Source organism: Pinus tabuliformis, chromosome X (genome assembly GCF_031772625.1).
Source record: "Pinus tabuliformis cultivar Carrire ecotype Pingquan chromosome X, CPIR1, whole genome shotgun sequence".
NCBI lineage: Eukaryota > Viridiplantae > Streptophyta > Pinopsida > Pinales > Pinaceae > Pinus > Pinus tabuliformis.
The window spans coordinates 843,047,852-843,119,940 of record NC_142308.1 but is presented as its reverse complement, the minus strand read 5'-3'; the positions used below and the strand labels follow the sequence as shown (position 1 = coordinate 843,119,940).

Here is a 72,089-nt window from a genome sequence, read left to right as displayed (position 1 = left end):
ATTTACAAAGGTACATGATCCAATTTACAAAGAGACATGTCTCTTAGGTATATTAAGTATAAGATTCACTTGAAATTTTTCATTTTACACAATTCGCTTATCATCTCATATCTTCTTGTACTTATTGTTTAGGTTCTATCTACAATTACTTTCAGTGATGATCTAAAGTGAATGCTACTGAATTTTTAATGTGATTCTTATTTGAATCTAAAGTAAAGTTGTTATTGGGCTAATAAGATATTGAAGGAATTATTGTAAGCATAGAAAATACCTTAAAATTTAATACATTTCCTTCCTTGCAAAGTCAAATTTAGTAGATTACCTTCTGTGAGTTTATAGAATGGTCCCTGCACAACTCAATTCATTTCATTGCATCATAGCAACGTAAGAAAGACACATTGCATGCTGCACAAATAGTGATGTCACCTCTTAAGTTTTTACAAACCCCTGGTTGATAAATTAAAGTTGATAGCCTTGGGAGTTGCAACATTGTTGTTGCAATACTAGGGCTCATTAATTTTTGGCACTGTTGCTAAGGAGTTGTTAAAGTATGCATTGTTTTCTTCCCTAGTTGATTCATTTCTTTTACTTTTTGAAAGAACATTTTTTTTTTTGCAATAGACATATTTCATTTCAAAAACAAAAGATTGCATTGCATTAGCATTCTAATTCAAAAAATTATAAAAACAAAAAATTACTTCTCCAACACCAAAACCCCCCCAATTTGATCACGTGGTGCAGTAAGAACCACATCACCATCCACTTTTGCAAGTATAAGAATAGGTGGTGGCAAAAAAGGTAGAAAAAAAGGATGGAGATGATGAGGAAGATCCTCTTGGATTTCCCATTCAAGATACTAATATTGTTAAAATTGGAAACTAGGGCCAAACTCCACCTGGGTCATCTTATTTATGATAGCTGATATTTTTCTTGGATTCCTCTCTCTGAGAGATGTATGATTGATCTAAAGATCATCCGATTATGACATGTACAAATGAAGTTATGAATTTATTTGATTATGATCAAATTTTCAAGATCGGTCAACAAACTTATGTAGGCTCAGAAGCCCAACAACCATGTCTATTCATCCTGAACATTGCATATAAATAGAAGGTGACTTAACCTCATTTGGACACACTCATCTTCACACTTTTCTCTCTCTCTCCTCATTGATTGGGTACGAATTTTGGGGCCTCTCTCTCTCCTCATTGATTGGGTATGAATTTCAGGGCCTCTCTCTCTCCACATGTTCGAAATTTCAGGAGAGCAAAATTTCAGGAGGTTGAAATTTCAGGAGGCCAAAATTTCGGGAGACTGAATTTCTGGATAGTTTGACCAAGCGTGGACTAGTATGAGTTGACCGCCTTTGACTGCGTTTTTGTGAGGTCTATCTCTGTTTGGGCAGGCCACATTTCTAAGCACAAAAATCGAGGCTAAACATTGACTGTTGACCAGCGTTAACTGTAGCTAGGGATGACCTCCGGTGGGCTATTTAACCAAACTTTGACTAGGCTGAATTTGACTATTTTGAGGGTTGTTTTATCTTGCTGTTTGGAGGCCGAAGTTGACTGAAGTTGACCAATTTGCTGAGGGTGAAATCTGCCTTGTTGACCAACATTGACTTTTCTGGTTAGGGCTCTTTTGCTATTGTTATAAATAATCAGATTTGTAAATTGTACTATCTCTCTTTGCCGAACTATTGAAGACTAAGAGAATATTTGATCAAGGGTTTCCCCACATTGGGGTTTGTCCCTAGCTGGTGCCATATCTTGTGTCCTCTTGTCTTGGCTTGTCTTCTACTATTTATGTTTATGTTCTATCTGCATTTTATTATCATGTTGATGTGATTGCTAATGTGAATATTGATACTGGGCTAATAAATAAATTGAAGTAAAATTGCTCTAAAAGCATAGAACATACCATTTTTGCCTAAAATTAACAATTGTCAATGTTCATATGAAGAACATCCCTCCATCGTTTCTTCCCAGCTTCCTGTTGGAAATAATACTGAGAGGGGGGGTGAATCAGTATTATCAAGTACTTTTAACAAATCTTCTTCTAATTATGCTTTAAATTATTTTGCATATCAGTACCATAAAATAATGAGCATGAACAAGAAAAGCAGATAGTCACACCAAAGAACACCAGATATAAGGTGGAAACCCAATGTGGGTAAAAACCACCTGCTGCAATATGTCTCTATCTTCTTTCAAATTAGAAACTCTTTTTACAATGGTTTTGTACTGGTGCAGTCCTTTACCAGTACGCAGGCTGCAACCTGCAGAGAGCTACAACTCTCTCTTGTTTTCCAGTCTCTCCTGGAAGGGAGCTACAACCCCCTACTTCTTTTCTTACAAGGACCAATTTTCATAAATTTCAAACTGGATCCATAAACATCAAATGATCATCAAGTATAATAAAATCACCTAGTCAACTGTAGTAACCAGATCAACAATAATAGAACCAAACCCAGAACACCTTATCAACAGAAAAATACAGCCAAACAAAATGTCTTAAGACAGATACGAAGTTTTTCTTTCTCTAGTCTGCGTGCGTACGCACTTCACCTTCTGCTCCCTTGCGTATACCCGCAGAGACCCTTCTGCCGCACTGCGTGTCCACGCACTGTTTCTTCAACCGCACTGCGTACTGTTACTGCAGGTACGCACCCAGAGACACTATCACGCCGCGTACTGTTACTGCAGGTATGCACCCAGAGACACTATCGCGCCGCGTACTTTTACTTTGCGTACGCACCTGAACCTTCTTTTGCTCTGCGTACCTACGCAGTTCTCCTGTTTCTGCTCTGCGTACCCACGCAGATCTCCTGTTTCTGCTCTGCGTACCCACGCACCTGTACCGTAAAAACACCTGCGTACTTCTGATTAGGGCCGAATCGGCAGTCTACTAGTGTGGCACAGTTAGTCAGATGTTCAGATCTGATCATGCGCTCGAGAGATCACCCTTCACAGATTCGCTTTCAACTTCTCTTACATATAGATCAAGCTTTTAAGACCATAACCCAATATTTCAGATCTTAAGATATTCAATTGCAAAAGATACTTAGCCAAGTGATCTCCTTTGCTTTATATAGGCAAGCTCCTCCTAAAATCATGGATCAATACCATGAGCCAAAACCATAATAACACAAATACCGTCGGCTAAATACCAAGGGTTAAACATAAGAAACCCCTCGTGTGCTTTTCCCTGCCTTGAAGTGAGTGCACTGGGGGTACGCACCTCCTGAACGGCTGACCTGCGAGTCTGGCCACGGACCCTTCACGGTGTACCTGCGGGTACGCATCTCCTGAACTGTTTTCCTGCGTACTTCTTAATTTTCAACAAATTGAGAGCCTTGCCACGGGTGTTGCCATCAAGTACAACATCTGTAACATATAGCCATACCATAAACATTAATGCCAACAATCTTCCCCTTTGGATTTGATGGCAACCTCAAAAACTTCAGCGTCATTCTCCCCCTTTGACATCAAGGGCAAAGGGTTATGCTCCCCCTAAGAACATGCTCCCCCTAAGAACATGAACCAGATCTGCAACGAAGAACCATAATCCACCATGAAAGAGATAGAGACATATTGCAGCTACTTCCATGATCTCCTTCTGTACATCCTCCATAATGCCAACAATGCATTATATGCTCCCCCTGAACCTGTGCCATCAATCTTCAACCAATCAGCCACCCAGTACAACCATCAACCAGAAGAGTTTCAACAATAAGATGATGCATCAATAAGCCCTAGCTTTTGCCTGAGGTATTCAAAAGTGTCCCTGGGCAATGGTTTGGTGAGTATATCAGCAACTTGTTCCTTAGAAGGAACATACTCCAACTTGACCTTCTGTTCAAGCACTTGTTCCCGAAGAAAATGATACTTGATTGGTATGTGCTTGGTTTTTGAATGCATGACATGATTCTTTGAGATGCTGATTGCACTTGTGTTATCACATAAGATGGGGATAGGTGGTGTACAAGTGATTTGAAAATCCTGCAAAGTCTGCATCATCCAAAGGAGTTGAGTGCAACAAGATGCAGCAGCAACATATTCTGCTTCAGCTGTAGACAAGGCAATCGAACTCTGTTTCTTGCTGAACCAAGATACCAATCTGGGACCCATAAAGAACACACCACCACTTGTGCTTTTCCTGTCATCCACGCTTCTAGCCCAATCTGCATCTGTATAAGCATGAAGTGTGAGATCTGTATCTCTGGGATACCATAAGCCATAATTTTGAGTCCCTTGAAGATATTTGAAAATTCTCTTCACTGCCTGAAGATGAGTCTCCTTCGGATTTGCCTGAAATCTTCCAACTATTCCAACTGCATGCATGATGTCCGGTCGGGTACCTGTTAAATAAAGTAAACTTCCAATCATAGATCTGTAGGTTGGTTGATGTACTGCTGCAGATTCATCATTTGCACTGAGGCTACATCCTGTGACCATGGGTGTACATACTGGTTTTGCATCTTCCATGCCATATTTCTGCAAAATCTGTTTGAGATACTTGGTTTGAGATAAAAAGATTCCTCCTTCTTTTTGTTGGATTTGCAAACCAAGGAAATATGTCAGTTCTCCCAGCAAGGACATTTCAAATTCTTTCTGCATGACCAAGGCAAAGCTTTGACTCATAGCTTCTTCATTGCTGCCAAAAATAATGTCATCTACATACACAACAAGTATTAGCAATTTGTCATTTTCAATTTTTATATAAATATTGCTATCTGCTGATCCTTTTGAAAAACCTTGTTGATGAAGATATTTGTTCAAACGATAGTACCAAGCCCTTAGAGCTTGTTTGAGACCATAGAGAGCCTTTTTCAATCTGCATACAAGATTTGGATCATTTCCAAGAATGAACCCATCTAGCTGCTCAATGTATACTTCTTCTTCCAAGTCTCCATTCAGAAAGGCTGATTTCACGTATATTTGAAATACTTTGAAGTTTTGAAAACTTGAGAGAGCAAGGAACATTCAGATGGCCTCAAGTCTTGCAACAGGAGAAAAGGTTTCTTCAAAGTCTATTCATTCTTGCTGCACATACCCTTTACAAACAAGTCTGGCCTTGTTTCTAATTACTTCTCCATTTTCATTCAATTTATTTTTGAAGACCCATTTTGTTCTGATAACATTCTTATCCTTTGGTCTAGGAATCAGCTCCCAAGTGTTGTTCTTTTCGATCTGCTCAAGTTCTTCATCCATTGCTTTCACCCAACATTCATCTTTGCATGCCTCTTTCACATTTTGTGGTTCAGTAGAGGAGAGTAATGCCAAATAGCTTGAAGCTTCTGCAACTGTTCTTCTTGTTTGTACACCTGCTTCTTTCTGCCCCATAATCTGAGATTCTTGATGATTTTTCTGAACATATCTGGATGGAGTCTTTTCTTCTATTCTTGTCTGCTCCTCTGATTCTTCTTGAGGTTCTTCTTGAGGTTCTTCTTCTTCATCATTCTGTCGTTGAGGGTAGCCTTCATCTTCTTCGATGTCTTCATGATGTACTTGCCTAGGAATGTATCCCTTCTCATCAACCACTACATCAATGCTGTCAACAATTCTGCCAAGTCTTTTATTGTAGCATTTGTATGCTTTTCTATGTGGAGAGTAACCAAGCAGAATGCCTTCATCTGCTCTAGGTTCAAGTTTGCCAAGCTGTTCATTAGTATTCTTGATATAGCATTTGCTCCCAAAGATTTTGAAGTGCTTTACCGAAGGAGTCTTACCACTCCAGAGCTCATGAGGAGTTTGAGTGCTGTTCACCCGAACATTTGTCTTGTTGAGAATAACAACCGCAGCATGTGCAGCTTCACCCTAGAAAGTTGCGGGAGTTCCTGACTCATCAAGCATAGCATGAGCCATTTGTTGGACTGTTCTGTTCATTCTTTCCACAACTCCATTTTGCTGAGGAGTTCTGGCTGTAGAGAATTCTCTTCTTATCCCATGTTCTTCACAGAAATCGAAAAATTCATTTGAGGTAAACTCCCCACCTCTGTCGGATCTGAGGCACTTAATTTTGTGACCTGATTCATTTTCAACCAAGGCTTTGAAAGATTTGAATTTTTCAAATGCTTCATCTTTGTGCTTCATAAGTCCTAACCAGACAAACCTGGAGAAATCGTCAATGAATAATATCAAGTATTCTTCTCCTCGAGGTGTTCTTTTCCTGAATGGACCGCATGTATCTGTATGTACTAGCTCAAGAGGCATGCTAGCTGATCCTTCCTTCTCTGGAAAGTTAGTTCTGGTTTTTTTTCCAAACTGACATGATTTGCATATGGTGTTGTCAGGAATTTTGATATCTGGAAGATCGCGAACTGCTTGATATTTGCATGCTTTCCTTATTTGTGAAAAGCTTAGATGCCCCAATCTCCGATGCCATAACCAGTGCTCATCATCCTTGCTCAGATAGCATTGTTGTTGTCCTTCTTCAAATATGTACATATTATTTGGAGTTCTTTTACCTTTGATCACTGTCTTACCTGTATCAAGATCACGAACAAGACATCCATTTGATCTGAATATCACCTCGGTTCTTTGATCACACATCTGGCTGACACTTAGAAGATTATGCTTCAATCCATCTACATACAAAACATTTCCAGCCTTGACCTTTTCTTTTAACTGAGCAATGCCTTTTCCTTTTATAGTTGCAGGAGTATCATTTCCAAAAGAAACTTTCTTTCCCTTTTCTAGAGCAGAATATGACTCCAGTTTTTCTTTATCACCTGTCATATGCTTTGAACATCCACTGTCAATGTACCATAGATTTTCCTGTCCCTCTGCATAAAATGCTATCCCACATCTTTCTGTTTGTGGTTCCTTTATTCTCCATGTTTTGGTGCTTGAGGCTTGTTCCTTTTTCTGCTGAAACCTGCTCCTGCATTCAGAATCTTCATGACCAAAGTTATTGCAAATAGAACATTCAACTTCATTTTCAAGAACCGAAAAGTTGTTATAGGTCCTTTTTGTAATCCCGGTCATACTTCTTTGTTTTTGAGCTTCTCTCGTCATGATCGTTTTATATGCAACACATTGAGCTGCTTTGTGGCCAAAGTTATGGCAAGAAAATCATTGTCCATTGAAGAAATTTCTGCGGTTATCAAATCTACCAGCCAAATGATTGGAATTTCTATTGTCATCCATTCTTGAACCAAATTGAGAAGATTTTACTTGTGGCTGGTTGTAGCTTTTGTTCACCCTTAAGACGGATTGCCCCTGATAGTCTCTGTTTGCAATTCATCCCTGCTTTACCTGATGGTCTTCATTGTGCTTTTGCTCATTTCTTCTTGCTGCATCAAGATAACTTTTTGAGGTGGATGCTTGAGAAGTTTCTCTATTATAGCCCAGACCTGTCTTGTTTAGTGGAGACCGCTGCACATTGATAATCTCATCCAAAGTTTCAGATCCTTTGACAAACTTAAGATTAATAACTTTTGTTTTCTCAATCTCTTTTCTAAGACCAACAATTTCACCTTCTAATTTTTCAAGATGTTTTTCCTTTTCATCAATTTGAAATTGTAGAGTATCAATGATCATATTCTTTTCTTCTATACATCTCTTGAGTCTAGTAATTTCTTCATAAAGGTTATCCACATCTATAGCATCCATATAATCATCATCTTCAAATGCCATTAACAATTTATATTCATTACCTCATTCATCTTCATCACTGTTTGATAGACCATCACTATCTTCATGAGTGTAGTAGCTTTTCTTATTTGCACTCTGTTTCTTGTTCCATCTAGCAGGTTCCTTTCCTTTATCCTTATAAGGACATTTTGCCGCATAATGACCTACTCTTCCACAAGCAAAGCATTTAAAAGGTAACTTACCTCTGAACCTTCCAGAACCCCTTTGAAGATTTCTGACAAAATTTGATTCTTCTTCTTCTTCTTCTGGGACGTGACTTGCTTCATAATAATCTCCTTTGCCTGAAGCCTTGAAAGCAGCTTCTCTTCTGTCTGAAGGACCTCCCTTTCTCATTTCATAAGCAGTTAGAATTCCGTGAAGCTGAGACATAGTAAGAACTCGTAGGTTTTCCTTTTCTTCTATTGCAGATACTTTAGATTCAAACTTGGGGGACAATGATCTTAGAACTTTTTCAACCACAATAGCCTCTTTTATTTCTTCACCCAAATTTTTCATACAATTAACAATCTCATCTACCCGAAGAAAATAGTTAGCCACACTTTCATCATTATACATGCTGAGATTCTCATACTAAATCATGAGGGTTTGAAGTTTAGCACGCTTTACCTGTTCATCTCCTTCGTAGCTCAAGACAATCTTGTCCCATATTTCTTTTGCGGATTTATATTGCATAACCTTTACGAATTCTGTTTGAGATAAGCATCCCAGCAAAGTATTGACTGCTTTAGCATTTGTTTCATATTTCTTCTTTTCGGCCGCATCTGTAGGAGTAGCTGAAGGAAAAGCGTAGCCTGTATTTATGATATCCCAAACTTCTGTACCAAGAGATTGAAGATAGGCAGTAACTCTTACCTTCCAATAATTGAAGTTTGTCCCATCAAAAATTGGTGGCTTGATTGATGCTTTCCTCTCGTAGTTGCTCATGATGAACGATCTTCCTTCAAGCGATCAAGCTTCTCCGAAGAACCTGCTCTGATACCAATTGTTGGAAATAATACTGAGAGGGGGGGTGAATCAGTATTATCAAGTACTTTTAACAAATCTTCTTCTAATTATGCTTTAAATTATTTTGCATATCAGTACCATAAAATAATGAGCATGAACAAGAAAAGCAGATAGTCACACCAAAGAACACCAGATATAAGGTGGAAACCCAATGTGGGTAAAAACCACCTGCTGCAATATGTCTCTATCTTCTTTCAAATTAGAAACTCTTTTTACAATGGTTTTGTACTGGTGCAGTCCTTTACCAGTACGCAGGCTGCAACCTGTAGAGAGCTACAACTCTCTCTTGTTTTCCAGTCTCTCCTGGAAGGGAGCTACAACCCCCTACTTCTTTTCTTACAAGGACCACTTTTCATAAATTTCAAACTGGATCCATAAACATCAAATGATCATCAAGTATAATAAAATCACCCAGTCAACTGTAGTAACCGGATCAACAATAATAGAACCAAACCCAGAACACCTTATCAACAGAAAAATACAGCCAAACAAAATGTCTTAAGACAGATACGCAGTTTTTATTTCTCTGGTCTGCGTGCGTACGCACTTCACCTTCTGCTCCCTTGCGTATACCCGCAGAGACCCTTCTGCCGCACTACGTGTCCACGCATTGTTTCTTCAACCGCACTGCATACTGTTACTGCAGGTACGCACCCAGAGACACTATCGCACCGCGTACTGTCACTGCAGGTACGCACCCAAAGACACTATCACGCCGCGTACTTTTACTGTGCGTACGCACCTGAACCTTCTTCTGCTCTGCGTACCTACGCAGCTCTCCTGTTTCTGCTCTGCGTACCCACGCAGATCTCCTGTTTCTGCTCTGCGTACCCACGCAGATCTCCTGTTTCTGCTCTGCGTACCCACGCACCTGTACCGTAAAAACACCTGCGTACTTCTGATTAGGGCCGAATTGGCAGTCTACCAGTGTGGCACAGTTAGTCAGATGCTCAGATCTGATCATGCGCTCGAGAGATCACCCTTCACAGATTCGCTTTCAACTTCTCTTACATATAGATCAAGCTTTTAAGACCATAACCCAATATTTCAGATCTTAAGATATTCAATTGCAAAAGATACTTAGCCAAGTGATCTCCTTTGCTTTATATAGGCAAGCTCCTCCTAAAATCATGGATCAATACCACGAGCCAAAACCATAATAACACAAATACCATCGGCTAAATACCAAGGGTTAAACATAAGAAACCCCTCGTGTGATTTTCTCTGCCTTGAAGTGAGTGCACTGGGGGTACGCACCTCCTAAACGGTTGACCTGCGAGTCTGGCCACGGACCCTTCACGGTGTACCTGCGGGTACGCATCTTTTGAACTGTTTTCCTGCGTACTTCTTAATTTTCAACAAATTGAGAGCCTTGCCACGGGTGTTGCCATCAAGTACAACATCTGTAACATATAGCCATACCAGAAACATTAATGCCAACACTTCCATGGTATGAAGTTAGAAGATCCAAAAACCTTTCTCTTTGAATTGAAATACTTAGTAGATCTAATGGTTACTTATTAACACTCAAATATTGAGATTGTTTCCGGCAATATTGAAGGATAGAGCTCTTAAATGGTTCATGAGTTTAGGGATTAATTCAACAAGATCATGGAATGATATGCGAAGGATATATCTAGAAAAATATAAATATCAAGATCTTAAAGAGGAAATATTTAGAATGTCTCAAAAATAAAATGAGATCCTTGAGGATCTAATAGAGAGATTCATGTATAACGTTAAGAGGACAAAATTACATCATTTAGGATTTGACACACTAAAAACCCTATTACTTAGAACAATTAGGGATGAGTGGATTGATCTCCTTAATCTAATTAGTAGAGGTGATGTATTCAAATTATCATTTGAAGAAATTTTTGAAATATGCAAGTGCATATCAAGAGGAAGGGAACGAATAAATAAATTAGCACTAAGATTGGTAAGTGAAGTTGAACTTGGTAGTTTGCTAGATAACTTTAAAACTAGAATTCTTAGCATTTTAAGTGAACAAGTAGATATGTCAAGAGTAAAAAATGAGCAAAAAGAGGATGCTAAAATTTGTTTACCTATGCAAAATCACATGCTACTAAATACTACCCATCATTACTAGAGTTGAAGGAAGTTTACTAGGAGGACATGGAGAAAATCAAACACCAAAGCAACTCCGTCATGTAGCTCCAAGAAGGCCATGGAAGCCTATTCAACCCGGTATGGTGCAAGATCCTAATTCAAAATTTCAAGGTTACACAGAAGAATCTCAAAGTAATTGGGAAACACCCTTTCCTTGGAAACCTTGGCCATCTCATTCCTAAAACTAATCTTGGAAACAAGGTTGGCAAGGACCTTATAGAAGAAATCCACAATATCCATAATATTTTCCTCAATATCCACCATACCCAACTCCATGTTATCCATACCATCCACCTCCACCACAACCACAGCCTCAACCACATCCATCTCAAAGATCCATTCCCACTCAACTACTTGTACAACCATTTCCGAACCCAAACAATAAAGTAGCTCAACCCACTTACAATGTTTAGGTACAACACTTCCAAACAACTCCTCTTGGTCTAAATGGCATTCATCTTAGACCAGGAGGAGTATTGCAAAAAATAGATTCTCTTGATGTCATTGAAGGACAACATCTAGGAAAAGAAGATTCAAATGAGGAGACCAAAGAATCATGGACTGCATTTGATGGAGAGCAGACATTATAATCAAAGGTTGAGAAAGTTCCATTATGCTTACCATTAGATCCTCTATGTGTTCAAGAGAATAATCAACAAAAAGAAGAAGATTTGAATGTCATGGTAGAAGAGGACACAAAAGTGATCCAAATGAGAAAGTGAACCAAGGGCATCACAAATATATTGAAATTTGGTTCCAGACAATCATTAAGTTGCAACAACACACTATTCTTCAACAATTATTGATCTCATATCATTCAAAATAGCTGGTCTCTCTCATGTTAGTATATCTCAAAACACATATTTCAAACTTGAATATGAGTGTATTTGTCTTTGTGGTACGTACATGGCTCCATTGGAAGTATTCCTATGCTTAAAAAAGAGAGAAAAAAATAAAGATATCGGGTGAAAACCTCCTTTGAGGTGTCTGAGATCAGCTCACTAGTTGAAAACCTCTGTGAGGTGATTAGTGAGTTGAAAAAAAGGGATCTTGGGTGAAAGCCTCTTTAGAGGCACCTAGGCAAACCTTCTGGTTGAAAACCTCACTGAGGCAGGCAGTAGGCTTAAAGAAAAATGATTTTTTTTTTTTTGTCCCAATTACATCTAATTGTTTGCATGCAAGTACTCCCCCTCCTACCTAAGGAAAAGAAATAGGTCATCACCACAAAAAAAAAAAGAGTAGCGAGGCATGTAGGAAGTAAAAAACAGTCAACCTTGAGCTTTCACCTCCTTTGTCGAGATGCTCCAACAACCTCAAGGCCATGTCAATCCATCACACTCATCCATTTCCAACCTTCACCCATCATTCCCAAGCCTTTCCATTCATTTTTATTTCTATCCTATAACTGCTACAGGAAAGTTATGTGATGCTACAAGATATTATAGAATTGAAAAAAACACTAGGAAAAAATTATCTTAACCATATCTCGAAAACCATGCATCCATTGGCCAAGCTATTTTATGGGGAGATGCATAAGGATGATGGTAACATTCTCAAAACGTTTCAAAAATTTCTAATGTATATTTTTCAAGTAATTTACCATCATCACCTAGACCACCTCTTGGCATGCATACTAACAACTTACAGGTGTTGTTACAGGATATAGACAAGCTGCTACAGGATCCTACAGGTTGATACAAGAAGCTGACATAGTGCTACAGGAAAGTCAATTTCACCCAATACAACCATCAAAGCCTTGAGACACAAGGAAATATTTAGAGGAAATGTAAGTAGAAATTCCTCCTCTCCAACATTTGGCATAAGTATTCCAAGAACATCTTATTCATCAAGAAAAACACTCTAGAAATTTATAGTGTGAATTCCAGTAAGAAAAACAGTTGGATTAGATGAACATGGTGTGTTGAATAGGGTAGGGGGGCATGTTGTATGTTTTCTTTCCTCAACTTTGAAACAAGACTGTCAAAAATTTCTTCTGCTACAATAGCCTCCACTGCACAAGAAATCTACACGATTTGTAGATCACTGCTACAAGAGATTTACAGGGTGCTACAGGAGAATCATAGTGTGCTACAAGAAAGTTCTAGGGAGCTATAAGAATCCCGATTTTGAGCATTATTTCCATCCAAATGTTAGGAATTGAAGGGAAACATCAATGAAGGACTTGACCACTTTTTGATGAGAGGACTTGAAAAACTCTTTCAAATTTTTAGAAGCATATAATGTATTTGTATCTATTGTAATTTTGGGAAGGAAGAAAAGTAAAGTATGGGTATTTTTGAGATGGGCATGATAAGAGGATGGAATGAAATTGCATTGAGCTACATTATGAGTCTTTCCCTCTCCTAAGCATCATAAAAATACTGTCCATTTTATTCATGCCTCAATAACCCCGATTGCATAGAAATTGCTAGAACCCTGTAGTAGAAAAGAGAAGCTCATTGTTCCACTTTGATAAAATTTTATTGAAGCCATGGGAGGAGGATTTAGAAAAATAAAAAGCTACTATTTAAGGGGGAGGAATCAAAGGGAAATTAAAAAAAAATACAGGCTAATCCAAAAGCAAAGGAAATAATTGAAGAGCATGTAGGCTTCCATCTAACAGGGGAAGCTACATCCACATTAGTATGGCATGTTAGAAAATTTATTAGAGGCATACATGAAGAACAATAGAGCAAGGAAGTTGAGTAGGTTTCTCAAAAGATGAGCAACAATTTTAGTAGGGGGGTGTTAGGGCCTAAATCTACCTTAGGTTGAGAAAGGTAGGATCCAGGGCCAACATCAAACCACGCTTAACCTAGTAGCTAGCCCTACTAGGTCGGGAGAGGGCTCTCTCCTAGTCAATCTCAGCAAAATATGATCACTAAAGGCTTGAGATGGCTGATATAACTACTGATCTTAGGCTATGTATGTGTGCAAAGAGTTTGATTGAATAAAATGATGTTTTTGTTGGCTCTGATGGAAAGGTAGCGTTTGGGTGTGGGGAATGAGGCTCAATCTTGCAGAGATCTCAATGGGGCAAGGTAGGCAACTGATTTGGCACTTAAAATCAAATGAGATGGAGAGATTAGACAGGTGAGGAGTTGAAGAGGGCAAGAAAAGCCATGGATCCTCTTCAAACAACTGAAAACATCAAAAACTAAAGCAAACCCTAGGTAGAGCACTACAATTTCAATGGATTCTACCTTCACTCTTGTTTGATTTAGTTAAGAAGAAACAAGATAGATAATGACATACATAACACATAAGTAAATTCACAATTACAGAAGAAAGCACTGTACCAAAAAAAAATTCCACATGAATCCCAAAGAGTGTGGCAAACCCTGGTCTCAATTCCTTAGCCAAAATGCTAATATGAGTGTACAATGAAGCTCCTTGCTTTCTCAAAAGTCCAACCATGCTAATGACTGAAAAAAAACATAATATAGACAAACCATAGCTCATCTCAACCTCTAGGGGTCGAGCTCACTAGTTTAGGAGCTGTTCGAACTAATTCTAAACTGAGAACTAGAAATTAGGCAATGAAAAAACATGTCTCTAGAAACAATGGAACTGATTCATTTAGTTTCAAACAACTTTTTCATAGATGAATCTATCTCCATAAGTGAAAATTTGACATATTTACATCATGATCCATCCATGTACATTAAATTGCATCACAAAGTTGACACTAAGAAGGTGAAAAAGTCAAACTGGCAAAAGCTAGGCGAAAAACAGAGCATTCATGGTCAAACTGGGCCAAATTTCCTCTATGCGCCACGCCAAATTCTCTATGCGTAGTGCCTATTTGAAGCCACTTTTGGAGGTCTTCCCGGTGTCCAAATTCACTCCAAATTCACTCCAAGTGTGCTTGTTGGAAAGGTCTACCTGTCTACTTTCCAACTCAAGTAGAATTTTTCAATTTTTCCTCCATTTGCCCCTCCAAAATTCAGTTCCAACACTGCTTCCTGTGTGTCAAAATAGGGGCAGTAAGGTCATTTTTTGAGTGTTTTTGACCTTTTTGAGGGCTCAAAACTTGTCCAAATTTCTTGGCCATTGGTAGGCAAGCATATTTTTTCATGCCAAATCAAAAAATTCTGAGTTTTTTTCATTTGGAGGCTACTATCAAAAGCGAGTGCCAGGTGGCGCGGCGCATAGAGCATAAATTCTTGTTTTTTGAGCAAAAAATTCCAAAAATGCAAAAATTACCCCAAAATTTTTGGAATTTGGGCTGAGTCTTCTCCATCAAGTGTTTTGATGGGCCAAGCAAGCCTAAGCCAATATCTAAAGTCTATCGTGCTCCTTTCGCCTCCTCGATGCCCTCTTCAACTGTGCTTTTAAGCTCCTGATTCTTGCTTTGCACATCTTGTTTCTCGCCAAGTAATGATGGGCCATGTGCTTCAACATAGTTTTCGTGTTGTTGGTCTTCTCTAGCATCCTTTCCCAAGAGCAATTTTGTCCTCTCAAGCCAAGATTCCCGGTCATGTTCAATCTCTTGCTCATACCCATGATCACTATGTCTTTCCATTATTTTTCCTTTGGTTTTGAAAAATGTGGTTGTATATGGATGGTTTTGTGGATAACAGTGTGAAAATATGGTGGAGGAATGAAATGGGTGGAGTGTATGGAAGAGAGTGTAAAAATGTATGTGTGAACAAAGTTTAGGGATGGGAGTTAGAGTTTTAGGGATGTGAGTAGGGTTTAGGGATATGGATAGGGTTTGGGGATAGGGGTGAATGAATTTAGGGATATGGGGGATAGTGAAATGGGTTAAAGAAACTAGAAAAGAAGTGAGGGAATAAAAGGTGAGGGAGTGATGGCAACAAAAACAAATTTACAAACCCTAAGCAATCATGTTTTGAACAAAAATTGCAAGGAGGTAGGGTTTTGAAATTTTTTCACTAAATCATCATAAACATCTTAAGACACACTTTCATTGGCATTTGGAGAGTTGTTGACTTACTTTGGACCAGAGGAAACCAAGAAAATTGAGAATATGGATGAATTTGTGGTGAAAATGGCTTGCAGCTCTATGTGCCGCGCCACAAACCCAATGCGCCACGCCCCAAACCCAATGCGTCGCGCCACCAAACCCAATGCATAACGCTTTTTGCAGGAGACTTTTGGAGGCCTTCTGGTGTCCAAATTGGGCGCGGGATAGCTCGTTGGAAATTTTATTGACTCTAATTTCCAACCCAACTGGAATTTTTCAATTTGGATTTCATTTTCATTGTCAAAAGTCAAATCTCCCCACACTGGTCAAAATGTGCAAAATGAGACTGCCTAAAGGCAGAGTGCTGTTGCAGTCAACTTTTGAAGGTCTTCCTCAACTCCAAATTGAGCTCATGATAGCTCATTGGAAATAGATTTGTGTCTAGTTATCATTTGACTCATCAAGCAATTCATTTGGCCAACCAAGCTAGGAGAAATCTTGATTTTCCCAAGGTCACTTCAGAGGCGCATCAATTCTCCTGAGGCAACTGTATTTTTGGCATTTCTCTAAAACCATGAAACCTGTGTAAAAATTGAAGGAGGTTTTTCTTCCTTGTCCTATTATGGACAAAAAAATCTCTCAGTTTTCCCCAATTCATATTTTCTTGCTCAGAAACATCATTGGAGTAAAACCTATCCTGATGTGTGGAACCGGGGATTTGTCGAAATGAAGTGAAATGAAGGGGATAAAGGGCTTCTAAATTCTTGAGAAAATTTTGGGAAGTAGGGAGGGATGTTAGGAAGTAGGGGAAAGTATAATTTCAAATATTGAGTGAGGGGAAGGGGTCCAAAAGGGCAAAACACAGGCCTAGTCTAGAAAATTGTCAAGTTGTAGCAAGAAACTAGGGTTTGTGCAAAAATGAGGAATTTGGGGGATATCAGTGATGGGAAGTGTTTAATAAGGTACATTAAGGATAGGGGAAGGTGTATGAACATCCGGATACAAGTTTTTCTAATTATTTGACCATCCAAGAGAAATTACCTTCAAAACCCTAGGAGAGGGAAATGAACCTTACCTAGGCACAACTGAAGCATGAACAAGGTGTAAAATGACCCATTGGAACTTGACATGATGATGAAAACCCTCTGAATGATGGTACACTCAACTGAATGGTGACATGGATCGACATTTGGACAACTTTGAAAGGAGTAAAAGCAAACCCTAGACCCAATACCTAGTGACCAAATTTTGCTTGAAGACTCACTGAAATGACAAAATTTGACCTTAACACCTTAAAATCACTTTGTAAGAGCATGATTGATCACTGGAGGAAGGCTGCAAAGACTGACACTAACAGGGGGTATGATGGGCCTCTAAATTAGATACAAATTAAGGCCTATCTAACCTTTATTAAGAACATATAGTCTAATTCAGTCTCTCCTTATGCACTTAATAATGTTTTATTTTAGCTTTGATATGTTCATGTCAGGCAAAAAGGGTAACTACATGGATAAATTTTTTATTGCATTAGTCAGATCATGAATATATACATGAGTGGAGAGACTCTTGGGATTCCAATTCCAAGGTCTCTTGGTTTTCTCTAATGGATAACCGGAACTATTTACAATAATCCAAATCCTTTCGGATTAGGTGTTAACATTCCCTCCCTTAATTTGAATGGACGTTGGCAAGTCCAAGCATCATTATGAATCTTTCAAAAAATTCCCTTCCAAGTGCTTTGGTAAAGATGTCTGCAATATGCTCATTCATGGAACATTGTCGTAGGTGGATTGTCTTGGTTTCAACATGATGTCAAATTAGATGATATTTTGTACTAATGTGATTGGTTTGATCATGGAACTTTGGGTTCTTGGACAACTTTATTGCAAACGTATTGTCAATCAAAAGAAGAGTTTAACGCACTTGTTTCTCTTTCAAATCTTCCAGAATTTTCTTGAGCCACAAAATTTCCTTTATTGCTTCAACTACTGCCACATATTCTGCCTCAATTGTGGAAATTGCTGGAACTCATTGTTTGTGTGACCTCTAGGAGACAACTCCTGATCCAAGACTCATAACATAACCTGAAGTAGATACCCTAGTTTCTTTATCTCCATCGAAATTTGAACCAGAGTATCAAATCAAGCTGAATTCGCCCACCTGTGTATACTTGAGTCCAAAGTATTGAGTCCCCTTCAAGTAATTTAGAACTCTTTTTACACCAGACCAATGACCCTCACAAGGCTTTTGCATAAACTTGGAGAGGATTCCAAAAAAAAATGAAATGCCTAGTCTGGTAGGAGTCTGGTAGTTGATACTTCCTATGACCTGTCTATACTTTGTTGCATCCTCAAATTCTTTTCCTTCAATGGATGTGAGCTTTAAGTTCTATTCCATTGGAGTAGTTAAAGGATTGCATTGAACCATGCCAAACCTATTCAATAGATCTCCAATGTACTTCTTCTAAGAGAGGAATATAAATTTTGGATGTTGAGTTACTTCATTACCAAGATACTAGTGAACATAGCTCAAATATGTCATTTCAAAACCTTTTCTCAGTTCTTTCTTTATGGATGCAATGTAGTTATCATCGTTTCCTATCATCAAAAGATCATTTACATACACCATAAGATATACAACCGTTTTTCCAAATTTCTTGACAAACAAAGTTGCATCATCAAGATCAAAATGTTTGAAATTGAGTTTAAGAGGATGTTCAATTAACTTCTCATACTTGTTTCACGGTGCTTTCTTGAGGCCATACAAAGATTTTACAAGCTTGCATACTTTGTGTTCTTGACCCTTCATAAACAATCCTTCTAGTTGGGACATAAAACATTCTCTTTCAGATCTCCATTCAAGAAAGCAATTTTTACATCCATTTGATGAACTTTCCAACCATTCTAAGTTGCCAAGGCAAAGAGTGTCCAGATGGTAGCCCATTTTTCTGTGGGAGAAAAAGTGTCCTCATGATGAACCCCTTCCTTCTATGAAAAACCTTTTTCCACAAACCTAGATTTATGCTTTTCAAGTGAGCCATCTGCTTTATACTCGTTCTTGAAGACCCACTTGCAGCCAATTGGTTTGGTTCCTAATGGAGGATCAACCAGCTTCCAGGTGCCTTCTTTATCAAAGAATCATATTCTTTCTACATGACTTCTTTCCATCCATCATGAGAAGCAACTTCTTTGAAGGAAGTTGGTTCAAAATTTGTACACAAATTCAATTCAAAATCATAAGAAACATCCATATCAACAGGTGAATCAAGATCGTCTAGATCGCCTCCGGTTTGTCTGGTTGAGCTTCTTGTTCCTGTCTTTCCAACCTCATAAGGACAAAACCTTTCAAGTGTCTTTGCCAGCCATTTTAGAGGATCTTTCTGAGATGGCCCGGGCTTCTCAGTTGAATGAGATGCAGCTAAATCAAGATTTAGTCTACCAATTTTTTCAATCATATCACTCAAAGTGTCATCAATGGCTGAATCTTGATGCGAGGGAGAGAGTTCTTCTGCAGAAGATTCCACATATTGATCCATTATAGGGATCCCCCTTCAAGACATGGAATCTCACTATCAAACTCTCGAAAAGACTTTGCACGTCCGAATCTATCCAAGTGATCAGGTTGCCGCTCAACAACATTGTCAGTGTTTTGTTATTCATGATTTATATCAAATATTTTCGAACAAAATCACATTTAGATCATAAAGTCGATTAGTTTTGAACCACTTACTATGGTTCATCACCAGGACATAAATGGATAGCTAAAACATAGAACTAATAAATAGTAGAGATGTAATGGATTAATCCATCACAAAAGTTGGGGGTCGTAAACACTTTATCTACTTGTGCTTTGCGGGTTTCTGACGAAAATCACTTAGAGGATGAGAAAAATCATCTCCTTAATGTTTTTGAATTGAATGGCTATAGTAGATTGGTAGGTATCAAAGCTTTTCAAAAATAAAACAAAGGTCTGAAGGTTAAGAAAGAACCTAGAGAATTTGCTTCCAATGTTCTGCTTCCCTTTATTCAAGGAACTACATACATAATTGCTTGGGATCTTAGGAAACACAATGTTTATTCCACCTTCAAACCCTTGAACACAATTCAAAGCTCCCTAAGATCAGTCAAAGACCCGGTGAATCCAAAAGACATGAAAGGTGTGTATTTGATCCCATGTTCTTGTGGGACTCCCTACATTGGGGAAATTGGTCGTTCCATCAATCAAAGGATTCAGGAACATGTGGATGACATAAAGCACTGTAGGACTCACTCCTTAGCTATGGCTGAGCACACAGGGAAGACTAAGCACCACATTAGTATTGAGGATTCCCAGGTTATTGCTAAGATTAATCACTTCCATCGCTGTAAGTTTAGGGAGGCCATTGAGATTGAGAAAAGGTCTAAGACGCTAAATAGGGACGATGGTTGGAAGGTTAGTCATTGTTGGATCCCCTCTCTTTATTCCTATTTTTTAATTAATTAATTTTTTGAAATAATAACAAAATTTATTTTAATAACAACAAAATTGAAATTATTTTATTCACCTATACATTAAATAAATAAATCTCCCTCTTTTATATTTTTATTTTTTCTCGACTTCTTTATTTGAGTTAATATTTCTATTAAATTTTCTAAGTCTTATACTTTTATTTTTATATTTTCTTTCATTATTCCTTGACTTTTTAGTTAATTTTCTTCCCTTCCGTTTTTTTGTAAATTTATTTAGAAATAATAGTAATAATAATAAAACTAATAATATATATTTTCTAATTTTTATTTTGATTCTTTAGTATTATTTCCTATTTTTAAGGCGTTTTCATTAATTTTATTTTCTAATTTTGACTTTATTATATTTTTTCTAATGTTCATAATAAATTAAAAAAATTGATTGTTGGGACTAATCCGTTGCATTTCTACTATTTATTAGTTCTATGTTTCAGCTATCCATATATGTCCTGATGATGAACCACAATAGGTGGTTCGAAATGCGCCATCTTTATAATCTAAATGTGATTTTGTTCGAAAATATTTGATATAACATTGTCAGTCTTGGAAGATTCAAGAAATACCACATCTCTAGATATTATAATCTTCTTAATAACTTCATCATAAAGACAATATGCTTTGGATTTATTTGAGTACTCCAAGAAGATACATTTGTAACTCCTTGCATCGAGCTTTTTTTTCTATTCCTTAGGTATCAAGACATAACAGGTGGAACCAAAAACCCAAAGATGCCTCATCGAAGGAATGTGTCCATACCACATTTCATAGGCAGTCTTGTTTTTGATATCATGAGATGGACACCTATTCTTTATATACATAGCACACAGAACTGCATCATCCCAAAATGTTAGCTTAACATTCTGGAAAAACTTCATCAAACGTACCATATTTAAGATTGTCCTGTTCATTCTTTCAACTACTCCGTTCTGTTGGGGATTATAAGGCACAGTGGTTTGATGTCTTATCCCATGTTGGGAAATATAGTTTTCAAATTCACTCGATGTATATTATTTCTAGTTGGATTGAAGCTTAAAAACACCCAACTTAATAAAAAAAATTACTACATAGTATTTTCACTTAATTAACTTAGGCATTTGGATGCTTAGATCAATTGACTAACTCAATATTCTGCAAATCTGGTTCCCTAGACCATTAGTTTGAATTTTACCCTTATGCAAGATGGGTTACTAAGTATATATAAGCTTAGAAAGGTCCTCTACACTCATCTACAACCTTCCACCATATTTCCCCACCATCAGATCACTTCTAGAGTCCTTAGAATGTTTTTGGATGCAATCCCATAGAAATCTTGTAGCATCTTGTAGCACTTCACATAATTGATCAAAACTTTGTTAGGTCCCTATAATACTAGTGATTACCCCATTACTATTGTAGTTGTATCCCTTATTAATATTGTTGTGTCCCTATTTTCCCCCATATTGTTATTAATGTGCCCCATAGAATCCCTCTGTTGTTATTTTTGTGGCTTTATATTATTATTGTTAGGTTGGTTGGGTTATATTGTGACTCCTTAGGCTCCTATATATAGAAAGGAGGTTTTGTCATTTGAATCATCAAAGAATCATTCATTTATGTAATGTAAAGGAGGTTGCCCCCTTAAAGAGGCTGAATTCTAAAGCGTTGATCTATCTTTTCTAACTTTTTGTGAGCTGGTTTCATAACATTTGGTATCAGAGCTTTGGATTCTAGGGTTTCGTTGCTCCAAATAGGTCATCATGGAATTTTTGCTATAACTTTGTTTCTGTGATGTTTCAAAAGTAAAAAAAAAATCCATTTGAGACGAAATCACATTGAACCTCGAGTCCGAATTTCAGAGCTTTTCGCACTATATTTGCGGAGATATGATCTGAGGAAGTTGGTCTTTTTTGCAAATTCCTAAATTACATTCCAAACAAGTGACCTGGGGAAAATCGTCATAACTTTCTTTCTGAGCATCAGATTTAAATTTCGTAAGAAGGTACAGAAAGATGATGGACTGTAGTTTCTTTTTTATATTTTCCAGAGCCAAAGGTCGAAACAGGGACACGTGGCACATCATACAATTTCGCTCTACTGAACTAGTCTATAATCAGGTCACTGTGGGAGATTTGGCATAACTATTTCTTGGAGAATCCAATTTGGATGAGACTGGTGGCATTGGAAAGAGGACACAAAGGGCTACTACATATCACAATTTCAGAACTGGATGATCCGAAATTATAGAGATACATCAGAGGCAATATCAAGCTCCTACAAAGTGAAAAAATGTGTGTAGATTTTTTTAAATTTTTGCTTAAGCTTGGTTTGAAAAATTATTTTGAAGGAATTAAAAGGGCATAGTAGAGCACTATTATTAGTAATTGATGCCCTGAGGAAATAAAATGCAAACACCCAATAAGCAACCTGAAAGCTCTAGCATGACCCATGAAGAAGATGAAGAAATGCTACATGATATATCAAAATTACAAGACCAAGTGCAACAAATATCACTCTCACAAAAGCTAATAGAAGCGAAGATAAATGGCGTGGAATCTAAGATAAAGGGCATGGAAGCTAAGATGGATGATTTGAAGATAGATTTGAAGACAAATTTGACGATAGGCATGGCAGATTTGAAGACAAATTTGACAATTTTCCTACAAGAAATACTTACTAATGGTGAAAGGGTAGTAAAGGAAACTCATGATGCAAACAAAAGAAATGTTAATCATGATTTCATAGACTCTAATGTTGAATCGAAGACCCACCATATTCCAAAAATCGATATGAGGAAGTTTGATGGCAAGGATCCCACAACATGGATATTACAGATGGAGCAATTTTTCGATCTCAATAATGTGCAAAACACTCAAAAGGTACGTATTGCAACTTTATATTTGGAACCAAATCAGTTTGTATGGTATCAATGGCTTTGCTCTCGTAAACAAATTATCACTTGGGAAATTTTTACGGAATAATTGACAACACATTATGAGGATACAAAAAGCAACAGTTTTCTTAGCCAATTGATAAGTCTCAAACAAAAGGGTTCAATAATGGACCACATTGAGGAGTTCCAAAAATTGAATATAAGGGTAAAAAAATATTCCAGAGGAGCATAGGATTGATGTGTTCATAGGGACTTTAAAGGATAATATCCAACATGATGTTCGCCTTTGGGAACCTGATTCATTAGAGAAGGCATTCAGGTTAGCAAGAAAAATGGAAAGCAAAATTATGGCAACCAGGAAGCATACCACTCACAACTATACAGATGGAAGTGTTGTTGCCCCTAGTCTTCCACAACCTATAAGGTTGACACCACAACAATTGGAAGAAAAAAGAGCAAAATGGCTTTGTTACAGTTGTGATAGCAAATACACTAAAGGTCATAAGTGTGTTGAGAAGAAATTATTCTACATAGATTATGAAGAGGAAGAAGAAAAGGAGCAAGAAAGGTCAAAAGAAGAGGATATACTCCAGGAAAAAAGCTTAGATATAGAAGAAATGAATCCTACCATATCTCGTAATGCATTGGCTGGAATTACCACTCTTCAAACCATCAAGATAGAAGGACAAATCAAGAAGAAAAAGGTAATAGTGTTGATTGACTCAGGAAGTACCTACAATTTTATTCATTGTAAGGTAGCAAAAGAATTGAATTGCTTCCTATATCCAGCACCAGAGTGTCAAGTGATGATTGCAAAGGGAGGAACAATAAATTGCTCTGGAAAGTGCCATAATATCAAGCTATCCATGGGAGAATATGTATTGGCTAGCCCAATGCTTTCCATTCCAATGGGAGGTGTTGATGTTGTACTAGGAGTCCAATGGCTACAATCCTTGGGTACAATAGTTTTTAATTTTCAAGAAATTTTCATGAAATTTTCTGTGGAAGGAAAGAAAGTTGAATTAAGGGGTATTGCATGGAAACCGGGAAAGATAATCAGCTCTAGCGGTATGACCAAACTTCTAAAAAAGGAACAGAGAGGTGTAATTGCACAATTATGTTCGCTAGATGTTTCCACATCAGAATCATCTATTTCTTCAGATCTCCAAAAAGTCTTGGACAATCATTCCAAGGTATTCAAGACTCCCAAAGGTCTCCCACCTATTCGTGATCATGATCATGCTATTCATTTGATTCCAGGAAGTGTTCCTCCAAACATCAGGCCGTACAGATATCCCTATGCCCAAAAGAGTGTAATTGAACGTATGGTTGCAGAAATTCTAGAGGCTGGTATAATTCAACCTAGTCAAAGTTCTTTCTCTGCTCCAGTAGTATTGGTGCACAAGAAGGATGGATCATGGCGCATGTGTCCGGATTATCGGGAGCTCAACAAGCTTACTATTAAATATAAGTTTCCCATGCCTGTCATTGATGAATTACTGGATGAATTGCATGAATCAATTTACTTCACCAAGTTGGATCTTCGTTCAGGATATCATCAAATAAGAATGAAGACTAAAGACATTCTGAAAACATCATTTAGAACTCATGAGGGTCATTATGAATTTCTAGTCATGCCTTTTGGATTTACCAATACACCCTCTACATTTCAAGGTTTGATGAATTCCATTTTCAAACCCTTTCTTAGAAAAATTGTGTTAGTATTTCTTGATGATATACTAATCTACAACAAGTCTTGGAAGGATCATGTTGAACATGTTGACAAGGTGCTACAACTATTGGAGGAGAAACAGTTATATGCAAAAAGATCCAAATTTTTCTTTGGAGTACAAGAGGTGGAATATCTGGGTCATATTGTATCTCATGAAGGAGTTAAGGTAGACCCTAGCAAAATTAAAGCCATTAAGGAATGGAAAATCCCCACATACATAAAGCATCTTCGAGGATTTCTCAGGTTGACAGGGTATTATCGCAAGTTTGTTAAGAATTATGGGAGAATAGCAGCACCTCTAACAACATTATTGAAGAAAGATGCATTTTCATGGACTCCAGAAGCAACAAAGGCCTTCGAACATCTTAAAGAGGCAATGTGCCAAGCACCGGTCTTAGCTACACCAGACTTCACAAAAACCTTTATTGTGGAATGTGATGCTTCAGGAAATGGAATTGGTGCTGTTTTAATGCAAGATGAAAGACCCATTGCTTTTCAAAGTCATCCAATCAAGGGAAAGTTTTTACACAAAGCTATTTATGAAAAGGAAATGTTGGCAATACTACATGCACTTAAGAAATGGCGACCCTACCTAATGGGAAGACACTTCAAGGTAAAAATGGATCATGATAGCCTTAAATACTTTTTAGAACAAAGATTATCCTCTGAAGAGCAACAAAATTGGGTCACAAAGATGTTGGGTTATGACTTTGAAATCATCTACAAAGAAAGGAAGTAAAATGTGGTGGCAGATGCACTCTCAAGAAAGGATGAGGATGTGGAAGCATTGTTGTGCGCCATTTCTATTATCCAACCAGATCGGATAAACGAAGCAAGGGAGGAATGGAAGAATGATGAAGAAGTGTGGGAACTTATTCGAAAGTTATAACAAGATTCCAGTACATCTGATACATTTAGCTGGCAAAATGATTCGTTATGGTACAAAGATCGCTTATACCTCTGTAAGAATTCCCAACTCAAACAAAATATTCTTATAGAATTGCACACTTCTCCCTTAGGAGGGCACTCAGGATTTTTAAAAACTTACCATAGGGTTAAGAAGGAATTTTTGTTGGGATGGCCTTAAATCGGATATTCAAAAGTTTGTGGCGGAATGTTTGGTTTGCCAAAAAAATAAAGTTGAAACAATTAAGACCTCGAGTCTATTACAACCTTTATCCATTCCAAGCCAACGCTGGGAGGAGGTTTCAATGGATTTTATCACAGGTTTACCCAAGTCTGAGGGAAAGAGTGTCATCATGGTGGTAGTTGACAGACTTACTAAGTATGCACACTTTTGTGCATTATCACATCCATTTAAAGCCAATACAATTTCTACTGCATTTATGGAAACAATTCAAAAGCTACATGGAAACCCAAAGATTATTGTAAGTAACAAAGATCCCATTTTCACTGGAAATTTTTGGACAAAATTATTTTCTTGTCTTGGTACTCAGTTAGTTCATAGCTCATCTTATCATCCTCAATCTGATGGGAAAACTGAGATAGTAAAAAAATGTTTGGAAGGATATCTTCGTTGCTTTGAATCTGATAAACAGACACAATGGGTCAAATGGTTTCCTCTGACTGAATGGTGGTATAACACTTCCTTCCATACAACAACAAAAATGACCCCATTTATGGCACCTTATGGATATCAGCCACCATCCATCACATCATATTTATGAGAAAATTCTAAGGTTCAAGCAGTGGAACATCACATTGAACATCAACAACAAGTCCTCCAACTCTTAAAGGATAACCTTGTGTTGGCACATAATAGAATGAAACAACAGCAACATCGCAACGAAAGAAGTTTTGATGTAGGTGATTGGGTATTCCTACGACTACAACCATATAAACAAATGTCCCTCAAGCAAGCTAAGAAGGATAATAAATTATCACCAAAGTATTATGGTCCGTACAAAGTGTTGCAAAAGATTGGTACTATGGCATACAAATTGGAGCTTCCTGCAGCTTCTCGAGTGCACCCAGTTTTCCATATTTCATGTTTAAAGAAGGTTATAGGTGACAAGCTCCCAGTTCAAACAATATTGCCAGAACTTGACGAGGAAGGAAAAATTATGTTGGAACCGGAAGCAGTCACAGAAACAAGAACTCGACAGCTACGAAATCGATCAATTTCGGAGTATCTCATCAAGTGGAAGAACTTATCTGCTGAAGATTCCACATGGGAGGATGAGAATTTTCTACAGAAGCATCCAAAACTACTCAAGCATTGAGGACACCACTTTTTTGAAGGAGAGGGGCATGTTAGGTCCCTATAATACTAGTGATTACCCCATTACTATTGTAGTTGTATCCCTTATTGATATTGTTGTGCCCCTATTTGTCCCCATATTGTTATTACTGTGCCCCATAGAATCTCTCTGTTGTTTTTTTTTTTCCCCTGGGAAAAAGTCGTAATTTCTATTATGAGTTAAGAAATTACATTTTGCAGATGCCGTAGCATATTCATATGTAGGCAGCATTGCCTATCAGAGTTTCAAAAAATAACTGTAGAGCAGTCCATGATGTCTCCACGCAGGGAGCATTTCCAAAATAATAAAACTGTTAAGTTTATCAGAGATCAAAATTTGACTGTGCTCTTCGCAGAGAGCAATATATATACTGTGTATAAACAAAATAAAGTGTGTTGTAGACATATCTGGATAGTATCTATGTACATATTATAAACAAAAACTGTGCTGATATAATGTGGGCTTCACAGCCCCGCGTCCAAGAGGTCATCAAAAGGTCTGTGGGAATCTCTCTGTTGTTATTTTTGTGGCTTTATATTATTATTGTTAGGTCGACTGGGTTATATTGTGACTCCTTAGACTCCTATATATAGAAAAGAGGTTTTGTCATTTGAATCATCAAAGAATCATTCATTTGTGTAACGTAAAGGAGGTTTCCCCCTCGAAGAGGCTGAATTCTAAGGTGTTGATCTATCTTTTCTAACTTTTTGTGAGTTGGTTTCATAACAAACTTGGCCAAAATTTCCTCTTAAGCCTATTTTTATCCTTTTATCACTTAGAAATGTCCCTGAAGCCTCGGAATCCAACTGTAAGAGACATATACCTTTTGAACATCATCTTTTCGTCATGGTAGTTTTAAATCTGCAATTAGGATTTACTATTTTGATCATGAGCTAAATAACATAGAAATGGTTTGCATTGATTTCTTTTGAGCACTTGATGGTTTCTGGAAATAGATTAGAGTTTACTTTGAATGCATTAGTATAACTTTGCTTTCTTGCATTTGATTCCATGCAACTAGTCTAGGTTTACATTCCTATCATTTAATTTATGCAAAAGAATATATATATATATATATATATATATATATATATATATATATATATCTATATTATTTATTTATTTTTTCTTCTGCAAAAAAATTAGGGTTTCCTTATGCACTAGGACAAGCAATGTTTCAATCACTTCCTTCCTTGCAAAGTTAAATTCAATAGTTTCCCTTCTCTGAGTTTATAAAATTGTATCTTCACATCTCAATTCACTTCATTGCATCATATCAACGAGAGAAGGACACATTGCATGTTTCACACATAGTGATGACACCTCTTAAGTTTGTACGAACCTCGGGTTGATAATTAAAGTTGGTAGCCTTGGGAGTTGCAACATTATTATTGCAATACTAGGGCTCATCACTTGGAATTGTCGTCCTCAAGAAATGTGACTAGCGACTACAATAAGCTTTCTCCCTCTGCTAGTCACAGGTCCCAATCTTAGATCTCAGTGACACTAGAGGTTAGAATTGTGATTAGTAGTAAAGACATCCACCCTTCAATTGCACATCAAAACCACAGTTCGTAGTGGCATTAGGATTTTTAATTGCGACTAGGACTAGATATGAAATTAGCGACCAGTTTGACACCTTCTCTCATAAATTCAGAAGTCGCACTTTAAGTCCTCAAAAGAACTGCAACTCACACTTAAAGTTATACTTTCACTAACACTTAAACCCACAATTACATTGAAATATAGATGTGCAACCAATGAAATTACAGGGGACATTCTAAAGGATATTGCATTGAGCATGTACGTTGGAATTCACCATTAGGATAATACAAAAAACCATTGGATAGTGGAATATTGGCCCAGGTTCAAGTTGCATCATAGGCAAGAACCCACCCAATCCCAATACAAAGCGAGTAGCTCAAGAAATTTGTAAAAAATATGAGCATTACACATAAGCAGAACTAAGAAAAGATCAAATCACATGTGCAAATATATTGAAAAGTTTAAATCATCTTGAAGGAATAACAAAAGAGCTATTCAATGCAGATCAATATGCTTCATTGTATACAACTGTATATAATATGTGCACATAGAATTTCCCATGTGACTATCCACAACAACTTCATGAGAAATACAAAAGGGATTTTGTGAACTGCATTAACTCATTAACGTTTATGAATTGAAAAATAATATGATAAATGTAGTGATGTCACTCATTGATTGGGAATGCGGGGGAGAATAAATAGATCATGCTCTATTGAAAATGTTTGGGACATCTTTTTGGAGAAGTAGAAATTTGAAGTAAATTATTTAAATAAAAATTTCATTTAATCAATTTTCTCTACAACTTGGATTCCATTTCCATCCAACTGAGGAAGAACTTTTCAATTACTACTTGAAGAGAAAAGTGAATGGAAAACATTTTAGTTTCAATGCAATTTCCAAGATTGATATATGCAAGTTTGAGCCTTGGGATTAACCTGGAAAATCCTACCTACAGATCAGAGGCTTGGAATGGTATTTTTTCAATCCCAAGTGTTAGTGTCAGTATTTTCATATTGCCATCAATGATCAAAACTCCTCTTTTCATATTCATATTAGGGTATCGCTCATAAAATTTTGTCATTCCACCTAAGTCCTCATTCAAAAGTTTACTCACTGATGGTAGCCCTAGTAAAAAAGCCTCACTCACCTACACTCCATCAACCTTCCTTGACCTTTTCCCATGCCCATTCCTCTCATTTACCTCTCCCAGGGTTTTGAGGACATTTTTCTTGGTTTCATGACCTCCATGGTTAATCATCAACAAAACTTGAATATTGATGCTCTTACACCTTCTCCTATCCTTAATATACCTTCCTAAACACTTCCCATCATTCTTATCCCTCAAAATTAACATTTTTCTACAAACCCTAGCTTATTACTACGCTTTTGACACTTTTCTAGACTAGGCCTGTGTTTTTCCCTTTTGGACCCCTTCCCCTCACTCAATCCTTTAAATTTCAGTTTCCCTTACTTCCTAACATCCCTCCCTACCTCCCAAAATTTTCCTCAGAATTTAGAAGCCCCCTATCCCCTTTATTTCCCTTCATTCCTATAAATTTTCCAAATCCCTTGTTTTGCCTACACTAAACCTTAATTTCCTCTCCCACTGAACTAGGGTTGGCTATGGAATCAGAGACATCTGAGGAGAGGAGGCCTAAGGGAGGTCATATTAGCAATTATGAGGCCACTCCAACTCATAAACATCATGTCTCCATCATTTTTCAAGAAGTAATTCCAAGGGACAAATCATTTGCCACACATAGGGCCATTTTTGCTTCAAAATATGTTTCCAAACAAACAGAGATGAATTTTACAAACATGAGAGAGTTTGTTGTCCATAATAGGCCAAGGATGAAAAAACTCATTCAATTTTTACACAGGTGTTATGGTTTTGGAGAAATGTCAAAAATATAGGTTTTATAAGAGAGTTGCTGCACTTCTGGAGTGCCTTTGGGAAAATTAATTTTTCTCCTAGCTGGAGTGTCCAAATGACTTGCTTGATGAGTCAAATGATAACTAAACAGAAATATATTTCCAATGAGCTATCATGAACTCAATTTGGAGTTGAGTAAGACCTCCAAAAGTTTCTTGTAAGAGCACACTTCATTTTTCACCCTCATTCTGCACTTTTTGGCTAGTCTTGGGAGAATGAAGTTGTGGAGGGTCAAATCAAGCCCATTTTCAAAAATAAGGGAAGTTTTGGAAACTAGACAAGATAAGATTTCCAATGAGCTATCCTGGGCTTGATTTGGACATCAAGAAGGTAGGTAAAAGTTAGCTTGAAGATGGTGTTGCACGTTTGACATTAGCACTGCGCGTTTGACAGCCAGCCCAGATTTTCACTATTTCTCTCCAATTTTATTTTTACCTATGGGAAATTAGTGTTTTACTGATGTAATTGATAAGGATGATGTAATTATTATGCTTTTACTATTTCCTAGGGTAAATACATTAGGTACATGGCCTCTATGACTTGTAATGAATCAATTTTCTTAAGTTAGGGATGAGTCACTTTGACCACCCTATACTCTAACTATCAGTTCAGTTTTTGTTGCAACTGCTCCTCCTCTCATGGATTCGACCCCTGAGGCTAGGATGAGTTGGTTTGAGGCCTATATTATGTAATTTCTCAGTCATTCTAAAGGTGGGACTCCATTGGATATTGTATTAGTGTTTCACACTTTGGCATGGAATATATTGGATGAGTTGCAACTATTTTGGTGGGATTCCTGTGGCATGGTATTTTGATATTATTTCTTCTTCAGTTACATGTGTGTGAATGTTTTGTATCTTCCATGACCCATTTCACTTCTAAATATTTTTGATTTTCAAGGTGTGATAAGCAGAATACATCTTCTATGGTCTATTTTGGGAATATCATCATAATGTGTTTCATTTCTTTAGTTTAAAAATAATTCATGACTTCCATGCTCTTTTTAGCACCTCATCAATCTAAACCATTTCATCAGTATACTACAAAGTATTAAAGTACTTGCCTACCTTGCCCCATCAGAAGTCTGCAATTCTGATTCTCTTTTGCCTTGACCTAGTTCACTCTCTGACCTAATTCACTCATCCAGTGACTACCCCAACCAAAATCAAATCAAACAACCCTCTGCACTTTATATCTAGCCTAGAACCCTAATCCATCTAGCCTTCTTGGCTATGATCCCTTGGAGAGAGCCTCTACGACTTGGTAGGGCTAGCTACCATGTCAAAAGATTGGTCTGTGGTTACCTCAGTTGGACTCTTCCTCAGCCTTGGAGATCCGAAGGAGTGATAACACCAAGGATATAAAATATCCTAATGGTTCTCAAACAAATTGATCAACAAAAATGGTGACTAAAAAGCGATAGGAAAACAGTAAGTTGTTTTTTAAGCTTCAAAATGATAATTCCACTTTGAGAAAAACCATGGAGGAAGTTATTTCACACCATAGAGAGAATCCTACATTAGATAACGAGATTGTTTCCCCAGTTGAGGAACCAACTCTTTCAACATATGATTATGATATTGATAAGATCTTAGAAGAATGGATTGACAAACCAAATCATATGGAGCTAAACACTAAGGAAGATGAATTGGTGCAAGTAAATTAGGACTCGGATGCTCTGATCTCAAAAGAGACATTTGAACACACCGTCATGCAAAATGAAGATGGTGAAATGTTTAATGATTTGGGACATTTGTTTGGAAACTATTCTTACATAGAGAAATATGGAAGATTATGTGGGTGTCTTACATTTTGGCATGGGAGTTGAAGAGCAATGATCTACAAGTATTGTTCCATGTGATGAAGTTGTAACTAGAGTCAGTCTTCATAATATAAATTTATCATTTGTATATTTATTGTATTTATATTTATATTTATTTTATTCAAAGCATGTTCTTCATGCTTATAGAGTCAAAAAGAGTTAAAAAGAATTTATTTTCAATCAAAATAAAATGTGTTTGAGTCATGTCCCATTTGGACATTTGTAAGAAAATCAAATTAATTTTTTTATATTGAGTTGTAAGTCCACAAGTTGACCAAGTCAACCCTCCTTGGACAAGTTGGTTTGGGCTTCCAAGTGACTTCTATTCAAACTTTTGGACAACTATATATAAAAGGTAAGTTCGACCTAGTTGGGAGATAATTTACACACACAACAAGAATCATTTTCTGAACTTAGGAGAGAAGAAAATAAGTTCTTTTAAGGAGAAAAAGAAACAAGACAAGAATGAAAGAAGACTATCCCTTGTTGACTGAATATTTAACTCTCATAAATCACACGTGTGGGACAAAATTCTATGAAAACAATACAATTTTTTTGAGGTTACCATAGGTCGAATTTCAACCCTTTGTTGTAGGTCTGAAATTTAGAATTTTGACTAGATTTGGGGCAGCTTGACTAGCATTGAGTTTGAATTTGGAGGTGACTTGGAGGAGGGTTTGGAATTGGTCTCTTGGTGGTAGATTGGTCTTGGTCTTGGCCTTGGTATTGGATATCTCATTTTGATATGATTATATAAGAGAATGATTGTTGTGTTTTCTGCTTTGTGGGGTTTTCCCCTAGCTAACAACCTAATTTTGGTGTCTCTTGTCTTATTGTGATCTTTATGTTTTGTACATTTGTATACATATTTTATGAAGGATACATAATAAATAATAAGAAGACAACTAACATTCACGCGTAATTATTAAGAAAGAGAAATTAGGTGTTAATCATCATCATACTTGATTTCTCAACATGGTATCAAAGCTAATGTGAAGGAAGGAAGATCACTATCTGTTGGAATATTTGAAGACACCTATATCACTAACAAAGCTAACTGAAGGAAGCTTAAAGATGACTCTATTGAATATCTCTTGTAGACATCATTATCAAGTCCTACTCATTCTTGAAGATATTCTTGTAGCAACTTTCTCTCTCACTCCCAAGTAAGTACTCTTCTATTTTCCATGTCTAATACTCCCAATCAAATGACATATATTTTCAAGGAAGGGAATAATCTTGGTGGATCATCCAATTTCAAGGCTTGGAAAAGAAGATCAATCTAGTCCTTAAAGAAAATGAAGTCATGCAGATCGTTGAAGGTAATGTTCTAGTACTAGACAAGAACAACACTCAAGAAATGACCAAATACAATAAGGGAGAAATTAGAGCTCAAAGGTTCTCCTTGATTCCATAAAAGACCATCTCATTTCTTTTGTTTCAAATTTTTCTACATCCAAGGAAGTCTTTGATACATTGGTAAAGTGATACTCCATCAACAGAACTGGCTAAAGGATATCTCTAAGGAATCAATTCTATGGAACAAGAATGTTAAAAGAAGAGGATGTGGCTTCATACTTTATGAGAATCTCAAAAACCAAAGATCAACTTCAAGGACTTGGAGAAACCATATCTGACTATGAGCTAATCACTTCTATAATCAATGCTCTACCTCCAGTTTGAGATGGTTTTTCAAAAGGAATTTACGCGAGAAAGGAAACTTTGACCTTTGAAGAATTACGAGTTTTATGTATTCTAGAAGAAACAAGATTGAAGGCTAAAGTTGACACTAAACTGAATAATGAGAACTCTCAAGCTTTTCAATTAGATTGAAAAAGAAGTTTGGGAAGTTTGGGTCTCAATATAAAAACAATGGGAACAATTATCATAAAACCAAGGATATTTCCAAAGTCTAATGCTTTGGTTGTCATGAATATGGACATATCAAGAGGGATTGTCCCAAGAAATCTAAGAACAATAAGATAAATAAGAGGAAGGATATAAATGAAGCATTAACAACTGAAGGTGAAGAAGCTCCAAAGATACCCAAGGTCGAGGACAACAAGGATCTCTACTACTAGCATTAATGAAGAATATGACAGGTGTATATAGCTCTACAATCTACCTTTGTACTAGGTTTGCAGTCAAGTTTTATATATTTTATATGTTATATAAAATAATATTTGTTGTTGGAAAGACAATTATAAGATTTATGGGGATAACATATAAGATTATTGGGATCGATAAATTGTCTTTTCATGGAAATCAAAACTAAGAGGGAGATCATATTCATCTACAATGAAGAAATTAGAATCAACTCACTTAAGCAAGAAGAGGAGTCTCCTTGAATGCATCACAAAAACTTTAGAAGAAGCTCTCAGCTACATTTGTAAAAAATACAAATATTTATGTCTACAATTTTTCACTATGAAGATTCAGAGAAAGCTAACATTTGTCTCCAAGGAGTAAGGAAGCTAACAAGATGGTAGTGGGGAAACAAACAGAATAATCAAGAAGTATATCAGTGGTAGTGAACATCTATATTACAACATGTTAAAAAAATTTCCAATAAGAAAGAGTTAGTATTCACCAATGAAGCTGATTCGAACTTATGCATCAAAGAATGAACCAATAATACTATTATGGACAGGACATAACATTTCAGAAGCAAAATTTTCTTATAGTAGAACATATCATAACATATTCTATACGAGAAGCAGACAATTTGAAGTATACATCAAAGAAGACAACAATTAGCATTAGATGCCAGCGTGAAAGTAAGACTTGAGAAAGTTCTTCCAATAAAAGGAAGATGTTCATTTACCTCAAGTTACTCCCGATTCTTGAAAGATGTGAAAAATGAGCCTCTTGATTAAAGTAGATCTCATACTTGGGAATCAAATTGAATTATTCAAGAAGAACCCTTGAGTTAGAGATATTATCTTCAGAAGGAGTTGAAAGTAGTGCCTAACATATTTTTAATGGATACACTACTCTTCAAGGTTTGGAAGAAAAACTAAGAACTTGTGACCAAGATCCTTCAGATGGTTAGTTGCCAAATTATACACCTATGACAACTACCATTTAGCAAGAAAGTTGAAGAGCTCTACCAATAACTAACTGGTTCCATGAAATATTTTATCAAAGGATACAATGTGCTAATGATAAGTAGGGATATTATTGAAGGTTGATTCTACTTGGGAAAGCATTCTATGAAATTATGAAGAAATAATATATGGAATCTTGTACAATCAACTATGAAGCAATTTGTCTCCATAAAGTGTTTGTTGGATAATCTGATGACATGTTGGATTCAATTATGACATCTTCTATTGATCAAAGCTATTTGAAGATTGTCAAAGAATCAGGAAGTTCGAAGCACGTTATGATTTGGGTCATGATAGAGCCATGAAGCTCAAGTATATCTTCACCGAAGAACAGGTAGTTGATGCACTAATGAAGTTCCTTTCCAAGGGAAATGATGATTATTTTTTAGACAAGCTTGGGCTTGTGGATATGTCCTTCCTATTTGAGAGAGAGTGAGGATGGACACCTTGTTCTCCATGTGTCATGTACTATGGTTAGGACTAACCGTCGTAAGTCTAGTGCATGAACATGGATGGGGAGAATGGTGGATTGGATAAGCATCTTGGACGAACATTCTTGAGTCATGTATTGTGGTTTATTAGGATTAACACCCTAAGTCGAATACATGGACTTAGTAAAGAATGGTCCGATGGATGAAATTTTCCTTTGAATTAGGAAATGATCATGTGAGGACATACCTTGGTGAACCTAGGTGGGGTATGTGCCTTGAGAGGCGATGATGTACAATTGAATGCTTCCTAACATTGTGCTCTGATTTAGTGGAGAGATAGAGTGTACACGTCAAGGTTTTGGTAGATTGAAAAAGGTGGTTATGATGATGCTATCATCATTGATTCTTATCAATCTAGATCCTTTCTTATATGAATATTTCAACTTGAGAATATCTTGTTGGGCCATTATGAATATCTTCCTAGTTAAGAGGGAGTGTTGAAGTTGTAGCTAGAGCCAGTATTCATAATGTAAATTTATCATTGATATATTTATTATATTTATATTTACATTTTTTTATTATTCAAATCATGTTCTTCACGCTTATAAGGTCAAAAAGAGTAAAAATAATCTATTTTGAGTCAAAAGAAAATATATTTGAGTCATGTCCCATTTGAACATTTGTAAGAAAATGAAATTTGAATTTTATATTGAGTCGCACATCTACAAGTTGACCAAGTCGGTCCTCTTTAGACAAGTCAGCTTGGGCCTCCAAGTGATACATATTCGACCTCGAGGACACCTATGTATAAGAGGGAAGTTCAACCTACTTGGGAGGTCATTTACACACACAACATGAAGCATTTTATGAACCTAGCGAATAAGAAAAGAATCTGAGTTGAGGAGAAAAAGAAACAAGATAAGAAGGCAAGAAGAATCTCCCTTATTGATCGAATATTTGAATATGACAACTCACATGTGTGGTAAAATTCTGTGAAAAGAGGCTGCCTTTTCTGAGGTTACCATAGGCTGAATATTAGCCCTCTGTTGCAGGTTCAAATTTCAAAATTTTGACCAGATTTGGGGCAGTTTGACTAGTGTTGACTTTGAATTTGGAGGTGACTTAGAGGAGGGTTTGGACTTGGTCTCTTGGTGGCATATTGGTCTTGGTATTGTTCTTATTCTTGGTATTGGTATTGGTCTTGGTCTTGGATATCTCATTTTGATATGATTCTATAATAGAAGGATTGTTGGTTTTCCCCCTTGTGGGGTTTCTCCCTAGCTAGCAACCTAATTTTGGTGTCTCTTGTCTTATTGTGATCTCTTTATGTTTTGTACATTTGTATAATTTCTTGCTAAAGAAGACATAACAAGTAATAAGAAGACAACTAACATTCACAAGTAATTATCTAGAAAGAGATATTAGGTGTTAAACTTCATCACACTTGATTTATCAACACCATGCTTATCAAATCTACGTGAATCATCACTTGCATTTCTTGATGGATCTTTCTTAGAGCTGAAGAATCTGGAAAATATAGATTGAGCTAAACTCTTCTTATTTGGGGACCTTTGATGGAAATGACACTTTCTTTGATGTCTCCGATTTATTTTATTATTTTGTTGCTTCATTAATTAATTTGTATCCAAAGGAGAGTCAAAACCAAAATACTGACTTACATTTTCTTAGGGGTAAATGAAAGATGTCAGTTGAAGTGTCAGAACAAACTCAAATTCCAACATATGGATACAATGTGCTCCATGAGGCTAATAATGTGGAAAGACACCCATATTCCAGTCTACTAGGGGAAAATTTGGAATCACTATATTAGATGCAAAAACAATGGATCAATAATGCTAGTAATGGCTTTGCAAATTACATAATCCTTGTTCGGCAACCCATGCAAGCCCCAAAAATTCAAACAACGACCTTTGTCTCTCCAAGGTCACAACATATTTGAGAGCTTTAGGATTTCTCTGTTATTATATTGTAAACAATATTTTTGTAATACCCATGAAATATCAAATGTTAAAAATCATGTAAAGTCATTAGACATTAGAGACTCGTGAGAAAGCTCAAGAGTCATGAGGGTAGACGAAAGGTCATGGTAGGTGAACAATCACATCATTTCTATAAATACACCCTCATTCCTCATTTGTAAAGGACTTTAGCACTTGAGCTAGGCTAGATTTAGATAGTTGTTTTGTGCTTAAGGAGCTTGAAGAACTCAACTCTTGGCAGATAGAGGGTGAGTTCTAGTGTGGTTAGGGTTTTTCCTTGAAGATGGTATGAGAAACCCATGTTCCACTAGTGGGATTTCAAGGATTTTATTGACATGTACATTGAATTAGAAACATGAATAATGAGAATTTCTTCACTTTCAACATTGATTCCCATGCATCTTCATAGTGGTTGTATTAGCTATCCAGTATTTCCATTGTGTTTGTACATGTGCTTTCATGTAGACGATATGTGTACAGACTAACTTGTAGTGGTTGTATGTGTGTTTGCTTTCGAATCGATGCATTTTTATTCCATGCAAATGCTAGTCACTTATTGCGAACTATTTTGCAGTTAACCTCTTGCGCTCTCTTAATTATATGTCTCAGATGGTTTTGGCTAACTGACTCCTCCCTGAGATGTACTTCTTATTATTATTTTGTTGCATTATTCTTGTACATTGCTTGGTGATTTTATCAACCTTGATCTGATCTCATCCTCATTCTCGAGGTATTTTATTCTTATCCTCGCTCTAACATCTCCACATTTGACAACTAGGAGCAAAGCATTCATGGTGGTAGTTGGGCCCACATATTGGATTGGACTTCTATCCCAAATGATGTGAGGTCTAATTGGGACTTCACACCAGGGAGACCTCTTAACTGTTGGCGAGAAATTTTTTCCCTGCCAACATCTTCATAGTGGATTTGTGGTAGTGTGAACCAACTTGGGTTTCGTTTGTGTAAATTACAGTGGTATCAGAGCAAGCTACAACATTGGGTCTACATGCTCCAAGTTAACATGCTGAAATATAGGAAATAATAGAGGCATACATTTCAATGGATGTTTACAAAATATTTAAGGGAATTCCACATGAACAATTAAAGGAAATTTATGGGAAAATTGATCCCTAGGGAGAAAGACCTTTAATTTAAAACTTTATTTGGTAAATATTGGGCTATAATTGGCCATATTATGGGTACACAATATTTTTGAAGAGAAATTGGGTAAAAGTTGCATTTTTTGGGTGAATCCATTAAGAAATTTACATCGCGGGGGCCAAAATAACCACCTATAGAGGCCCTATTAGGTGAATTCAAGGAAGCTCTAGGATTAGCATGGTGAAATTAGTCTGATTTGGAAAAAAAACCCAAATTTGTGGATGCAATTGCAAGTCGTAATGGATGAGAAATGGTGGAATTTGGAGCACAATAGTGTATTTGGCTATGCATAGAGATGAGAGGGACTGAAGGAAGCTCAATTGAAAGGCTTCATGGCCTTCTGTTTTAAATTTGGAAGCCAAGCATTATTAGGATTTTTGGAAATTAAAAAGAAAAATGAAAAAAATCAAATTTTTCCATACTTGATGACATGGAAGCCATGTAGATGTCACGTGTCAGGTAGCATGGAAAGGCTATGTGAAAGGGCATGGTGTAGGATTAGTTAACCCATGGTGTCATGACATGGTTAGAAGGCCTAAGTGAAGAGAACATCATCGGGTGGAGGAGGATGATACCATAAGTTGTATCAAAACTTTTGTGAGCATTTTTTATCACTCCAAAAAGTCTCAAATTGCACCAAGGGATGGCATGTAACCCCTGGATGGCTTGGAGTCAAACCATGATATTATGTTATTTTGTTTTGCTAATATAGTCTTAATAAAAATTTCTAATATCAACCTGTTGTAGCGGCTGCAACACCCTTCAAAATTTTGGCATGCACCCAAATTTCAGACCCTATTTTGGATCCTATGATTGGTCGTTCCTTAGTCACTTATTGGTAAGCTGATGATCTCAAGCTCCCCTCTTTAATATTAAGAGTCATTCACGTTGTTATATTTATATATTATGTGGCATCTTTGGGCATGGGGATTATTGTTTGTCACGCAAAGGGAAGTTTGTTTTGCTTCAAGGGGAAATCTTTGTGAGAATGGGTTGTTCTCACCACATAGACATGTTTCACACTCATTTCATGCACTCTTGCACAAATGTCGCCTTTATCCTCTCAAAGTCTATCATCGGAGCCGCACTTGTCGTAAGCTGCCACAAAGGTTGTTGCATTAAGCGAAGTATGTTTTTACATGTTCTGGATGGTTTATGTTGTATCACTAAGTGTTCAAGTGTGTGATCATAGTCAAGTTCTATCACTATTCACATCAGTTCCATTGATCCCACAATTAACCAAATTCCGGAGTTTCCATAGCAACCTAGCCTCATCCAACTTTCTTGAACTGTGCACTTTGCATCTGCAACCCTCAGGCTTTTCCCTTGCCTATTGGAACTGTGCAATTTGTAGAAATCCCAGCCTCCCTTTGCATCCAAAACTGTGAAGTGGCTTCCTCCAGTGCCCTTCCCTAAGCCAGAACCCACTGTCTCCAAAGACTACGTAGTTTTGTTCTTCAAGCATCTAACCTGCCCATTCTGCCTTACATCCTGAAACTGTGCATATGTGTCCTCCGAGTGCCTCATCCCGTAGCAGTCACTGCTTGTTGAAACTGCACAAATGTGTCCTCCCAGTGCCTCATCCCGCAGCAGTCATTGCCCACTTAAACTATGCAATTGTGTCTCTTAGTGGCAAAGAAGAAGGATGACATGCTAGATGACTCGCAAGGAGATGAGAAGAAAGATAAGTAGACCAAGGAATCCAAGGTATGATAAAAGATCATGACCACATGAAGAATCCATCTGATGCATAACCCTTTGGAGGGTAAGTATGGAAAAAAAATCACATCTTATGAAATACACCTCTTAGTGTAGCATGAAGGACCGCTTATCATTGTGATATCATTATGTCTCCAATGACATGCATGGTTGTAAGCACTGACAATCATTCCATGTGTTTCCTCTAAGTGTCTTGCTCCCTTTTTCTTGTTGGATCAATTGTCGTCTTTCGGTATGTTTGGTTGTTATTTCATGTTTGCGAGCCTTTCTGGTGATCTCGAAGGTTGGTCTTTGTGTATACAAATTGTCCTAGCCATATAAACATGTGTTGCACTCATAAACAAAGTTTTAAGCACAATCACACAAGTGTCATCACAGTCACCCTAAAGTCTATCACAAGTGTCACACTTGTCGCTTTTGTTCTAGATAGTCTCACAGAGGGTAATGTTTTGTATTGTTATTCCGGTGGTCTATGTTGTCGTGTCGTCAAAGTACGCTAAGTTTGTGATCACAATTTCAAAGTTCCTCACAAGTTCTTTTGCCTCCCACACTTAGCCATTTTCCTGAAAATCCTTCTGGCCGGACAACTCTCTTTCACCGGACCCCGACTAAGCTGCACACTATGTAGTCTCAACCCTTAATGATGCTGCTCTGCTGTCTGGAACTGCGTAGTGCACAAAGACTGTCCCCCAGGGCTGCTTCAATGTGCAATACCAGAGTTGAGCAACCTCCCTTCCTTCCCAGAAATGCACAAAAGTTGCGTCAAGCTTGACCTGAACTGCGTATTTCACAAAATGAATCATCAAGCCTCCTCCCTCCCTGCTAGAACCCCACAATCTGTTGAGAAACTGGCTTGATTTTCCTCCCAAAATTGCGTAGAAGTATCCCACAGTGTCCTCCCTCAGCATGGACTCACTAGTCTCTAGAACCGCACAAACATGTCCTCCTAGGCCCCTCTGCTTCCTAATCTTGCCTTGCCTCCGAAAAATGTGTAGACCTGCCTCCCAAGGTCCCATCTTGTAGAAACCACTGATGGTCTCAACTACGCAATCCTGTCTCCCAATAGCCTCTGCGCAATTTTTCCCGGCAATGAAGACTGTGCTCAAGAGTTCCTTATCCAGGCCTAAGCTGCACTCTACGCAGTCTCAGTGACCAACCTCCCTCCATGTCAACTGGAACTCTGTAATGCGTAGTTACTGGGCCCTCTTTCCCATCCTGTCACCTATCTCGGGCTTAATCCATGGATAACATTGCATCATCTTAGATTAGGGAGTTTTTGGATTTGATGACATCTCGTTATGAGTGAATTGCAAGAACAGGTACACTATTAGATCATTTTGAGATGATGAAGAAGGAGAAGAAAGAACATACATGCTAGAAGACTCACTTATATTGGACAGAAAAAGAAGCTTATCAAGCACAAGCAAAGGGAACACATGCATGCAACCACCTCTCAAGACCAAAGATCGTTGAAGACCCCGCATCATAGAGATATGTGGAGGAAAAGAGAAAGCACATCTGATACCACCTGTCACACCCCTACACCTGCGGTAGTCTTCCAACCGCTTGTAGCAAGGTGCGGCACCACCGAATGTTTTCTTTTTACCAATACTAACATTCATGGACTACGCCTACTTCACTTTAACATTACTTAGCTTGTGTTTTGCAACCAAGTAAACATACAATTATCCTTTATACCAATGAAGCCCATACTCATTCATTATTCGTAGCAATTATAAAAGACAACAACAATTGCAACGGTATAAAGGGAGGGGCAACTCCCTGTAATATGATTCTGCCCGACAATATATTAATAATATCAATTTACAATGTACAAGTGTGTCTTGGCCGAACCAAGTCTCACACTTAGTCAAATTTACAATGAGAGGCAACCCTGCCTTTTACAATCTTGTGCACCTCTTGCACAAAGGGCGGTGCTCACCCGAGCAACCTAGAATCCCTTTGCCAAGTCCTACACCAAAATTTCACTTCTGCACGAACCTGGGCACACCTTGCCCGACCCACAACTGGCTCCAAGAAATACTCCAAGTGCTTCCTCAAGGCTTGCGCATGAGGTATGCGCACTCCCTCTTAAATCTACACACTTTACCCCTTGGCTTATGCGAGTTCTCAAGTGCGAGTTGCTTCTTGCCAAATGAGCTACAACATTTGGTTATATATACGCTTTCCTGCGTGTGGGTAGTGTGGGCGGTGGCTCTCCAGCCGACCCCAAAAACAGTCATAACACACCCTTGTGTGCGCCCCTCCATATGTCGGCCTTGCCCATATGTTTATCCACGCACAATGGGTATAAACCTTCATCGCATGCTTATGCCTTAGTCATTTTTCCACACATCGTTCGTCACATTATGTCGCACCTCCGTGTCACTGCGTCCGCCCGTCGTGTAGCCCTTGCCCGCTCGTTGTGCAGCCCGCGCCCACTTCGTGTGCCCGCGCCCGCCTGCACGCCCGTCGTTCACCTGCGCACCCATCGACACGGTGACTCCCCCGATGCCCAAACGTGTTCACGCCTAAGGACCTTACACTTGGGCTCTATGGAAGGGTTCACAGTGAATCCGCCACTGTATTCAAAGGAAGGGGTGGAAGTTACAGTCGCATTACGATAATTATAAAGATTTTGACCTCTCTGTGGAGAAGCTGATGGATACTCATGCTCTATCTTCGCTGTTGCATCGCATGGTCCTCCCACAGATTCTACGATCAATTCCAGCTCCGTCACCACGTCCCTCATTTTAGGACAATTCACAGCCAAATCCTCAATGCAGTGCAATGATAAACTTATGAAGCTTTTAAAAGCTGTTGGAGAAATGGGAGCCTCTCGGAGAAATAGGTCAAGCATTTGGCATTAGATTGCATTTATTCCATCGGTATCCATTGCAGTCTTCACCTCTTGAACAAGATATTTCCCTCATTCAACCAGGGGTTGTCGAGATGCCAGTATTTCCAGTAATACCATACCAAAAATGTATATGTCGCTCTTCTGGTTCAGCTGCTGCGACATGTAATATTCGGACCAGATCCAGGTAGCCATCAAACCACATTTTCGGGATCACGTGAAACAGAAGTCTGGATTGATTTGGTGACAGAGGCGCTGCGTCAATCAAATGTCGAAGTCTATTTGCAATAATTCCAGTCATGGCATTGGTTGCTTGCCCATAACCTGCACATCCCTTCTCCGCTCCATTGATAATCAGAATTTCACCGGTGGGAAGAAGCAGCATATCTCCCAGAACTCTGGGAGCAGGCATGTTCTCCATTGCCCAATCGGCATTGGGATCTGTGATAACCATTCTTCCACAGCTCTGGAGCGCGTCAATGAAAATCCCTGCAAGTGACAAATTGTAACTGTCAACAGGAGCACCACCGCAGATCATAATTTCTGTCCTCCGAAATGCATCAGATGCGGACAGTGGCAACATCACAGATGAGGCGGTGGTGGGGTAATTTCTTGGGCCATCTGGGATTCTTGGAAAATGCCTGACCACAACATTTCTTTGGTAATCAAGCAAGATGGAATCACGGTTGGCGAAGATGAAGAGATTTCCATCGGATGAGAGATGAAGAAAAGGATAGAGATTGTACAGGCTCTGCAGGTTTTGGGACACATAGGTGTCTTCTAGAAACGTCAGATCCGTTAGGAAGGATCTGGTTTGAAGCATACCATCGATCGTTCAGAAGCCCAGATCCAGGTTCACCAGCTGGATCAACCCAATCACATGTAGAAGTTTCACAAGGTACAAATTTACGAACGCTCATGTTTCCATCGCCCCATCCACCAGTGCTAACCAAAGTACCGTCCGCAGCAAAGGCTCCCGATGAACACCAAGTATCAGTCCTCAGCGTCAACGGTCTCACCTTGTTTGTAGCAATGTTGTATTCTATGGAGTGCGCTGAGCAATCATGATAACCGGCTGATTTACCTATGCAAATTCCATTTGCGAGGCTTATATTAGAATCACCAAAATCTGTGTAATCGTACATCACCACTGTACCCATAATGGTGGTGGCCATATGCATCGCCGACACACCTCCATTTTCAATCACCACTTCCCATCTCCCAGGGCCAGGGCTTACCGTATCACGGCCATCCGCCCTGCAAATATTGATTACCAGAATCAGCTTGTTAGGAGAATATAGCTCGTCAGGAGGAATGTAGTCACCCATGTGGCGACCTTTATTTGGTGGACCCGATAGGGAAGCTGGAGGGGGCATTTCATATTCTTTATCTTCATTTATTACATCTTCATTTTGATTATCACTATTTTGGTCAACATCTTCTTCACCTGCTTCACCTTGTTCTGTTTCTTCACTTTCACTATCATCTTCCTTACAATTGATTTCCTTTATACATACTTTAACTTCTGCACATGATTTTTCTAATAGCTGAAATGCTTCTTGAATACTAAACTACTCTATGTAATCAAGATGTGAACGTAATGGCACATTGTGCGGTGAACTACGTTCAAAGGCCCGCATGATTATATCATGTGCCATGGCTCTGATACCATTGTAGCATAAAAACTTATGTTGAAACAACAAGGACTGATAGCTTGTAAACTTTAATATAAAAATACACACAGGTATTTAATATAATAATTTATTAATATATATAAATGTATAAGATGATATAAGATTACAATGAGGGCCCTGCTTTTATACCTCAGCAGGTGACCTTTCGTGAATGGGCATGTCTTTTAGACATGCCTTTTCACTTAATTTAATGACTATTTAGCCTAAATAATATTTAATTATCTAATATTAATATTAATATTTATTTTATTTAATTGTTATGAATTATATTCATAACACTGGATGGTGGACATGTCTTCCCTTGTACTTTGGTTTTAACAGTCGCTGCGTCTGCTGTGGACTATTCCGCTAGATGTTGGACAAACCTTCTTGGTTCGCATGTGTCCCTTCATGGGTGGTACTATTACCTCTCACTTAGATGCTTACTTTTCTCCCCCCTTTTGCAGTAAGAGAACCTTGACACAATTACGTTACACACTCACTAGGCACACTTACCTTGTTGTTTGAAGATACCAATGTAACACTCTCATGTGCTGACAACTAGAGCCAAGGTAAATCTCTAAGTATATGGCCACCAAGCCTTTATACCGGATGAGACTCATACACCAAATGATGTGAGGTTTAGTTGGGACTTCATATCAGGGAGATCCCCTTAGTCGATGGATTTCCAGCACCGTCAACAAAATGGCGCTAGAAGGAGGGCCAGATGACAAGCTGAACCCATTGCATCTGGTTTGAATCTCTTATCCAAAATGGCTCATAGACAAATCGTAGTCTCGGGGTGTTTCTCCCATTTTTCCCTTAATCAATTTTCACCCCCCGATGAGCTTCTCGATGACTTGTCCCAATTCAATATTGATGGCGAGGAAAAAACGTCCATAACCAAGCATATTTATGATTTTCTTTAATTTTTTGAACCTTATGAAATTGATAATGAAGAGTCTTCTTGCGTGCTATTCTTCCTCACCCTTGAAGGTTGTGCTAATTAGTGATGTCATACCTTGCCACCTGCTTTCGTCCATTCCCTTCGTCCTTTCGTTAGGGAGCTCCATCAAGCCTCCGGTAAGTGTTTATGGAAGGATCAATCTCTTAAGAATGGAACCTAATGAATCAATTGAGAATTTTTCTGATTGATTCCTTCACCTTTTCCGTAAAATTACGGAAGAATATTTAAACTGGGATTTCTTGAAATAAGAGTTTGAGCGCTTGGTTCTTCTCTCTTCATACGGTGAACCTAAACCTCTCGATTTTTCTACTTCCCCAACTCTTGCGAATCATGAGGCACCTCAAACCGTACAGGAGGAGCCTACTACCCCATTTGTTCCTTGTTCTCCTCCTTTTCTGGTCTTGATGTGGTTGCCTCCTTGTGGTGGTCATGAAACTGGGAAATTTGCCAATGAAATCTCCAGTCCATCTTCTCATTCGTCTCCCACTTTGAAACTCCAGAGTGGTCCACAAAGCCTATGATGAAGACTCACTCCTCCATTCTGCAAGAGGATGTCTCCATTCACAACTCTAATCTCCAGGATGATCTAGATTTTTTTTATCCTCTATCTTCTTCACCTCATGACTCCTTGAACCATGACTCTCTTGATCAATCTGCTTCACTAGCTAGTTTTTCACATTCTCTTGATTCTCAAGCTGCTGGCTCAAATTGCGATTAGTTGCAAGGCAATCAAATTATGCAGATAGAGGACCAAAAAGGTGAGGAAACTATCAATTTTTCCTCTTTGTTTCAAAATTGTCTGCATAAAAAAATGAGTTTCGTTTCTTGAACGATTCTCAATCTTCTAATCTTGGTGGAAAATCCAATACAATCAATTCTTTCAATCAACCCCCAACCTTGGGTGGTAGTCATCCCAATGATGATAACTCTATTTCTGTATGTCATGACGAATGCCCAAGCACATCATGTGATCTTTCAGTTTCTCATGAAGATTCTAATTTAGATCTAGAATCTACTTCGGTCAAATAAGATGTTCATATCGAAACTTCCTCTTCATCTCACTTTCCCTTGTGTCCTACCATTCGCAACACATCTACATGCGACGAAGATACTCCATGTTCTCTTGCTTCTTCATCTGATGAGTTATCTCCTTGATTGACACAATGAAGTGAGGTTGTCCATGATGAAGTTGAAAACAATCAAATCACAGAGAACTCTTACCACCCCTCATCATCTCTCCTTTTTCACGAAGACAACTCTTCAAATCAACTTGCTCATGAGATCTCGCCAATTCATTTATATTTGAATGTACTATCAGAATAGCTTCTTCAACTGAGTAATCTGATTGTTGTTGAAGATGAAAAATATGGTGAAACCTGTTGTTATCCCCCACAATGTCCCAGGCTGATGAGGAGATCGACGGAGGTAACCACATCCCAAGCTTGCAGATCAGTAGCTAGCCCTACCAAACCAAAGAGGGTTCTCTCTAAGGATTTCACAGTCAATAATTGGAAGAGAAATGGATTATAGGCTAGATATAATAGTTTTAGTTGAGTTTTTGAAAATTTAGGGTTTTTGGGTTGCTGGACCAGGGATGAGAAAAATAAATTAGGTCAAGGTCTCAAAGAGTTGTAGTAGCAGGCATAAAGAGGAGCAAGATAACAATGTCTTGTGATGAATCTAAGAATTTGGTCAATGTAGTGTAGGGTTTGAAAAGCTTAGAAGGTCATAATGAGCATGTATTACCATGAATTCATTAATCTAGAAGAAGAAATACATAGAAATGATTTTCCAAATAAACAAAGCTTTGAATATAAATAATTCTGCTTATAAACTTAGGAAAAATCACTAAAGAAACTGATGAATTGAAAGAAGAGATGAATCTCTATCATATGAAACTATAACATAGAAGAAACAAGATCACAAACTCACTGCATATGAATTCCTAGATAATGGCTGCAAATGTTCTCTGATTAGTCCGTATTATACTTCAGATTTCATCATATTTTCATTCGCTTCTGAGCATACCTTAGTTGTTGCCCTAATGCAAAAGAAAGATCAGAAAAATGAACAACCTATAACATTTTTCAGTCGAAAAATAAGGGATGCAGCACTGAAATACAATATAATTGAGAAGTAGGCTTTGGCTTTGGTGAAAGCTCTCAAAGATTTCTGAGTTTACATTATGCATTCTCACACCATTGCTTATTTTTGACAACAACTGTAAAAGAAGTTCTTATGCAAACAGATCCAGAAGGCAGGCGAGGAAAATGGATCACAACAATGTTAGAATATGATTTGGAGATAAAGCCCACAAAGCTCATCAAGGGACAAGGTTTGGCCAAGCTCATGGCTGAATCTAATTTGCATGCATTAGATATCAATCTGATTGCTGCCCTTTCTGAAGAAGAAGAAGAAGACTCACAGTTACAGGTGTCCGACATGTTCACTTCATCTCCATGGTACTCCGACATTGTTTATGTATTGCAACATTTAAATCCTCCACCGGAAGTGCCCAAAGGTAAAAGTAGATCCTTAAAGTTAAAGGCTTCCAAATATTGTATTCTTGATGGTGTTTTGTTTTGGAAAGATCCAGGTGGTGTGTTGTTGAACTATTTGGTTGAAAATGAAGCAAAGGATGTAATGAGAGATTTCCATAAAGGAGATTGTGGTGGTCACCTTTTCTGGAAAACCACGGCAAACAAAATTTTGAGAGCCGGTTTTTATTGGCCCACTCTTTTTTCTGATGTATATAAAACAGTGATGAGCTGTCATGAATGTCATATTTTTCAGGGAAAAAATAAAACTTTTACCATTACCCTTGCAGCCCATTTCAATCACAGCTCCCTTCCAGCAATGGGGTCTTGATTTTTTTGGCGAGATCCATCCTTCATCATCTGCACAACACAAATGGATCCTAACAACCACAGATTATTTAACAAAATGGATTGAGGCGATCCCAACCAAGAAAGCTACTAATTCTGTTATCATCCAGTTTATTGAATCTAATATTTTGTCTAGATTTCGCTGCCCACATAAGATAATCACTGTAATGTTGCTACTTTTAAGTCCAAAAAGATGGTGGAGTTTTGTGCAAAGTATCATATTGTATTGGGGAATTCTACTGCTTATCACCCACAAGGGAATGGTTTGGTTGAATCTTCTAACACATCTTTTATCAACATCATCAAGAAAGTTTTAGAAGTACTGAGAAATCCATAGGTATGCCTCCTTTTCAGTTGGTGTATGGGATTGGCATTGTTTTTCCTTCATCCCTTGTTATCCCGGTCATGAAAATTTTGCAGGAAATGGACAACGAAACAAATGATATGCAGCGAAGAATAAATCAGATGACCCACTTGTAGCAAACTAGGGAGGTAGTTTTTCAAAATACTTCTAAACTTCAGGAAATAATAAAAAAGATCTATAATTGCAAGACAAAAGAAGACAATTTCAACCTAGGTGATATGGTTATACGTTGGGATGCGAGAAATGAAGAAAAAGGCAAACATGACAAGTTTGAAAATTTATGGAAAGGACCATACAAAATTTCAGCTTTCAGAGGGAAGAATGCTTTTCTATTGCAGAAAATGAATGGGGAAGATTATTCAGGAGGAGCGATCAATGGTAGGCTTCTCAAGCACTACCATACTTGAAGAAATTTCTACAACTTTTCATTACCATTGTATATACTAGTTTACTTTTCATGTCCAAGTGTGAAGTGGCTATCATAGGGGTTTGAAGCCCGAGGAGAAGGCCATAAGGCTTCTTTGAGTAGTTTCTCATCTTATTTTTCTTTTAGAGTCATGTCATGTTAGATAGTTAGTTAGTTTTCAGTTTCAATTTAGTTTTTTGCATTTTGACTCCATTGCCCAATGAATAAGGCTACCTGGTCTACGGTATTCTTGACACCTCCAAGGAACTTCCATCCCCAGCTGGAGCCGATGTTACTGTCAGTCATTTCTTCCTATCACCAGTGATCAAATATGCTTTTACCAAGTTTGTTAGGGGGTCTCAAGGTCAAATTTTATCATGTCACTAGGTTTTCAGAATAAAATTTGGTCACTGGTTAGTTTGTCTAGGATTATCTCTATTTTCTCAAGATTTTCACACGTTGGTTGCTTACATCACTCAGATGAGTGTATCATCATAAAGATAATATCATCATCATATCAATCATCACCATCATGATTTCACTCAGTCTAATGTCTTCATTAGGTCATTAGGGTTTCAAGGTCACCTACATTTTCATTTCATGCATAAAATCCAACATATGATGAGTTGTGATAAGCAACTCTTTTCAATAAATTTTGATGTAATTTCATAAAGTAATTCATGGCTACAGTCTCAAGGTTCCAAAAGAAAGAAGGTTCACTGTTCAAAAAAGGTAAAAAGAAGTCCAGGTTACAAATCTTCAAGGTGGTCAAGTTCAAAAAGGAGTGAAAGTCATTTTTGAAAAGGATATGTGGGGCACATTTTGACTCAAAGGGGAATCATACTATGTCTACAAAATCCCAAAAATCTTAAACACATCTCATTTGCATCCTTACCTCTTTTTGTTATCAATATCTTTCCTTAGGTGAAAAAACACGGGTTTTCAAACTCAAATTGGCAAAAATCCCTTGGCACCGCGCTTCTGTGAATTGCGCTGCACACAGGGCAGAGTATAAAAAAACTCACCAAAAATCACCCAAATTCAAGATTTAAGCTTGCATTCCAGTTTTTTATTCCTTTAAGCTATTTTGAAAGTAAGTACAATCATCTAACTCCCTCTTTTCTTTTGGCAAATCAAATGAATGATGGTGAGTTTAAATCATCTAGGGTTTGTATGAATTTCATGTTTTAAAGCTTGCAAATGGCGAGTTTAGTCAGCTAGAACATTCAAACCCTAGAAATTGTTATCTCATACCTCTATTCACATACAAATGACTATCTCGTCTACCAAACAAATCATTTCCCTTCATTTTACTTCATCTTCTTACAAAACCTAGCTCTTACCTATCAAATTGAGCAGTTTCCCTAGCTAGGACTGTTTTTTAAATTATCTTGCTCATTCCCTCACTCATTTACCCCATTCAACTTCATAAATATTTCTAAAACCCCTTTCAATCTTCCAAAATTTTCCTATCACCATTTCCCTTCACTAACTCCCTCATTCCACCATTTCACTCATTCCTCACTGTTTTTTCCATTTTCCTGTCATCTAGGGTTTTTAAAATGGAGGGAGATTCTTCACCATCAGAAAAGAGAAAACATCATAAAGGAGGGAGGATTCTGAGGTATGAGCCCACAAACTGCAATGAAATCAACTCTTCACCATTCATCATAAAATGATTTGAAGATGTTAGCTACCTAGGGTTTTGTCAAAGAGTGGGTGAAGTAGGTTTTCATGAGAAGCTCACTGATTGGATTGCCACCAATCTGAAAGGGGAAAAAGCCACTATAGCAGGGATTGAATTTACATTCTCAGTAGCTTCCATCTCTCTTTCCACAGGGATACCTAATCATGGGGAGTATTGGTTCAAAGGCATGAGCCTAGACCTTGAGCAATACAAACCTTTCTTAAAATCACCCTACAGAGAGGCTCATTCACACATCATTCCATTCAGATACCTATTGGAAAAGTATGCACCACTGATGAAGTTTGTAATGAATTTTTTCACCTGTGAGGGGAGATTTTCCATACTGTATCAATACCACATTAGGCTACTAATGAATTTCACAGTTGTGAAGCCTCTCAAACTGTGTAACCACTTGTGGAGAAGTCTTATCAAAATGTCTGAGAAGATTCAAATGAAAAGTAAAGAGCATTACCCTATCCTTTTCCATCACAATTTGATAAAGGTTGTAGTTCTCCATCAGTTGGAAGAAAAGAATATAGCATGGGATACCTTCATTGAAACAACTTTGCAGTGGCATGAAACTACTTCATCAAGCCATCACCAAGACACATCAACATAGCTTATGGAGGTAGGGTCATCAAGAAAATTAGAGGAGGTTCCCAAGGCACCTAGACCTGAGGTGACCAAAATATACTAGAGAGGAAAAAGGCTTGTGTTTACTTCTCAAGTTGAGAAAAGGGCCAAGCCTTCTACATCAGCACAAAAGGGATCACATTTACAGGATGAGGAGCTAATTGAGCATGATTTTGAACTAGTTGACTTGGAGGAAACAGATGAGCATTCAAACTTGCAACAAATTATCAAGTAGAAGGATTCCCAAATCAGAGAGCTCATGGACTATTTGGCAAGGGTCAACTTTATCATTTCTTTCCTTGAGTAAGAAAACAATCAACTCAGGGCCAAATAGCTAATCATGGAGAAAGAGCAATCTAAGACGTTGAAAAAAGAAGACAAAGGTAAAACAATGTTAGATAATGATGAGCATGATGGACAGGAAAAGTGGGTTGGAAAGAAGAAGCCAAGGACAAAGGGTCTCAAAAGAGCATTGTAGAAAGAAAAAGACCAAAGCCTACTGGATGAAGACTTGGACATTGAAGACATAATTGCTTTGGAAATTAATGAAGACAAAGAGTATTGGCTAGCTAAGGTTAATGGCCATCTAGAACATCTTCTTGACAAGGCTAATAGGGACAACCAATTGTTGAGGCACATGGACCACCACTACCAAACCAGAAACATGATTTGCAACATCAAACTCAAGCAAATGCAAAACAAGCTAACAAAAACCCTAAAAGACAAAGATGAGAGGGATAACTTGGATATGCTTGCTGAAGCATCCATGAGAGCATAATATACCTCATTTGGCACTTCTGGACCAATTTTGGAAGTTTTCTAAGTATTTTTGGTTTTTGGTGAATTTTGGTGCAAAACTCAGAAATTGCACTAGTACAGAAACGCGACACCTTGGCGCTGCACCTTTTTCCCAAGACCTCCAAATGACAAGTGTCTTGCATTTTTGGAAATATGGTGGCCACCTATAAAAACCTATTTCATCAGATTTCTCAGACAAGGCTCAGAATTTGAGAAAAATGGGTCAAAAATCAACATTTTGACCCTATTTTTGACAGGCGTTGCACTTTTGGAGACACCTTGGGAGAATCAGTTTTTGAAGGCCTTCCCATGGGTAATTTTAAAAAATTCAAGATGTTCTGGAAACTAGACAGGAAAGGCTAGTTGACCGTTCTCTCAGATTTCAAATTTGACTTCAGAAAGACACCTAAAAGTGGCCTCAAAGTTGGCGCTGCGCTTTTGCAATTTTTTGAGTTTTTAATTAAAAATTCCACTGTGTAATTTCTCAGATTTCTAGTTTGACTTGGTCAAAGGTAACTTAATGATGTAACTTCAGTAGTTCAAAGTCTAGATGATGTAATAATGAATAAATTAGCATGATAGGTTGTTTTTATGGTTAATTAGGCCTCATAAATGAAGCAAAACTCAAATCAAAGTCTAAGAGAAGAGTTTGTTTTTTACCTTCTTACTCTCATATGTTGGTTGAGAGATTCTTGGAAATTTTTCCACCACTTAGGGATTCGACCCTTGAAGGTGGGGAAGCTATTTTTTTTAGTCTATATGTATCATTTCTCATTCAGAGAGAAGGGTTGGACATTTGAGGAGAGAACTCTTGTAACTTGTGCTTCAACACTTTCAGGAAATCAAAGAATAGTTGTAGCTATTATCTAGGAATTCATGTGCAGTGAGTTTGTGATCTTGTTTCTTCTCTGTTATAGTTTCATATGATAGATATTCATCTCTTCTTTCAATTCATCAGTTTCTTCAGTGGTTTTTCCTCAGTTTATAAGCATAATTCTTGTCTTAAAGCTCTGTTTTGATGGAATTATCATTATATGTTATTTTCTTTCTTGCTTAATGAATTCATGACATATATTCTCATTAAGTCCTCTTATTTCTTCTGAACACTACACTACATTGAAAAACCCTAAGCTATCACAAAATTACTGCTACCTTGCCCCTTTATATTTATGTTGTTGTTATCCTTTGATCTTTTCACCTAGGTACCTAGTTTTTATCACTTGTTCAGCATCAAAACCCTAAATTTTCAAACCTATATGAGCCTAGCATATCTAGCCTGAAATCCTTTTATATTCCAATCAATTATTTAGCCGTGATTTTATAGAGAGAGACCTCTCTGGTTTGGTGGGGCTAGCTACTGAAATGCAAGATTGGTTTGTGGTTACCTCCGTCAATCTCCTCATCAACTTGGGACATTATGGGGGATAACACATGTGACAGAGATGGTTGCCATTCGGAGAGTAGTTTTGAAATCAACAAACACAACCACCCTCAAACCATGCATGATCTGATCCAAGATTCAAAATGCGATTCTACAATCCTATAAAGTTTAGGGACCTACCACGGAGTCGAGGCACTTCAACTTCTATTGATGGTTATGTCAGGATCTCGCGACTGTAGTAAGCTCCCTGAACTAAATCAGATTTGGTTTCTCTCGCAAAATCTGTCTATCAAAATGATTTCATTTGATGTGAATTCCCGTGTAAAAAGTGTTTGGTATTCCGAGTTTGATCTCTTAAATTTTCAAAATTTCACTTATGACCGAATTCATGAATCTGTTGCAGTTCATTTGTCTTCATGCAAATCCCTCACATCAAACTCGGGTTGGGAATGTCCGTCTCTCATGAAATCATGGAATTGTGAAGTTGATCATCTCAAGGACTATCTTTGCCCACAAGAATCATACTTATTTAATTCCCTCCTTAATGGCCAGCCCCTCGGACTTCTTATGAATCTTGTATTGCAAATCTATCCTCTCATCACACCAAAAATATCCTTGTGTGATAATGAATGCACAAGTTGTCACACAGATCAAGTTCTTCTCCATTCACCCTGCCTCATCTGGTCTCAAGCATTCGTGGTGCTAACATCCTTTTTAAAATCTCTTGATGACTATGATTCTTGTACAATTTGTCACTAGTTGCAGGAAGGTGGTCTGTCATATTTGGCTTGCAAGGAACTTGGTTCGATTGTTCAAAGAATTCGCAAGATTTTTCAAATTAATTTTCCTTCGTTTATTACAAATTGGGAATCTGATGCTTCAACTAGCTCATCTGATCATTTCTCTATCTGGGGTGACTATCATTCGTCTTATCAATTTCCCATCATCATATCCAATGAAAATTGCTTCACACTTTTTTATTCTCATTTTTCAACATCTCTCTATTTAGATTTTTGTCAAGTAGGTGAGGCACTTCAGACTTCGCTGATGGTTATGGTAGGTTCTCATTGTCTTGGCATGACTGCTGAGAATGATTAGATCCAGTTTCCCATACAAGATTTTGATCATGATCCCGTCTCTCGAATTGAAAATTCATCTTTTCAAATATCACGAGGCTTTCAAGACAACCATCATGAATTTTACGATCCAATCATTGATTGGATGGAACAAACTTACTTGGAAAGCTCTGTTGCAGATAACAAGTTTCAATCCTTCCTCGCGCTTTCTAAGAAGCTTGGTGTAGATGAGGACACATTCACAAGAAGCTTCCGAGGTTTGTTGAAAAGTGGTATTCATCGAAAGGTATGCATGTGGATTGGGTGAAAGTAGTTGTTGTGACACATATTTCTGTCCACATGCAAGCTCTTCCTTTTCATGTGCAAGTTTTCCAAGTTTTTATATCTTATGTTGCACATCAATTTTTATTTGTCTTAAGTATTCCTATCTTTGTGGATGCAAGTCGGGAACAACCGCGATGGATTCACTGGAAATTTCATTTTACGTGACCCTGACCTTCTATATGTTAGGTTAGGAGTAGGATTAGCTTCATCATTTGCTTTCCCTTTCGTGCACTCATTCTACACTCATTTTTTTCGTAGTCTGTCCTTGTTTCCGTGTCCCGATTCTACATCCTATTTTCTTTAGTCATTTTGTTCTCTTGTCTTTCGATTCTGTTTCCTGGTTTTGTGTATTCTTTATTTTTTCTTTATTTTCTTCCTTGTTGAGTTTTCCTTTCATTTCCATTACATGAATAAGTGCTGTGTCTAGATCTGTTGTGGCTCCCAAGTATGTATGTGGCTAAAGTTCAAAGATTCTTATGACACTTCAACATTTGGCGAGTCCTGTGTTTGAATTCCTTGTAATTGGTTGTATCTTTTGGCCAATGAAGTTATGACGGAAAATACGATTCGTCTGTAAAGAGAGATTTTGTCCAACCATGAACCTGTGTCCAGTCTGGGAAACTCATGCCTATACTCAATTTTCCATTTTTGTGTTTTCAAGTTTATCCAACTAGTAGAAATGGAGAAGGGGAAAAATCTAAACGAGAAAACCTACATCAGAGGTCTTTATATGCTTCTTTGAAGAAACAACCTCTCCTTCTATCAAGAAGTCAAGATCCCTCTTCCGCCCCAAAAATAAATAATTGTCGATGCATAGTTCTCTTTAAAAAATAACAAAGGCGAAAGAAGAGAAAGGCTTCCTATGTAGAGAGGTGAAGCAGGCAACTCCATGGGGGTACTGTCCAGGCTTGTTGGTAGTGGAACAATGCTTGTGTTCCTATGCAACTCCGTCGAGGTATTGTCCAGGCCTACTGGCGGTGGAGCTATATCGAAACACTAATACTCAGAAAATCTTAAGCTCGCGAGCTAAACTACCCTTCCTAATTTGAAACACTGTCATCTGGCTGAATCTTATGTTGTGTTCAATTGAGAAGGTACAAAGGGGACCATGTCTTCCCATGGGGTAAGTGGGGAATCAAAAGTAATCTGCATGATGAATCAATACTCTATGAAGGACCAAGGCCTTACACTAAAATGAACCAAGACAGAGAAGCTGGTATTCAACCAGTGTGTCGCCAAGTGTGGCAGCGGCTACAGAACCCTCCAAAATTTTGGCCTGCGCCAAAATTTCGAAGCCTGCTGTGGATCCTATGATCGATCGTTCCTTAGTAAATTATTGGTAAGATGATTGATCCGAATGGAAAATGGCATCAAGCCATGGTATTCACCCACCCATGTTATTCATCTACCCATGGAATTTACCCATGGTATTGTAAGTGGCATCCACTCATGGTATTTATCCACCCATGGTATTGTAAGTGACATCCATCCATGGTATTCATTCACCTATGGTATTTGACATCCACCCATAATATTAATTCACCCATGGAATTGACCCATGGTATTGTGACATCCACCCATGGTATTCATTCACCCATGGAATTGACATCCACCCATGGTATTGATTCACCCTTGGAATTGACCCGTGGTATTGTGACATCCACCCATGGTATTCATTCACCCATGGAATTGAACAGTGGTATTGTAACTGAAAAATATTATAAGTAACAAGTCACATTTTGTAAAAGGACAGATTTTCCACCACAATGTAGTCCTTATAGTTATTATCTGTTCCATGGTATTAATTCACCCATGGTATTTTCCCATGGTATTGTGACATCCACCCATGGTATTAATTCACCCATGGAATTGACCCATGGTATTGTGACATCTACCCATGGAATTGACATCCACCCATGGTATTGTGACATCCACCTATGGTATCTCAAGATCTAAAAGATTGAAATGGATCTTGGGGGGAGGCCCCCAAAATCTAAAAAATGAAATTGTCAGAAGAAAAATAAGACATTGCCCAATAAACAAAACCACAAAGAATTTTTTTATTAAAACAGATAATAACTATAAGGACTACATTGTGGTGGACAATCTGTCCTTTTACAAAATGTGACTTGTTACTTATAGTATTTTTCAGTTACAATACCACGGGGCAATTCCATGGGTGAATGAATACCATGGGTGGATGTCACAATACCACGGGTCAATTCTATGGGTGAAAAAATACCATGGGTGGATGTCAATTCCATGGGTGAATGAATACCATGGGTGGATGTCACAATACCATGGGTCAATTCCATGGGTGAATTAATACCATGGGTGGATGTCACAATACTATGGGCAAATACCATGGATGGATGTCACTTACAATACCATGAGTGTATGCGACTTACAATACCATGGGTAAATTCCATGGGTGGATGAATACCATGGGTTGATGCCATTTTCCATTCGGATCATTATGGCATGTTCCAGGGTTGCGGTTGAGTTTTCAAGTGTTGTCAAGGCCTACAGCTAGCGCTTGAAGCCCTCAAACCTATGAGTCCTACAAAAAAATTCCCAATTAAACCTCTACAACCACAAATATGTGAGATCAATGCCAATAGTATTTTGCAAACAAATTTCCTTAATAAAATCACTGAAGGTAGTGAGATCCAGCCCTTTAAGGGCTTGCGGCTAGAGTAATTTAGCCTCTTTAGGGTTGTGGCTGCCCAATTAGGCTAGATCCAACCCTAGGAAAAATATGTCCCTCCAAAATTGAGCCAAAATGGCTAACGTCCTTCAATAAATTTGGCCTCAAACCCTTGATGTCTAAGGTTTCCAATGCCAATTTCTATGGGTTTCTAAGGTTTCTGATGCCAATTTATTCCTTGATTCTTGAAAGATTTCACCTGCAAAAAACAAATTAGAATAAAAACCCAAATACCTAATATACAAAAATCTCAAATAAATCCCAAAACCCCTGATAAATATTTACAAGGGTTAGTAGAACTATTTACACAATGAAAAATAAAATACAAGTACAAGGGTTAGCACAAGTAATTTACAAAATTTATTAAATTACAAGGGCCCAAAGAATTATTAAAAAAATATTTACAGTATTCAGAGATCTAAATTACAAACTCTAATTAGCAAATGAAATCTGTGTAATCTAGGATCAAATAAAAATATTTTGAGAATTTTTTAACAGATATTATGGATGAATAATTTTGAAAAATATGACTAGCCAAAACTCTTTTGCAAAATAATTCGTCAAAAAGAAAGCCCGAGCTCAAACAATATCGGTCCATCCCCACAGTTTGTGAAGTTGGAGCCCAACGGATAGAGCAACTGTAAATCTCTATTCAAACTTAAAATAATTGTTAGATCATATAGTGAATCAAATCACCTAAGATAACTCATATCAATAAAATGTTATTATCACCAACAAATAAAATAACAGTTGCAATATTTGGCATAATATAAAGCATAAACAAATAAACCATTAGCACATACCACAGATCAACATATAGAAGAACACCATGAACTGAAACCCCAAAGTATTTTTATTACGAGAAAGATTATTCCAGCAAAGCAGAAGCTCAATACATCAATAAAAATTACTTCACCCAAAGATGAGAAATAGATGATAAATGGTTTCTTTATATATAGAAAACCTCTCAAAGTGCGACTAGTTGGCTTAACCCTCATTAAAATAATTTCGACCATCGAAAATAATTTAATTATCTTTTAATCTCCACTGTCGGTTTTTTATTTTTGATGGAAAAAACGAATTTCTTTTAAAATCCATTTATTATTAATCCAAAAATTAATATTTTGGAATAATTTCCTCAAAATTTTGATTTTGACTTAACCACCAAAGTCCAAGGACTCATATTTTCTTAAAATATCCATTTTTTCCTTGGTGAGGGGCCTTCAAAAAATTTCTTTTTGACACACAATTTTTTTTATTATTTTCCACTTGAAGAAAAATTAATTTCTCTATAAATATTTTTTTACTCAAAATTAATTAATTTTCTGACTAAGAATTTTTATTTAATTTTATCAAGAAAATTAATTAATTGATTATAAAGGGGATTAAAATATTTTTCTACCTTCAAATATTTTAGCCATGGTTTCTGATTGTGAGGGACCATGCACTAAAATATTGTTTACATCAAAATAATTACAATATCAACCCTTAGAAAGGGAAAACACCTTTAGACATAGACCCTCAATAATTTACTCAATTCTACGACATAATATGATCTAGTATGGAACCAAGTGTGTTTATAATAAAATAATTTAGCCACGGTTTTATGATTATGAGGGGTCATGCACTAAAAATATTCTTAAACCCACCTTTACAATAGACTCGATAAACACTGGGACTCACCTCAAACCTTGTCAACGAATTCCACCCTAGCTTTGGGGTTGTTGTCGCCCAAGATGTACACCTAGGTGCGGGAAAAGTTTCTAACCCCGCAAGGTATAATCTTTAAAGCACAACCCTCATAGTAGGGGTTGCCACCTATTCCCTACTCACTCTGTTTAAGATCTCTCCTAGATAAGCTAAGGGGGGTAGTCCCTAAGGATGGTTAGAAAGGGAAAACTTGTTGCAACGACAAGTATAGGAGACTAAGGTCAAGACAATTATTTATCTAAACAACTTGATTAAAATTGTTTAGCAAGTTTGATTACTAAAAAAATAATGTAAATATTTAAGAGGACAATTTCAATAAGATAAATAAGACAATGACTAGATTAACAATGATAAACCAGTGCATTATAACAATTCTTAATAGATATTCAACACTTGCTAAATATGATAATATTTCAAGTCACAAGATAAATAATGCTACAAGACAGGTATTAGTATAGAAAATGGCACAATATTAAAAGATGAGCAGAAAATATAACTTGCAAGAATGAAAGAAACTTGTAATCTGCTTTTAAAGAGATGCTCAAATAAACGTAACAGTATCAAGGGGCAATGGCAATACAAGTACAGTAATATAGTATTGCTAGTAAAAACATAGCTACGGATGAAACGGGTACTCGAGCCCAAAAAACATGAAAAAACAACCCAAAAATGAAAATTGTTTCTTCCAGAACGATGTTTTTTTTTAGGGTAAATTTTCAACATGTTTTTTAAATGGAAGTAAAAACCATTTTTTTTAAATGGATGAAAAAAAACCCTTTAAAAAATTGTTTATTCTGGAATAACAAAAAAAAAATCGGGTTACAATTTTGACATTTTTTAGCAATGGAGTTAAAGAGAAAATATCTGGACTTTGAAAAATTGTAAAATTCCAACAATTCTCGGACATGATGTTAAAGATAAAATATCATGTCTGATAATTCCAACTATTTCTATCCATGTTGTTAAAGATAAAATATCTTGACTCTAAAACACCTTGAAATTGTAATTGTTTTCGATCATAGCATTAAAGATAAAATATCATGACTTAGAAAAATTATTAAAATCTTGACAATTTTTCAACCATGCAATTAAAACCAAAGATTATGGCTACAAAAAATTCTCAAGTTTTCAAAATATTTCAAGCATGACATTATGGAAAAATTTTATGATTAAAAAAAACTTTAAAAATGAACACATGAATGAAAGAGTTATTATACCAAGAGTTTTTTTATTTTTATTTTTTATTTTTTATTTTTAATGTTAAATGTATAGCGATTTTAAAATCTTAGCCTATGACAACTTGAGACATTGCAAAAAAAAATAAAAAAAATCAACTATCAAATTGACACGCAGTGTAGGTGAGCTCAACCCATTGTAATGAAAACTTAAAGACCAACAATGAAATTAACACATTGTGGGGTAGACTCGATTCATTATAACGAAAAATTGAAAATCAACTATCAAATTCCACATAATGGGATCGGATCACTAGACAAGCATCGACACGGACCCTAAAAAACTATATATATATATGAAAACAATAATTCAAATATTGAAAATAATAATAGTAATAACAAGTAATAAAACATAAAAAACATGACAAAAAAATCAAATATAAAAATATATAGAAAAGGCAAAAATTCAAATGTTGAAAAACAAACAATAAAAAACACAAAAATACAAAAGAAAACAAATATTCAAATATTGAAAAAAATAAAAAAATAAAACATAATAACAAGTAATAAAACATAATGATGATGATGATGATGGTTAACATCCACTGAGACCAAACTTTGGTCTATCGGACCTAAAGAAACAAATTATTTAGTTTGATTTAAGATTTTATTCCTATCCTCAAAAAGCTTGGAGAAAAGCTCTTGAGCTCACTGTAATTTTGACAATGTAAAAGGCTAGGAAGGTCAGTATTGCAACAAAGATTTTGAAACTGAGATCTATTGTGGTTGTACGTGGGGCACTCTAAGAGGAAGTGATTTTCATCCTCGATGTTCGTATTCTCACAGAGATGGCAGAACCTCTCCATCCATGGTGTTTTAGGAATTTCCCAACGACCCGTTTCATTATGGAGCTCATGACAGTTTTTTCTAATCTTGGCTATATTAATTTTCTTCTTTGAGCTAGTTAAAACAGAGAGATACTTTTGATCTTCTAGGGTGGGGTTGATGACCTCCTTATAATATCTTAATTTTTTTTTAGCTGCTAAATCTTTCTCACACCACATTTTTTCTTTGAACTTAGAAGTAACAATATTTTTAATGTTATTAATGTTTTGCAATGCTATTGAAAAATGAAATTAACTCAGACAAATATATAAACAACACATAATAAACCAGACACAAAATATTGGCGGAAAAGGCTTCAGCCTCCTGGCTTCCTCAGGTATTCTCTCATTTTCATTTTCATTCAAACTAATTGAATATAGTGTTACAAATAAATAGATGAGAGACAATGTTCTCAAGATAGTGGATGCTATCTTAGACACTTTTGGTTGAGATAATTTCTCATTTGGTTGAGATAATTTCTCACCAGACACACACCAATATAGGAGTTACCTAAACTAACTCCTATCTTAGAGGAACAACCCAAGAGTTAGGCACAAATTCCTAACTTGGAATATTTAATTAATTTATTTATTTTTGGATTTATTATTGTTTTATGAGAGAGGCTAACATTCCCCCCTTCAATGATAAATCCAAAATAAGAATGAGGAACCATCTTCCAAGTTCTCATGTTGATCTTCAAAAACATTGCCTGAAAAAACCGCCAAATTTGGATGCTGAAGAAACTACAATATGAAGAGACTGAGTCAGCTGCATGATTGATTCATCTCGGAAGGACGCTTGACAACTCCATCATGTGCCAAGCCGCAAAAGGATCCAACTGTCCTTTGCTTGAAAACAACATCCGGTGTCCACTGACACAATTTGATGAATGCCCACTGGCGTATTTGCTGATGATGATCGCCCACTAGCTGAAGATGTCGAAAAACAACTCAATGTTGCTTTTGCTATGATGAAAGCTGCTCACTGCTGCTTTGGCTGTCGATCGCCCACTGGCGAATTTGCTGATGCTCACTGCTGATGAAAAATGCCCACTGGCTGATGAAGATGCCCACTGGCTGCTTTGCTGATGTTGTCGAGACTTTCAGTCTGACAACCACTTGTCAATTTCATTGACATTTTCCCCCCTTTGTCAGCTGAAAGGAGAGACAATCTTCTCCAAAATATATTTGAACTCCCCCCCCTTCAGGTGTAGGAGAGTTTCACTGTTGTATTCCCTCGTTCAACTGCATGAGAGTACCATCATCGGTTCAATGTTGGTTGCTCTATGTGTGATTGTAGTCGGTTGTAGAACTGAGACAATCTTTTGACTGTGGATGACCATTCCCAAGGATCGATCCATTCATAATGTATCTTCAATCTGGCTGATTTTTGTTGGTTGCGACATTTTTATGAGGAATGATTGGGCTTGCCACAATGGCGACAAGGATGGAGATCAAAACACTGATCTTCCATATGACCAGTTCTTTGACAGTGAGAACATTTCGGTTGGACATTAACTTCAGGTTGCATGCAATTCTGTTTGTCTACAACTTTCTCAGAACCTACTGAGGTGTGTTGTGCAAGAAATCCTGCACTGATGAACTTAATTGGCTTGGAATAATATGGGATATGTAAGTTGGTGTCATCAGTGACATATCCTAAGCCTCGTCGATTCTTGTTATTTTGAATCTCTTCCCACAGCTTGATGATAGGTTTGGAAGAAATTTGAATTTGATCATGAACAACTTCGACACTTGAAGTTGATTGGATGAGTGATTTGGAATCAACATCTTTATCTTCATCTGTATGGTTGAATGACTTGGAAGAAGCACTCTTTTGTTGCAGCTCATCTCTTTGTAGTTGCGACTCTAGTTGAAGAAACTCAATGGTTTCATGTGTTTGTTGTAGATGCCGTGAAAGATCAGCAACAGTTTCTTTGCTGATGTGCACCATGTCTTCATCACTGGAGATGATCAAACTATGAATAATGTGTAACCACTGAATATGTTGCGCCATCTGAACTTGCTCACTTGAAATAAGGCTCTCTTGTTGTAGATGTCGTATTTTGAACTGTTTCACTTGATTTTGTTACTTGAATGACAAGCTCGCTTGCTATGGGACTTGAATGGCACGCTCACTTGATTTGTTTCTTATTGCACTTGCTGGGAACACTTGCTAGAGTTGTAGAACTTTCTTTCTTAAACTCTGGAATTCACGCTCGCTTGATGATGATCATATTTGCATGAATGCTCACTTGCCTTACTTGATGACTTCACGCTCACTTGAAGGAATAGCCACGCTCGCTTGATGTCGATCTCAACTTGCTTGATTGGTGTTAGAGTTGAACTTGTTTGGTTGCTTTGATGGTTGTTGCAATGAACTTCACTTTGGCTTGCTTGAAGGTTTGAACTTTGTACTGTTTTGACGCAAATTGCTTAAATAAATACTTACACTCGCTTGTAGGAGATGTGAACTTGTTGTTTGTTTCATTTAGAGTTAAAACTCATGGACTCACTTGATTCCCTTAAAGGAAGGGTGTCCAACACTATCGAAAATGTACCCAAAAAATGCTTAATGATTTAATGACTCACTACAATGAATTCAATTTGATTCAATTCAAGACTTGGGTGTCGGTTTCAACCGAGAATGCACCCTTACAGTTCAATGTGATTTGAGTTTGATTACAAGTTCAATAATGTTGATGTAGACTGTGCTCTGAAATGTTGAATTTTACAGATTCCTTAACTTGATTGTAGTGATGTAGACTTTGCTTTGAAATGCAAGAGTTTGCAGATTCATGAACTTGATTGTATTGAGTGAAATTGTTATATACCTAGGGGGGATAATATGGGGTACCAAGGGAGGTACCCAAGGTAATAATGTAATAATGGGATGGGCCATAGTAATAAATAAGGTGGTTAACCCATGTCATGTAAGGGACCACAAGTAGTTAATAATAATGTAATGGGCCCATGGTATTAGTTGATGGTATGAGGAAACCATGGTAATGATGCATGGTATTATATGTATGAGGCCTATATAAAGGCTAGAGACTCCACATATGAAGAGGAAGAGAAGTATTATTGTATGAACAGGCATATGGCTTGTGGAGTGTTCTCCTTCCTTAAGGAGTGAATGTATGGTGTTGCCCTACCGTAAGGGTTTGATTAATAAAGAAGCATTTCTATCTATTTCTCATATATCTTTTGGATCAGAGCTACAACAATTGGTATCAGAGCTACAACAAGTGGTATCAGAGCTACAACAATTGGTATTAGAGCTATAATATTCTGGGTTAGATCTACAACAATTGGTATCAGAGCTACAACAATTGGTATCAGAGCTACAACAAGTGGTATCAGAGCTACAACATCTGACGTGTCAGTCCCTTGAACATCTTCTGCTTCAGCCTACTTGTGCTCTACCTGTTTATGGATGGAAATATCCTGTAATGTAATTTTCTTCTTTTTATACCATAGCTTTAGGAATTTCTTCTGCACATTAATATTGATAGTACCCACGAATTCCATCCAAGGATATCCCAAAACAACATCCATATTATCCATCTCTGAAGCATAAAAATCACCATGCAACACATATTTATCCATAGAAATCTTCAAATCCTTGTACACTTGAACATCCTCATTATCAACCTGTGTATGTTCAATTTGTTTTGCTGGGACTTGCAATTTTTTTACCAAATTAACACTGATAAAATTATGTTTACAACTAGGATTGATAGAAACAATGATTTTCTCTTTCTGAATCAATCCATGAACCTGCAATAAAGATATACCAGTAGGAAATAACCCTTTAGGTTCCATGGTTTCCTTCCTTGCTGTAGAAATAAAATCTTTGCTAGGCAATGTGACCTGACGAGCTACCTGGCAAGCCTCCTTCCACGTGGAAGGGTTGTGAAGTAGAACTTGAGCTTTGATGGCTTCTTTAAGACCGTTGATAAAACATTCCTTGAAGAATGGATCTGTGAGACCCCAAGTGCGGAAGGCTAAGGCTTCAAAAGCGGTAATATATTCCTCCACTGTACCAGTCTGTCGGAGCTTAACGAGACGATGCAAAAAAGATTCTTCCTGTTCAAAGCGATCTAGGCCCGCCATCACAAAAATATTGGCGAAAAATTGAAATTGTCACAATTTCGTCAATATTGCTCAGAATCCTTATTATGACCTGTTTTTAGAAATGGAACCATCATTCTGCATCTGCCCATGTGATAGAAATTTTGATCCAGGCACTAGAATTCCAGATCTGCGCTGCAACTTTCCCGCCGTCACCCAAAATTTCTGAAAAAAGAGCTGATTTTAAATCAACGATATCTTCCTCATCCGGACTCCGATTCGCCTGATTTTTTTTTTTGAAATCAGGTGTTTTGTCACAAGGATTCCAGATCTACAATTAGATCTTACAGATCTGGCACCAGGACATCCAGATCTGCGCCGCAAATTCGCTGGCCCTAAAAATTCTCTGCAACCCCACTGATTTTTAGATCAACGATATCTCCTTCATCCGGACTCCGATTCAACCGATTTTTTTTTTTTGAAATTGGCTATTTTTTCACAAGGAATACAGATCTGCAATTAGATTCTGTAGATCTTGAACCAAAACGTACAGATCTGATCTGCAAATTCGCCACCCGAGAAACACTGCAAAAATGAAAAAAAAAAATCTCCACGGTTTGCCCAAGAAAGAGCTCTGATACCAATTGTTGTAGCTCTGATCCAAAATATATATGAGAATAGAACATAACCCAAGAAATAACAAGATAGAAATAGATAGAAATGCTTCTTTATTAATCAAACCCTTACGGTAGGGCAACACCATACATTCACTCCTTAAGGAAGGAGAACACTCCACAAGCCATATGCCTGTTCATACAATAATACTTCTCTTCCTCTTCATATGTGGAGTCTCTAGCCTTTATATAGGCCTCATACATACAATACCATGCATCATTACCATGGTTTCCTCATACCATCAACTAATACCATGGGCCCATTACATTATTATTAACTACTTGTGGTCCCTTACATGACATGGGTTAACCACCTTATTTATTACTATGGCCCATCCCATTATTACATTATTACCTTGGGTACCTCCCATGGTACCCCATATTACCCCCCTAGGTACATAACAGAAATTGTTTGTTGAGGTAGAATGCCGATGTTGAAAACTTTGATTATTTGTTGTGTGTGTTGAGCTTAATTATCCTTCCTTGAAGCTATTTTGTTACAAGTGTTGTGCTTGCTTGCATTGAACTTTGTGTGTTAAATGATATCATTTATGTGCCAAAACTAAACACAAAAAAAAGCAACAACATGAAGCATGCACCATCATCAACACACTCTTCGTGTACCTAAGATCCCCTTATTCAATTTCGGGCGGATCTAGGACACAAACACCACAAAAAAATGTCTTTATTAAATAGTGAATTACATCAACCTTCACCTTCACACAACCCCTTGTCTTCAAAAATAAAAGTATACTCTGCTAAAAAGCTTTCTTCAAAAATACAATGATGAGCTTCATTTTTAAAAAAATTTCACTTATCACTCCAAAATTACAAAATATGCACCTTATCCACTCATCTTCTTTCTTAGGTCACTCCTTATATCTCCCAAAAGCACTTCAAAACAAAATTACGCTTTAAACGGCATACCTCATTACAAAAATTTAAAAAATATTATCCACTCCTTATCTCTCCAAAACACACTTTAACTAACTTATGCCCACTTAAAACTCAAACATAATAAAATCTCCGCTTCACATTACACCACTCATTCGTTTTTATGCATAAGGCTTAAGAAAAATACAAGTAAAAGGTTATAAACTCACGTTTTGGAAATGCACATTTTCCCAAGCATAAAACCTTTAAAAATATTACTCCATTAAGAGTGCTTTAAAATGTTTTGACTTTGAAAATTTGATCTACCTGACGGATGTGAAAGCTAGAATAGTTGGAGGGCATTCACTTCAATGGCATGGTTTGAATCAATCCATCAATGCTTTAATGAAACTCAACGTTACTTGCAGGTGCTATGCGGATAATTAAAACAACTCCATGCTTTCCTTCAGTGACATGTATTGTACCTTTGGAAGTAATTCAACCACAAAGAAGTAATTCTTGGGACGCCGGCATAATAGGCAACCAACGCAGGCTCAAAACTCAATAGCAGCGATTTCAAGCAAGTTCTCCACGAAGGTTCTGGTCAGATAGCTTGTCACGCAGCTGGTCACATTGTTGTATGGTGATTGTGAAAGAAACACAACGTATATGCTGTTGTATGCTAGTCCTCCAATTTCTTGTACGTTGGAAGTCTAGCGCAGGCCTTCCTTACGCAAGTTGCTTCCAAAGGTGGCTTTACGCTTGTTTATGAACGCAGGTGCCTTCACTGTGAATGCTTCGGCTATGACATGACTGCTAGAATCCTTGGCAAGGAAGAGAACCAAATGGAGGACAAAATTAGAATGGAGATGAACTGCAGAAAAGGCAGAAACCCAAACTTATCACCAGTTAGCTTTATGTCTCTCACATAAAATCTATTCGATTGCAGCACAAATCCTCCATTAGCAATAGCTCTCCATTAATCAGTCAACTCTTCTCAGCTAATAAAAACTCGCTTAATACAAGCACTGTAGGATGATTCAGAAAATCACAGATTCTCGGGATCAAAGTCTCTTTCTGAAGCGCTGTAAGACTTCTGACTATAAAGGCAATAGTCTTTGTTACCGTTGTGGTTGCCACCACAACTTAGATTTTCAGCATATATCGATATTGCAGGGTTCCTCCATTATTTAAAGATGACAACGTCAAAGCAACTGCAATTGTTGAATGTCTGACCAGATCACAACTTCTGCATGTTCGGCCCCCAATCCTTGTCGACTTCGATAAAGTGCAGGTGGTCTCAATTGGTCTAATGTTTTGCCGATAGACTTGTATTTTTCGTTCTGTTTGAATATTCCAGTTAACAACACGCCCAACGACGAATCAAAGAGATAATCATTTTGCCCCCAACCCGCCACAATGGGTTGACTAAAAATCTTCTGCAAAATCTCCCGTCCAAAGTTCTGGATCGCCACAAAACTAGTGGCTCATCAATCAACAGGCGGATAAACTACGCAAAGTTCTGGATCTCATTGGTTCCTAGCAGATTTGAGCCTTGTGGTCTCATCTAGTTACACGCCATGCGCTATGGCACGGTACCTATAGTTGCATCTACAGGTGGATTAGTGGAGACAGTGCAAGAGGGAATAACGGGTTTCCAGATGGGTGATTTTCGTGTTGATTGTGAAGAAGTAGATCTTGATGATGTCGCTGCTATTGCGACAACCGGGAAAAGAGCTCTAAAAATGTATGGGACACCTGCTTTCACAACTATGGTGCAGAACTGCATGGGCAAGATTTTTCATGGAAGGGCCCGTCGCGGCAGTGAGAGGAAGTTTTGTTGAGTCTACAAGTTGCAGGGAGTGAACCTAGCGAAGAGGGAGATGAAATTGCTCCTTTGGCAAAAGAAATGCATCCTTTCTTCGACCCAAAATCACAACACCTCTCAGGCAACAAAACAGAAAGCAAAAGCCAAAAACACACAAAATACAATACGATGAACGAAATCTCAATAGAGCCAACAACAATGACTTTTGAAATATTACCATAGATTTTCCAGCAGGAAGATTGCAGTTTTACACTCGTTCAGGGTGCTGCATTCTCACACAAATCTCAGTGCAACTTCCAACGCAGTGTCCACACACAACAGATTTCCAACTAGAACTTCAACACAAGTTTGTGGCTTTGTTCAAGGCAATTCGACAGCTTTTCCTCCACATAACTCAATGTAAGTCCCAGACATTCTCAACATAGATTCAACGCAGCTCAACACATGTTTCCATATGTAAATCCAAGATCTCCATTAGCTCTGATACCACATATTGAAAAATGAAATTAACTCAGAAAAATATATAAACAACACATAATAAACTAGACACAAAATATTGGCAGAAAAGGCTTCAGCCTCCTGGCTTCCTCAGGTATTCTCTCATTTTCATTTTCATTCACAATAATTGAATATAGTGTTACAAATAAATAGATGAGAGACAGTGTTCTCAAGATAGTGCATGCTATCTTAGACACTTTTGGTTGAGATAATTTCTCACCAGACACACACCAATATAGGAGTTACCTAAACTAACTCCTATCTTAGAGGAACAACCCAAGAGTTAGGCACAAATTCCTAACTTGGAATATTTAATTAATTAATTTATTTTTGGATTTATTATTGTTTTATGAGAGAGGCTAACAAATGCAACATTCTCGTCAATCTCCCAATGGTTTAACTAGGCCCTGGTGTCTTTATACCAACCTCGTTTGAGCCTTAGGTGGTTTTGGCTAGAATTTAAAGCTAGCTTAGGAAGTCTATGGTCTCTTATGTTATTGAGTTTGTGCTTGTACAACAGAAGCCTAGTCGTAGCTAGGCTCTCGATAGGGAAAAGACCCACTTCTATAAGGAGAATAGGATAGGGTGTGTTGCTTTTAATTTTGAGGTTATACGTTAAAAACGTTTTTGGATTTGCTCAATCTTTCTCCAAGATTCTCTAGAGATGCTACAACCCCAAACACCACATCCATATAAGATAATCAAAGTGACTAAAGTTTCAAAGAGGAACTTCTTTCTATCCCACTTTACGAGGTTTGTCGTTTTACAATTATTTTCAAGACCAAAATAAGCTTTCCATCCCCCATTAATCCTTTTCTCAATGCTATAGTTCCAGCTGAGCTTGTGATGAATATCAATTCCTAGGTACTTGTAGGAAGACACTTCCTCCAAGTTACTATTGTCATACATAAAATTAGCGTATGTGTCATTCTTGGATTTGATAATCATAACTTTTGTTTTGTGAGTGTTAACAATCATACCCATGGTAGAGCAGAAATCCTTAAGAAGTATAAGTTGGTTATCAAGATTAGATGGGCACCTTGTGAGAAGAACAATATCATCAGCGTAAAGAAGAAGGATGATGACTATCCTAGCTAAGATCGCGCCAGCACATCCTGCTTCCTCTAAACAACCTTCTAGCTTGTCGATGTAAATGCCAAATAGGGTAGGGGAGAGGGGGCAACCTTGTTTAACTCCAATATTACACTTAATATCTTTCGACCACCCCTCATTGCTCTTTAACTTGGCAATTACATTCTCGTATAACCTTATAGCGGCAGCTCTCAACTCAAAAGGAACCTTTAGCTCTTCTAATATGTTCCAAAGGTTGTTTCTAGGAACCATATCGAAAGCCTTTCTAAAGTCCACAAAGCAACAAAAGAGATTGGATTTATCATTGCGGCATTCCTCCACAATGATCCTAAGCGTAACGAGGTGGTCTGTTGTTGAGTGCTGCTTTCTAAAACCCGCTTGGCCTTTAGCCCACTTACCTTCACTTTCAAGCCATATGCTCAACTTTCTTTCCAAAATAATACCATATAACTTGACTAGGAGAGGGTTGATCATAATTGTCCGATAATTAGAGGGGTTATTTGTATCCCCACTTTTAAAAATAGGGATAATGAGGCTTTGATTCCATGGTTTAGGGAACCCTTGCTTGACCGCTTGATTGAAAAGCTTGTGAATGTGGGGGATGAGGACAGGACCTCCAATTTTTAAGATTTCCGCTTGGTAACCTTCAATGTCCTTAGCTTTCCCATTAGCCAAGCGATTAACCCCAAAATCAATGTCTTCTAATGAGAAA

General features: G+C 37.4%; 1 protein-coding gene and 1 pseudogene across 1 annotated transcript; one reads left to right on the top strand and one right to left on the bottom strand.

Moving 5' to 3' along the window:
* The first annotated feature begins 20,001 nt into the window (after positions 1–20,001).
* LOC149142382 (uncharacterized) lies at positions 20,002–37,891 on the top strand (annotated as a pseudogene).
* A 5,853-nt stretch (positions 37,892–43,744) lies between these two features.
* Positions 43,745–44,996, bottom strand: LOC149142381 (aldehyde oxidase GLOX-like). Its single transcript, XM_089451466.1, has 2 exons — positions 44,494–44,996; positions 43,745–44,309 (listed from the first exon to the last, which is right to left on the bottom strand). Exons 1-2 carry the CDS (start codon positions 44,994–44,996, stop codon positions 43,745–43,747), a joined length of 1,068 nt encoding a protein of 355 aa, XP_089307592.1.
* Between the last annotated feature and the right edge of the window lie 27,093 nt (positions 44,997–72,089).

Bases quoted from the DNA above. Each gene is read 5' to 3' on its own strand.
- LOC149142381 (XM_089451466.1), bottom strand. From the start codon at position 44,996: ATGGGTGACTACATTCCTCCTGACGAGCTATATTCTCCTAACAAGCTG. The intron at 44,310-44,493 runs GTATGCTTCAAA...TGTTGTGGTCAG, and splicing joins GGGCTTCTGAACGATCGATG to GCATTTTCCAAGAATCCCAG.